The following is a 72,089-nucleotide window of genomic DNA, read 5'->3' as shown; positions in this document are numbered from 1 at the left end:
ATGTTAGTCCTTTGTCCACACAAATGACTCCTAATGTCGTCGGAGAAGAAGAAGTTGACGGCGTTCACGCTAATCGTAATGATCATGATAAAGGAGAATTAATTAACATCGTCTAGTGTAATTTTTTTAATTATGTATTTGATTTTGGTAAATTGATTTACATAACTGATTCAATTTTTTGATAATATTAACTAACTCAAGTTTTTCTCTTTACAGGACCATGACTACTCTACCTGTCTCGCCTCCTCCTCCTCCTGTAGTAGCATCAGAGTCTCTGTCCCCACAAGAAGAGATTGAGAACATATTTGGGGATTATCGCTCGTGATAAGGTCGATGTGACATATGACACCTGGAAGGAAGTCCCTGTTGCTCAGAAGGATTTGATATGGGAGGATATTCAGGTATTTTAGTTTTCTTCTTTGATTTTCTTTATTAGCCAAAATTTATAATTTACTAACAATAAAACCTAATTTATTGTTTGTCAGACCGAATTTGAAATCCCTGAAGCTTTTGATAGTAGGACAAAGAAGAAAGTTCTTCAGATTGTCGGCGAGCGGTGGAGGAAGTTTAAATCTGATTTGACAAGGAAATGGGCACTTGCAGCCGACAAGGACGGTGTGGAGGACACTGTCTGTGAAAAATACAGCATTAGCAAGAAGAAATGGGCCTAGTTTTGTCAGACCCGCAGAGACCCCTCGTGAGAGGTATGTTCTTTGTCATTTTAATTGTTTTCCACAAAAAATTCACTTCTTATAATTCATTGTAGTAATGATTTTCATTAATGTTTGATTTTTCCAGGATGTTCAGAAAATGGCATAGGCCATCCAGAAGCAAAACACCGCCCCCCACATGTTGTCTCGTGGGGGTTATGAATATTTAGAACATATGCTCGTGGCTAAGAAAACAAAGAAAAGACTGGAGGAAGCTGCTCAGTCCGGAAGCACTGAGGGCGTCATTGACCCTCCATCTCCTATCAAACGATACGTGAAGTGGAAGATGGCCCACACCAAGAAAACTGGGTAGATGAAGTCTAAGGCAACAAAGGAAATCGCTGACAAGATTCTAAGTCATTTTCTATTAAGAATTGTAATTATCTTTGTTTATTCTGTGAATGCCTTGGACAAATATATGTGTTTTGTACAAGATTCTTTGGAGGAGCCAACGTCAAATGGTTCGTTTGTCCCCCATAGACGTTAGGATCTCCTGACTGCTGCCATTGGGCAACCAAAACACCCTGGTCGTGTGCCTGCAGCTGGAGCCAATGTCACCATCAAGCAATACTTCGGATTAGCTCCACGAAACTCCCACAGTTCCTCCTTCATGCCTCCCGAAGAACTTGAGCAGCTGACTCAACAAATCAGGGACCAGCTAGAGGAGTTGATCACAGAAAAAGTGACTCAGCAGCTAATGTTATCCTTAAGCTAGATGTAGACCCAATTGTAATCACAGATCCAATCACAGGGATTTGCAATGCCTCCGGAGCCTGAGGTTGGTCCCTCAGCTACCCATGTTAGCACAAAGGGGAGTTGTGTTGATCCCTCACCAACTGATCCAGAGATGGGTGACTCAGTCAAATACGGGTTGTACATCGAAGACAATCCTTCCCTCCTGGTTGCCCTAGGAAGACTTTATGAGGGATCCACAGCGGTTCACAACATCCCTTTGTAGCATGGCCAAGTCAAGGTAGGTGTTGAGGAGGTTAAAGATGCAGAGGCTCCCGTTCCTGTACCCACTGACGAGGTTATTTTTGTGGGGCAAGCACTTAACACCTTCCATGCTTGGCCGACACATCTCGTGAAGCGTCCATCAGAACAAGTATTTTACTCTCATTATATGCTTCTTTTTTTCAATTGAATTGTTCCCTATAATTAACTATGTTCAATAAACAGGCAGCTGTGTCTCAGCAAAACCTCCAGATATGTGGGATACTACCGTGTTCGGGGTGTTTAATTAAGACTTCCCGTTGTACATTAAGCACGAAGATCTCTCTGAAATTGCACATGGTGGTCAATGTCTCAGCATATTTGTTATACAGTTGTGGATTCTGTAAGTCAATTTACATTATTGTTAATTACCTAAGTTATTGTTTTAAATTCATACATAATTAACTTTGTCTTAACAACAACAAGCATCTGACCGAGACAAGTATGTGAGCGGGGAATTCGAATGTGTATGGATTCCTCGAGCCACAATCCATTTAGAGATCTGGGAAATCACAATTTGAATTGGAAAGTTACATGAAGAGTTGGATGCAGAGTTCAAAATATGATGTCTACCTTGGAGCCTACCTGAATAGGTAGGTCAAACTGAACAACTGAATTTAAATAATGTATAATACTACAATAACCCATATTTGTCTCCACTACAGCGGACACTGGAAAATGGTCATCATTATGCCTAAAGAAAACCTTGTCGTTTGGTTTTGTTCCTTGCATAACAGGCCAGACAACTATCTTAAAGGAATAATTAACAGGTCAGTGTTGTTTTTCAATACATTTGCATTAGCATAACTGAACAACATCAATATTTTAATGTTCCTTGTATTCAATAGTGTTTTGAAAGGACTTGATGATACTCCACAACCTAAATCCAAGGATGGTGCTAGGTGGATTATTGTTAAGGTACGTGATTTAAATAAAACTTCTACTTATATATATTGCTTATGTGTGTGTACACTAATTGTACTTAACATTTAATATCCAAATTTCATTATGTATTTAGTGTTATAGACAAAAAGGAACCACTGAGTGCGGCTATTACATCATGCACTGGATGTCCACGATAATCTTAGGAACTTTCAAGAATAATTGGGAAACGGTAATTGTTTATTTCAAACAAAGTTGATTTTCTTATCATTAGTATTTCATTATTAACTTATCTTTTATTTGATCATGCAGTATTTTAATGATGTTAGACCATTGGAAGCAGAGAGATTGAAGGTGCTTCGCATCCAACGGGCATAGTATTATCTCAAAGTTAGAAATCAAACTTAGGATGTTAGGGAACTATGTAACTTTAGGTTACTTAATTAGTTTACTATAGCTTGCAATACATTTTTTACAATTGTTGTTTCATTTTAACATTGAATAATCTTTGTTGATAGTTATTAATAAATATCCATTGATTTTTTACGATTGATGGTTTACTAGCTAGCTTTATGCTAAAACCTGTTTGAAAGCAGAATGCAAATGATATAGAATGTGTTATGCGGTCTGATTTTATATTTACAGGTTAAATTTTGGGTTTCTTGTAAAAACAGACAGATTATTTTAAAAAAATTCCTAAAAACAACATCGATTTTTTTACTTAAACTGATGTTAACATTTAGAAGTTAACATCGGTTTTCTATAAGAACCAATGTTAATGTATATGTCAACAGTATACATTCATACATTTTTTTTTGGGTGTAATGCTTATCATATAACATCGGTTATTTAAATAACCGATGTTGTTAATTTTTTGTTAACATCGGTTTTAAAAAATGATGTTAACGATTATACTTTCAACATCGGTTAAAAATTGATGTAGAAAGTCATAAATAACCAATGTAAAAAATATATTTTCTAATAGTGCACGCACGATGTAGCCAAAGAGCACCTGTAGGTAGTTAAATAATAGCACGTGTAGTTAGTTGAGGCTATTAGAAGTTAGTTACTCTGCTAGAGTTAGTTAAATCGGTTAAGGGTTGTTATGAATGTAATAACTCGCAGTATATAAGATACTGCATGAACATGAATAAAAGCATGCAAAATACTTGTTTCGATCAACCCATTCGCAGGAGGTGCCTTGCCTTGAACTAAGGCAATCATCTTCTCTTCCTCGTTGCTAACACTAGTCCAACATGCTGCCGTCACCATCGCCATGGTTGACCATGCAACCAAAAAGACTACGACGGATAGACTGGAGGACGCAATCGCTCATCTATCCAACAGCCAAGCTTCTCTCACCAATAAGTACACTAAGCTTTCTGGCAAGGTAGATTCGATCCTCGATCACCTTCGCCTACGAGACATCAACCATAATCACTCTAGTTCAAATACCTAGTTCAACCAATGAAATCCTATCAGGCTAGATATTCCGAGATTCGATGGTCGCGATCCTTTAGGTTGGATATTCAAAATATCACAACTGTTTGACTATCAGAACACGCTAGAGGAAGAAAGGATCACCGTAGCTTCGTTCTACCTTGATGGGGCCACCTTAAGTTGGTACTAGTGGATGTTCCGCAATGGGTTCGTCACCTCCTGGTCAGGTTTCCTGCAAGCTCTTGGTCCAGATTCGCGTCATTATTTTATGAACACCCAAAGGGAGCTCTTTTCAAGCTATCACAGTGTGGAACAGTTAATGACTATCTAACCGAGTTTGAGCGATTAATCAATCGCGTCATAGGGCTGCCTCCTCCGTTTCTGTTAAGTTGTTTCATCTTCGGTTTGGCACTGGAGATTCGACGTGAGGTATTGGCAATTCAACCAATCTCTCTACCTCAGGCAACTGCACTTGAAAAACTCCAAGAAGATAAGTTGCGAGATCGACGTCCTTCGTCACAATGCCCCAACAACTTTCCATCACCATCAAGCCACCATACCAACTCGAACCTAAGACCGAAACCACCATTTGTTCAATGAACACCAGCTGAAATGGCTTTCTGTAGGGAGAAAGGTCTCTGCTACAATTATGATGAAAAATGGAGTTCTAATCATCATTGCAAGGGTTAGGTACTATTGTTTGTTGCAGACAGCCTTGCATTAGAACCCAATGACCCAAGCCCGAAGATCCTAACAGTTATAGAGGAGGAAACCGTCGTCGAACCTGCTACCATAGCTGATACCAATTGCCCTCACATCAATCTCCATGCTTTATCATGCTTGCCTCACTATCCTTATTAGTAGTGGGAGCACCCACAATTTTCTCCAACCCCACATTGCCCTATTCCTTCATCTCCCTATCCACTCCACACCCCCTTCGTGTATTAGTGTGAAATGGGTCTGTCCTTGATTGCAATCAACTTTGTCCAAATACTCCACTCTCCCTGCAAGGTCACCTTTCATCTGCTTCCGATAAGTGGCGCTGATGCAGTCCTCGGCATAGAATGGTTGAAGCAATTTGGGCCAGTAACTGTTGACTACACCTCTTTTATCATGAAATTCAGTCATTTGGGCCATGCAATTGAGCTTCATGTAGACGTAGCAATTGGGCTGGAACCCATTTCAGCACCCCAAGTTATACGTTTGATATAAATCGGGTGAACCTCGGCCTTGTTTCATTTGTGCCTGTTATCCATAACTTAACTCGACCCACCAACACCACATCTTCCTCACCCAATTCCAGCCATCGAAGCATTGCTCCACCATTACCAACACCTTTTCCAAACTCCGACCAACCTTCCGCCGCCGCGGGAAGTAGTTCATCGAATAAATCTTTTCCCTGCGACTACTCCGACGAACGTACGGCCATACCGCTATCTGCACTTCCAGAAAACCGAAATAGAGAAGCAAGTTTTTGATCTTCTCTCTGTAGGCCTGATACGACCAAGCACGAGTCCATACTCATCCCTGGTTCTTCTGGTAAAGAAGAAAGATGGAACTTGGCGAATGTGCGTTGACTACCGTGCATTAAACTCAGTCACCATACGTGACCGATTTCCAATACCGACGATTGACGAGTTGCTTGATGAGTTAGGGCATGCATCATGGTTCTCCAAGCTAGACCTGCGACAAGGGTTCCACCAAATCCTTATGCACAAGCTCGACATCGAGAAAACAACATTTAGAATGCATAACAGACATTACGAATATCGCGTTATACCTTTCAGGTTGTGCAACGCACCCTCCAACTTTCAGGTTGCCATGAACACCCTACTAAGCCCGTTCTTACGCTGTTTTGCCACTGCATTCTTTGACGATATTTTATTATATAGTGACTCACTATCATCCCATATCCAGCATCTGGAAACAATCTTTCAAACATTGCTACAAGGCCAGTTCTACTTGAAGCATGCCAAGTGTTTATTCGCACAGAACCAATTGGAGTATTTAGGGCACGTGGTTTTAGGCAAGGGAGTTGAACCTGAGCCATCCAAGGTCCATGCCATGGTTAAATGGCCTTCTCCAACTTCGGTCATGGAACTAAGAGCTTTTTTGGGCCTCATTGGGTTTTATCGTAAATTTGTTAAGAACTATGCCTCCATCGCAATCCCTCTTACCACACTGTTATGCAAAGATGCGTTCGAATGGACTGTAGCTTCTAAGGCTGCCTTTGACCTGCTCAAAACGGCGATGACAAGTGCCCCGGTTCTAGCTCTTCCCAACTTCATAGAGCCATTCATTGTTGAGACAGACATGTCCAGTAATGCCATGGGAGTTGTACTGATGCAGCAAGGGCACCCAATAGCGTTCTTTAGCAAAACCTTTGGGCCTTGACTACTTCACGCTTCAACATACATAAGGGAGCTCCATGCCATTGTCGCTACGATACGAAAATGGCGACAATATCTCCTAGGGCGGTCATTCACCATTCTGACGGACCACAAGAGCCTCCGGGAACTCATGACACGGGTGATTAAAAACCCAGAGAAACATTGCTACCTCTCTAAGTTGCTAGGGTTCAACTATACCATTCAATACAAAGTCGACACTTCTAACACCATTGCAGACGCTCTCTCTCGTGTGTCGTTCGACTCAGACCAGATGCTCTTACTATCCGTGCCCCACCTTGATTTCATCGATGAACTCCGACGAACGTTACAAGCTAGCCCCGAATTCCAAGCTCTACTATCTAAGGTTCCCACCAATCTTTCGGCTCACCCTAAATATCACATCCACAATGAACTGCTACTATTCCAAGGGCGCATTTGGTTAGATAAAGCCAATCCTTACATCCCCATTCTCTTACTCGAGTACCATGCTACACCTTTGGGTGCTCACCTGGGCGTCGCAAAGACCACCCATCGGCTTGAATCCAGTTTCTTTTGGTCGGGCCTATGGCAAGATATTAGGCGTTTTGTTCGGGAGTGCAAGGTTTGCCAACAAACAAAGACAAGCACTCATCGGCCGGCGGGACTTCTGCAACCATTACCAATCCCGAAAAGAGTATGGGAAGACCTATCTATGGATTTTATTACTCACCTACCGCCATCCCATGGATCACTATTATCCTCGTCATTGTTGATAGATACTCGAAGGGTGTCCACTTCGGTGCACTACCCACAAGCTTCCCCGCCTTCAAGGTCGCATCTCTATTCCTAGACTTGGTTTGCAAACACCACAGCTTCCCTCGAAGCATCATTTCTGATAGAGATCCTGTGTTCTTAAGCTCCTTCTAGCGAGAGCTTTTTTGACTCAGTGGCACCCATTTACGTATGAGCACGATGTATCACCCACAGACCAACGGCCAGATCGAAGTGATGGACCATGTGTTAGAACAATACCTACGTTCATTTGTTCATTCCCAACCGGCAAGTTGGTTCCGTTACCTAGCCTTAGCAGAATAGTCGTATAATACTTCCCTTTATTCCAGTTCAGGCTTTACTCCGTTCGAGGCAATATACGGCAAGCCACCACCAGTGTTGCCCCATTATCTTCCTGGAATGACCAACAACGAGGCGGTTGAATCACTGGTAAGCTCCTGATAGAAGATCCATGCAAAGCTTCAATGCAGATTGATGAAAGCTCATACTGCAATGAAACAGTACACTGACGCCAAGCGAGAAGATGTAACCTTTATTGTAGGACAATGGGTCTACGTAAGACTCAGGCCCTTCCGTCAACGTTTGGTCGTGGGACTAACCCATCCAAAGCTATTGAAGCGATTCTTTGGACCCTTTCAAATCACTGCTCACGTGGGTCAGGTCGCATATCGACTCCAGCTACCGGACACAGTGCGCATCCACTCGGTCTTCCACTACTCCCTTTTGCGTGCCCATCACGGTCCACCACACTACTACACAAGCTTCTATTTACGACACGCCATCTACGACGGTTATTGAGAACCCAATTAGAATATGGCGTGGTGGCAATTTTGTAAATAGGGGAACAAAAATTTGTTTTTACGTTGTACATTCTAAGGCGGTTATAAATAACCGTCTTAGAATGGGTGCCAGTGGCAATGTTGTAATTAGTATAAATTAAGACAACGTTGGTTCTTACCCTAGGACCGTCTTTGTATAGCATAATAACTGTAGTTTTCCAAATTAAAACCCTAAAGTCCACGACGAAGCGGTAGCCACTCCATACCCTTCGTCCCCGCCTTCTTCCTCTTCCTCGCGTGGATCTCACTCGGCCTCCAGCGCGGTCCTACTCCTACGTGCCCCCTCACTCCTCCCACACAGACATCAGGGCCAACCTTGTCAGGTTTGATGCTTCCAAGGTCACAAAGGACAAGCACGGTTGGATCTTCGATCCCATAGCTCTTGCCCTCGCTTCTGGCATTTCAGGTACCATTATTGTTGGATGCAATTGGAATACGGCATCATTTTTGGTTTGGAAGTGTTTACGACGTGTTAGTTTATGGTTCGCCTCTCTCATTCTAGTTCTTTTTCTCTCTAGTTCGAATTTCTCACTCAGACTCTCTTTTTCTCTAGTTTGTCTCTCTTTCCTATTGTTTGATTAGGATTTGATTTAGGTCTAATTCGCGATGTTCCTCTTGTTATAGAAAATTTAAGCAATTGAGTTTTTGAATTTGTTGGCTTATGTGCAGGGCCAGCCTTGAACACCTGTGTGTTAGACTTTTGTTGTGTGTTTGATTTCACCCCTTTGTGTGTTGAGTTAATTTGGGGATTTGTATAGATTTATGCAACAATGATTATTCATGCTCATCATGATCTAAAATAATATTTGCTCGAATGGAATTGTGAATATCTGTGTCTTCTTCCCTATGTTGATGCATTTTACATGGCTTTATAAATTATAAACAATATCTTTTATTTTTTGTTAGATATCTGAATCTGATACACATCACAATATTGTGAACATTATGACTTGATTAAATTTTATGAATAAACTCGTTACAATTTTGTAGAAAAAATTATCTGTAGGCTGTCATATTATCATATATGTCTAACATTATGTTGATATATCAATCTAGATCATATATAACTTTCACTATGCTCATAAAATAATTTTCAATGCCTGTTTAGTTTTACTTTCTTTTTAAATTCAGGTGGAATTTTAATTTTTTCCCCTCACTGTGCTAGTGGCATTTCTCATTGGTAAAGAGTTTCTTATTTTGTGTTTAATTCCTGTGTTTGCTAAATGAAGTCTATAATGTGATATTTCATTACTTTGCCTGAATAAAGCGTGTTAACTAATTTTAAACCTTAAATATTTTTTTCCTATACTTTCACCTAGTTACCCAATTGAAATTACAAATTTTAATCTTGGGGTCAATAACAAATTAGTTCTAAATTCTAATATCATCATATATCCTCACTGCCAACTTTAGTAGAAAATTGATGTAAATGTTGAACTATTATTGAGTGTAAATTTTAATCAATGCAAGACAGGCATTGTAATGCTTGTGTCATATTTCTCTAATTTGTGCATAAACAATTCTCTGAAAAACTGATGAAGGCAACTAGTGATTATGGTGCTTTGACAACATCAGTTGCAAATTTTCAGTGGAGTCAGAATTTCAAGGAACTTGCTTCAGTTTGGGGGGTATGCTTCTACATTCCTTTTATTCTGAATTTCTTTTGTACTAATTGTTTTTTTAATATTTTATTTTGCTATTGTACAAAATTATTTTCCCTTCAGTTCCCATTGGTTCTTGTAGTGATCTTGTTCCTAGGCCTGCTGCTGGAGTGTTTCCTTCAACCTGCATTACTTTTTTAATCTCTTAACAAATTGTTAATCCCCCCCCCCCCCCCCCCCCTTTTCTCTAATTCTTATATGTTTTATTCTTTGAAACTTTCCTCTCTTGATTTCAGGGGTGGTCATGGCATTGGTGGAAGCATGCTTGTAGGTAAGTTTAAAATATTCCAATCTAGTTATATGAAATTGTGTATTATTTTTGCATAACCAGAATTGTTGATGCTTAAGTTCAACACTTGGAAGCAGGGCCTAATGACCCCCGTTGGTTTGGTGGTATTGGTGGAGATCCTGCTTTTCCTGGAGGATTGCCGTAAGTTGTTTACATCTCCTTTTTATTATTTCCGAGTGATCAGTGTAGTTAAAGGCAGTGCAACCTACAAAGCATGCCTTAGGTGCTAAGGTAGGGGAAGGGAAGGTTCCAAGTTCTTGCTCTCTGAAGCAATGTAACTTCAATGAGGTGTACATCACATCACTTGTTCCTTGACTATTCTGTGAGAGAGCCTGACTAAAATGTGCTTAATAGACCCCAGCCCATGAAAAGCGTAAGCTTTCATGTATAATACAAGTAATGAAGTTATGCAATAAATGTGAGAAACGTCACCAACTGCCTAACCAAATTCAACCACCATCAAAGCAAACAGTTACCTCTTTTTTTTCCCATTCAACTCTTTACATGATTTGGCACTTTCTATGACCATTTAAAACTTTTATTTATTGATTTTATTAGTATATTTTTGCCACCAACAAGCTTCTGCTGTTTAAGTTTTTCCCCTAATATCCAAGCACCTTTGCTTTGCTCTTCAATTTGTTTTCTATTTTCAGTTTCATGCACCATGTAGGTGAATTGTTCTGTTTTATTTTTTGTGGAGTTGTTTTTTGTTTACTTGGTGCATGCTTTTTCAGTTATGTCACAACCCGCATTGATTTAAAAATGCCATGTCACCCAAAACATTTTAAAGAGCCTTATTTTTTATTCTCTATTTTATATTATTTGGTTTCATGTCACAACTGGCATGTGCTTCAAACATCTTTTTTTATTTATTTAAAAGTTAATTTGACTAAATTTTATAAAAAAATCTTGTATAAAAAAATCTTAAAAAAAAATATTATTACGTGACCAAAGTCCACCACCCTCCCTCTCTGTTTTGTCTTCACCTTCCTAATTGATGAAATAGTTTTTCAATTCAGACTACTATAAATTTATGAGGGAAATGGAGTGCCGGTGTCTCGGCTTGAAAATTATAGCTACGAGTAAAACAAAAACAAAAAATTGATTCGTTAATTTTTTTGAAATGGGGATGGCACCATACATAGAGTGTGCCTTTTAATTCCACAATGCCTTCTTCTACATTTCGAAGACTAGTTGCTCTTGTGGTTGGTGAGGGTTGGGCTGGTCCTGGAAGCAAAAATTAAGAAGAGTGGTGGATAAGAATAAGATAACCTAAATTTCTCACAAGTACTGAACAAATATTTACATGCGTGTGAACTAATAATATGTGTTTTTATTTCATGTTTTTCGTAGAGCCAATAATGTTTAGAGAGAATGGCAAATGTGTGGAGTAAAATCACATCATGTGGGTCGGTGATTTGCAACCTCTTCAATTACTCTCTCTTAAAAACATTTGACTTTGGTTAATTAGTTACGTAGTAACATCAAATGAAGTGGTACCAGCAAAAGAAAGAAAGAAAGAAGGTAGTCTCTGCCTTGTAAAGAGGTGATACTCTTGCATTTAATTGTATTACTTTATGAATTTTTACAATCCGGCATTAAATTTATAAATATTTCTTCGATTCTCAATTCAACCTTTTAAAAAATATTTAATTTATATTTTCATTTAATGTAAAAAAATCATATCAATTTACTGTGTCGTTTGTTTCTTATAACTTTTTATATTTATTTACAAAAACAATTTCATATCATGGGAGCAAGTGGGCAACATTTATTCTTTTATGAGGATAATTTTTTTATCATATGTATTTAAGTAAAAAAGATATCTTAGTGGGGCAATTGCCCCCATAATACTTAAGTTGGACACATCCATGACTAGAGGATTAATTTTTATAATAATTATTTTAAAAAAAAATAATAGACAGTGTAAGTATTTGAATTTATTTAATAAAAACTGATCTTTCATTATATATTTATTAACATGATGTTACGATATGATGAACTTTTTTTAAAAATATTTGTGTTAAACTAAATTTTTGTATTGATAAAAACTCTTTATAAAATATCTTTCCTCTCTGTATACTAAATAACAATACTAATCAACTCCTAACTTCGTTTGCTTTATTTTAAAGGTAACATTTCTCCTAAAATGAAGGAGAAGTTGAATGGCAGGAATTGAATGGAGAGCAAAATGAACGGTCATCTCATTAGCAATTCCACATTCGTGGGAAGAAGGTATAATGCACTCCTAACTTATCGTACTCATAATCAAACTAATCAATCTTACACAGAAGGTGATGTTATTAATAACATATTTGTATTGGTTTATTTTAAAAAATAAATATTTTCTTCATATTTTAAAACTCTTCCATGAAAATCGACAACAATGTAGTAATAGAGGTAAGAAAAGCCTTATTTGATTAGGTGAGAACGTCAATATGAATCACATAATATGATTTGATGTATTGGAAGAGCAAATTTTTATAAATATTATTTTCCATGAGATTTCTTTTTAACACATTGTTCCAATAATCCAATGTCTTTTTTAATCTTCCTTTTCTCCTTTTTTTCGTGAATAAAAATTGAGAAATGTATTATCCTTGTTGCTCCTTGCAATACAAGACTCATTGAAAAAATTTGTTAAGATGAATCTTGTAATAAATAATAATCTTGAAAATTTGGTTTTTAAGTGGCTCCAATGTTTATCATGTGATCCATAGTCCACCTTATACCTAGTACAATAATTATTTTACGGTTATTGTAAACCTCAAATACACACTTGTTGTAGTTTTGCAGTAACTAGCTTGTATAAAACGGTGTAAGGCAAATTGATCAATTGTTGTGATCTCATGCATGAACATTGATGACTCTTTTGCCTTTTACCTATCCTCCAAAGCTCCCAAGAATATTATGTGAACAACAAATTTAAAGCTTCTTTCTTTCGCTATACTAAGTTACATATATAGGGCCACATGTAGGCCACTATATGAAAATTTGTCATGCACGTATTCTTTTTCTCCTCTTTTTATATAAACTAGTCACTAACCCGTGCATACGCACGGGTCTTTCACTAAATGATTTTCGATGAAATAATAAAAAGAAAGATATTGTAAAAAGACAAAGGGACTAACATTCATATTAAAGAGTTCTATATAGTAGAGTAGGTTGATTGGCAAATTGATAGAAGATAAACATAAAGATGTTGGAAACAAAGATAACTAACATTGTTTTCCAAAATAACAAAATAGGTTGAATAACAATTGTAAAACCTAATCTATGTCGATGTCGTCCCAATCTATTGCGCGTCAAATAACAACTTCACTACTACAAAAAACAGTTTTAACATCGGCTTATTAACATCGGTTTTGTCCAAAACCGATGTTAAATTAAATGCGGTGGCATATTTGTAAATAAAGTATCATTCTTAACATCGATTTTCCAAAAAACCGATGTTAATGCATACACATTAACATCGATTTTTCAAAAAATCAATATTAATGCATACACGTTAACATCGGTTTTTCAAAAATCGATGTTAACTAATGATGCTAACATCAGTTTTTGGAAAACCGATGTTAACATATGATATGTTAACATCGGTTTTCCAAAAAACCGATGTTAATGCATACACGTTAACATCGGTTTTTCAAAAAATTGATGTTAATGCATACATGTTAACATCGGTTTTTCAAAAACCGATGTTAATATAAACTTTTTTTTGATTACATATATATTTTAAAAATAATCATATATTGCGTTATTAATTATATTTTAATTAAAAAACAAAATAATTAATAAACAATAATAAATTCAAAAGGTAAGCATTTAAAAATTAAACTAAATTTTTAAAATGAATTTTGTAATTTTAATTTAATTATTTCATGATTATCATTTAAATATAACATACATTTATATAAATTATTTTATATTAGTTAATTTGAAAATATAAAAAAACTGTTTTTAATAATAGAGTTTAACTTTTATAGAATTTTTATAGAATGTTGGTAAAAACAATTATATCATAAAAAAATTAAAATCTTTTATTAATATATTTTTATTTAATTATTATAAAAATAAAAAATTAGTTTTTTTCTTCTTGAAAAGGTAAATGGAGAATATTTTTTAAAAATTCTATGAAATCCTACTATATTTATATTATCCTATTATCTTTAAATTTAAAGTAAATTAAAATATTTGTATATATTAATTTGATTTATTAAAAATATATGTTACAGTGGTTTAATTTAAATAATTATAGTTATCTCATATATTTGTAGGATTTAAAAAAATGATATTTTCATTATTTTTAAACAAATGTTTCAGAACAAATAAAAATATTTTATGACACAAAAATTATGTTTTAAGTCTTTAAATTTAGAGTTAATTATAATCCACATGTAATTTATTTTTATTACATTTATCATTTTTTTATTATTTTTAACCTCATTTGTTAATTATGTGATTTTTTTGTTAATAAATTTAATAAAAAAAATTACTTAGGAAAGAAGAAACAAAGAAAAAGAATTATATTTAAATAGTGATGAACTTTTTTTTGTCAAAAGTTATTTTAATACTCAATTAAATATATTTTAATACTCATTTAGGAAAGAATAAACAAAGAAAAAGCATTTCGGATTAATTATTTTCAGTCTCTATTTTTTTTTTAAATTCTAATTTTAATATTTGAACAAATATTTGGCTTGTCAAAGTCTTCAAACTTTTCTTTATTATCTTTAGATTTTTCCATCAACTTTATTTGTTTGACAAAATGATGTTATGATAAACATTGAGACTATCACATGTTAGATAAAAAAAATATATATTGAAATTTATTATTAACTTGTGTTAAAAATAAAAATCTCTAAACATGAATTATATCACCCAAAATCAAAATCAAATATGCAAAACCAATTCCATTTAAAATTAATTTTGTAAATGCTGAATATGTGAATATAATTTCATTTGTTAGATTTAACTTCTCGTTAATATTTTTTAGTACAATAAACATGTAATGTGATTATGTGAATATAATTTTGTTATATTGTTAATTAATTAAAATTCACTTTGACATATTTTTTTAGAGTGATTATAGAAAAACAAAAAAAAAATGGTATATAACAGTTTACTTTGAACACTATTACAAAATATTTATATTGTATGAATTATTTGTTTTTTATTTGTTAATAATTTAAAGTAGTTTTAGGAAATTACACATATAGATCAATTGACCTAAATTTATTTTAACTTAACGTTAAATCTTAAATCTTGTGATTGGGTTGTATATTAAAAACAAAATTTTACAAACTTCCTGTAATTCTATCAAGCTGGAGTAGGATTGAAAATAGTATTTTTAGAATTGAAAAATACATAATGGTCACAACATAAAAAATAAAAGAAAATTCAAAATCTGACAGTGCCTTATGTTTTATTTATTTTTGGTACATGAATGACAAGGGAGATGAACTGATGCAAACGGAACGCGGACTCCAAGGCTAAAACAATGAGGCAGATTTAAGGAGAGAGTTGAGGTCCGTATATTTTAAACTTAAGCTTAGTTTCTATTTTCTAATTTCCAATAACCAACCTCAAAGGTGGTCTTGTTTTTGTTTCTTTTGGGGAAGCCATGTTAAACTTGGGAAAGCCCGTTCTCAGTTGGTCAAATAGTTTAACGGGTTAACCCGCAATGAACCCTTTAAAAATAATAAAAATAAAATGAAGGGTTTTAGAATTAGGGCTTTTTCAATTTTTCCTCTTCTGAATCCACCGCCACTGCAACGTGGACAGAATTGGAGTGCAGCCATAGCAGCAGCAATAGAAGTCCTGTAAGTGCAAAGCCACACCTTCCAAACTCACATTTTAATTCCAATTGCGTCGATAATATAGTTAGAACAATGTTATATCGATTTTCTTAATGCTTTCATCATTGTATTTTTATACATTTTCGAATGTTATAATCGAGATTAGATTGATCCTAAGTAAATAGTATGTTATATATATTGATTTTTGAATGTTATATATAGACAAAATTAGATTATCTTGGGTGACGAAGAAGCTAATTGGTTATGCGGCTTCTGAAATCAAATATAGATCTTGGGATTGGATAATTGCAAAACTTAAGGGATTTCATTTCTCTTTCTATGAATAGTATTCAAATTCTTTATGGTGATGCTGTAAAGTGGGGACATGTCCGCAATTAGTGGCTTTTATCAGGTTTAGTGGTGTGTAGCTTTGGGTGCCTTTCATACGTGGTGGGTTAGTGCAGGGGGATAGGGGTTTATTTTATTGCTGCTGGTTGGAACATGATTGGTGGACTTTCTAAGGGTCCAGTGAAAGTTTTCTAAGCATTTCTGAAAGTTATAAAAAATCGATGTTAACTGTCAATAGTAGAACGTTAGTTAACATCGGTTTTCTGTAAAAAAACCGATGTTAACTGTCAATAGTAACACATTCGTTAACATCGGTTTTTTACAAACAACCGATATTAACTGTCAACATTAACAAATTCATTAACATCGGTTTTTTTTACAGAAAACCGATGTTAACTGTCAACATTAACACATTCGTTTGGTTTTTTTGTAAAAACCAATGTTAACTTTCAACATTAATATACATTTTTTGGGTGTAATTCATATTAGCAACATCGATTATTTATATAACCGATGTTGGTAATTTTACGTTAACATCGATTTTTAAAAACCCGATGTTAACGATAATACTATCAGCGTCGGTACTTTCAACATCGGTTCAAAAACTAATGTTGAAAGTCATAAATAACCGATGTAGAAAGCATATTTTCTAATAGTGCTTCCCAGATTTTTTCGGCACGCCTATAGTAGAATGACAGTTCATCTCCATGGCTAAAATCACCTTCTTGAAGGAATTTATACCAAGGCTGAGTGATATACTTATCACTAATCCCCTTGTCAAGCACAATTACATTCCATTGTAGTGGAGGTCCGAATTTTCTCAGAATTGTCATGTGGTCACCACAGTGGATTAGACATTGTGTGACAGAGGGTGGAAGTTGCTATAGGGAAAAAAAGAGTTAGGCATTGAAATTAATATTTGTATAGAAGATATAAACGGATATGAATATTTTACCAGTGAATATGGTGCCCCTAGCATTGATTGGGTGATTTCATAGGTCCAAATATGTTTCCTTGATGCACGGCGTCTTTTGCATGTCTGATGGTGTAATGGTGGAGTGAAGTGGAGGTCAAATTTTGAGTGGTAGTCATAGGCTAGGAAATTTATGATTACTGATTCATAAATCTGCAATTCTGTCCACAATGTTGTTAGGCCATCAGCAAAGAAAAGTTTGCCCTTGTGTTGCCTGACTTGAATTTCATAGGTGGCCCCATCATATTTAAACTCAACGATTTCTGGATAATTTGGTTCCCATTGCCGTTGATAAAAACCTGGTATTTCTATGGTGTCCTGCAAGGAAAAAAAAATGTTTTAAAAAGGAAAGACAATATGAAAAGCAGGAAAGGAAAAAGTATGGAAACGAAGCATTTGATTTTACTTTGTCACAATGGAACACAGCTTTAAATTGCAATATTAATGGTTGTCTGATAACAGAGAATCTCAACTGCAGTGCAATGAAAAAAAAGTGGAGTTAGCATTTAAAGAAGATGTATATTGACCAATTTAATTGTCTGCAGCCCTAAATACGGGTGTTCCTGCAATGTAGTAGTAATTGGATTTAAGAGTTCTAAATTAGGATAATCAAAATAACATAAGAGAAGATGCATATAATATAACACCTAAGAAGTTGAATCCAAGACATGAAAATAAGCAATACAGAACATGTGTAATTCATGCAGAGTAGCGAAAGTAAAAGATCAAACCATGGGTCAATGGATTGAAGCATTGATTAAATGGAAGAAAGTTTGAGAGGACAGAATCAGCATTATAAAAAGAACATAACAGATGATGTATATAACCGAACAACTCAGAAGCTTAATACAATACTTGGAAATAATGGTAATAGAACCCTACAAAATTTAATAGGCACTTAAAAAGTTTTAACTTAATGTTCTTTCTGTTTTGTTTAGGCTGGAGCATAATGGAATAGGGTACTGATAGTTTGTTTTTGCGTACATGCATGATTCAAATGTTATTCTAGATGACATGCTAGCTAGGGTCCATTGACAGTGGCAATATAGTAGCATCAGTTTAAATTATTGGATAATTTTCACTACTCGTTAGCAATGAACAAAACTAAATTAATATTTAAAGAATTTAATAGTGTTGGTGGTGTTAAAGAACACTTATTTCTTACTATCTATTTAAGAATACAATATCAGAACCACTGGAACATGGTTTTGAATTAGTATCAACAAAATGTCAAAATAGAACATGCATTGCCATAAAAAGACAACATGAATGCAAAAAGTGTGAGGGGCAAAAATATGGATTTAAACATTGCAGATATCTAAATAGTAAGGTAGATGATAACGTAGTATGTAAGAAACCTAAGACAATGGGTGCAAATAAATGAAATAGAAGGCGGGAAAAATGAATTAGGGGTTTGGCACATGAAAGAAGGTTGAGTGAGACAATCATGGATTCAAAGCTAGAATTGTTCAATATGTTTGTCCTAAATTGCAAGTGCAAAAGTCACAAATACAGATGACAAGATGTTGAATTTTGGTGCGGGATATCAATGAAAAATGTAAGCAAAGGCAAGGAAAAAATCACAAAATGAATAGACATGCAGTGAGGTATTCGGTTTAGACTTACCTTGCTTGAGGCAGATGATGAAGCGGAACTCATGGTGGTAGTTGTAACGACCCGCCTCGTCGCTACGGTATCCACACTCTAATATTCGATAATTTCAATTTTTATAAAAAGAACTCCCTTAATATTTGCTTATGAAAATAGAAGTGATTTTGTCACAACATAAATTCATCCAACAACACGCCATTACTTAAGTGAATATGCATAATTACATAGAAACAATAATTCGGTACATGTCATACACATAACGAAAATTAAATCTGTTCATAGATATAATTAAAATCTCAGTTTTACATCTTTAACTCAACAAAATAAAACTTAAAAACCAACTACGAAGGAGTTGATTACAAAACACAACTCTCTCCCAAAATAACGCCAACGTCATCACGTCGGCTCGGCAGCTCCTCACCAGAATCTTACTCTCGGCACCCTGCCACTGTCATTCTGCTCCCACGAACAAGGTTCGTGATCATCACAGGTATCAACCACACGATACAAAATAGCAAGGGTGAGTTCATTATAAAAAGAACCAATACCAATTCCAAATAACCACAATTAGCAAGGAACATAGGCAAACATGATGAGCATACACAACAATCATTATTCAACACTCATATCCAACAAATATTTATCATCCACATCCAACAATTACTCATCATCCATCCATGGACCCAATCAAGACTGCACAGAATGATGCATGCACCTGACTCAACACTCAGATGCAATGTGGTACGTACCAACAACAACCAAATCTTAGGAAATAGCCTAAGCGTGTCCACACAACACTCTCACTTAGGGAACTATGCTGAGTTTGTCGAGACCTCCCGGTTGTGCACGTAACAGCCCCCCTCCTATAGGTGATCAGCCTGGGAGCCCAAAGGTGTTCCCTACCAGGTGACAGCCCCCTAGTACAAAGTACACTTGGCCACAGTTACTCTATTTCCTGTGTCGTATGAGCTATGATCACGGCCAAAAGTAAGTGCCAAAGACCATGGACCAATTAAAGCGCCTAAGCATCCCGTAAAAAATGCTTAGATTCTCTAACCACGCTAGTTACCCACGTCTGGGCCATCCGACAAGGTCAGTGCACTCTACCCCCCATGACATACACTCCATACGGCGTATGATCGTGGCCAAAAGCTAGTGCCAAAGACCCTGGAAGGTCAGTGCACAGTGCCCCCCACGAACATACACAACATCCAACGTATGAACGTGGCTAAAAGTTAGTGCCAAAGACCCTAGAAGGTCAGTGCACAGTGCCCCCCATGAACATACACAACATGCACATGCCAATGCATTTCCAACATCAATCAACATTCCATTTCTATGTCATTCACAACATAAATATCATCTCATCTCAATGACGTTATCAACAACAACAACAACCTCATTTCATATTCACATATTCATCAATAATAACAATCATGTTGACATGGTCTTTATTAACAACATCATCTCAAATCAATATCATCATAATTATCATTATCATCATATATCAATTAAAATCCTTAATAGCAACATCAACAACAAATCACATTTCACACATATATATATTTCTTTCATGCCTGAGATTCACACTCACAGGTCTTCAAACAACACCAATCAAACAACCACAACAATATCATTCATCACAATATATATATATATATATATATATATATATATATATATATATATATATATATATATATATATATATATATATATATATATCACATCCCATTAGTTAAACGTAATTTTCTTTGAAGAAAAATCAGCATGCAACAGGGACAGGCAGATATCCTCATAGCTAGGTTCCCTGACCCTAACTATGGTATTAAAACGGTAAATTCACCTATTGTGAGCTACCCGTAGTTTCCTCGTCACGTCGCTTGGAGATGTCTTTTTCTTTTCTGCTCATCGATTCCATGCAATCCTCTACCATACCAAAACGAAGGAGACTTAATATGGATTTTCAGAAACAAAGCTAACAACAATGCTTTGGGTCAAACACCCACGTTACTTCATGAAAGAGCTGAGAGCATTTTGGGTTTTAGAAAGGAACATCATTTGGAAATTCCGACCATGCCAATGTGACCGGGGTTCAGTGTAGGTTATGAAAATAACATGAATTTCATGAAAGGATAACGTTTACAAAGTCTCTTTCTCTAAGGTTTTTCAAAGGAAGCATAAGACATGCAATGGCGGTTCCAAAGTCAGAAAAGATGCAAAGACAAGATGAAACTAACAAGAAACAAGCGTAGAACCATGGTTACCTCGAAAGAAAACAAAAGGTCAGATTAGGGTTTCGTTCTCTACCAAAACCGCAAGCCTAGTTGGAAGATTCCGCTTCGATTGAAGGGTTCCTCTTGGTGTGGGGTTTCAATGGAGAACAACGATGGTTTGTGGTGGCTAATGGTGGCTTTGGGTGATGGAGAAAGTGCTTGGGATGTTAGAAATGGCTTTGGAAGAAAGAAAGGAGAAGAAATGGTGTTTTTCCTAAGTTACACGAAAGCAAAGGCAGAAATGCTTAAATAAGAAATGCTCTCGGGAATGGAATCTTCGGGCACACTCCAGACATCTTCTCAAAGATCTCAACGGTCAGATCATGGACAATTGTATTGTGAAGCTGCAGACCAAATTTCGAGAAGATCCAACAGTCAGCATTTTTACCGAGGCAGCTTCATGTAGCTTCCTCAAGAAGCTTCATTAAAAGGCTTCCTCAAGAAGCTTCCCCATGGATTCTTTAAGAAGCTTTCTCAAGAGGCTTCTTTGAGAAGCTAGATCCTTATCTACCCACACCCTTCTATTAACTAAATTAACCTCCTTGAAAATAATTACGGATAAAAATAACACAACAAATAATCAAACATCAAACATAATTACTAGTAATATATATATATATATATATATATATATATATATATATCAGGGTGTTACAGTAGTCACTTTGAGAGAATGATTTGCTTAGAGTTGAAGTGGGGGTGGTAGAAAAAGGAAGGGTGGTTTCATGGTGTGAGGTAGTGGGTGATGGAAGGGTCATTGCTTTTCGGTGGCTGTAACTGGCAGCAAGTTAAATGGTTTGGGAACTGTGGAGCATTGAATGTTACGTCCAAACATTGGACGTGAATGGGTAGAATAATGAGTATGAAGGTCCGTGGTGGTGGAGGCAGGTGAAGAGGTTTTTTGATTGCTGAATATAACAAAGATTTTGACACAATTTTTTTATTGTTATAAATACAATTTCCATTATCAAATGAATGACGTGTCTAATGCTGAAATCGGTAATGATTTGGGAGAGATAATATTTTCCATGGGCAATTGATTATCTAACAAAAGATAAATGGTTCTACTAAAAGAGTAATAATAAGTGTATTATCGTAAGAAAAGAGCTAGAATAACATATATAGTTCATTTGCTGAATGGTAGTATTTAAATTGAGATAAGCATTTTAGTTTTTTTTTCGTACAATTCATGAAAGAAATGGTTAATTTGGAGTTTATGAAAAGGGATGGAAATTTAAAATGCAGTAAATAAGAAAATGCACTTCATAACGAAAGAGTGGTTATTTGAAGTTGATGAATTATAGATTGGCTCATTTGATGATGTTTTAACTGTATATCAGAGATCATATGAGTAAGAAGCAAATACACTTGTGCATAGAATTAAATTTGGAATCGCAAATAAATTGGATTTACCTTTTAATATTTGTAAAGACCTCTTTGAAAACCACATTCGTGGTTGAAGTCATTTTTTTTTTGTTCTGATCATGTATTAAAATTCGAAGTCCTTTCATTGACTTGACCCTTGATAATGCAACATATAATTGGCCATGTGAAAAAACTGGTTTTGGCAAGTAAAGTCCAACTGAAGATAGGGATTGTCTTTGGGATTTGTTAATTGTCATTGCATAAGAAAACATTATTGGAAATTGTCTCCTCAATAGCTTAAAAGGCCATGGTGACTGTGAAGGCAACATAGACATTCGTGGGATATAAACATGATCTCCGATATTTGTCCCAAAAATTATGTCAGCTGCAATAACATGTTTTGCTAGCCTTGTGACAATAAACCTAGTACTGTTATACAACCCTTGAGTTTGGTCTAAGTTCCTTAATAGCATTATAGGTGTTCCAATTTTGAGTTTGAGACAATGATTGGGTAAGTCGGTTGTCGTCAATGAATTAAGAAATTCAGTTGTGAGTGAGCGGAAATGACAACTTTCAATGGTTTCGGATTTGTCAACTGAATCAGAGCTTAGATATTCCATTTGTTCACCTATCATTATTTTAGACATAAAAACGCAAATTCATCAACCAAAAATGTAAAATCCAGGAAAGTTGACTAAAAGATGAAAACACAATAAGATAATTTAGTATATGATCACCTAGTATCATTGTAAGCATATAATCATTAACTTGTTATACTGTTTCATTTGTAGAAGCTAATATTGCTCTAGTTTGGAAGTATTCACGATCATTGTGTTCATGACATAGATCTGGGAATGTAGAGCTAATTATACTATGAATAGGATCATTATATTTTGTGATTAATAGTTCCTATGGAATTTCAATAGTAGCGTAGCCATCATTTTCATGTCCAATAATACCATCACCAATATCTATAATCCATTGTGCAAAAGCCGTAGTTTCTTCTTGATCTACTGCTTACATGTTGTTTTGTAAGCGCATGTTTTTTGTCAGTCTCAAGATCTGACAATGATCCCATAGATAAGAGGAATTAATTGTTGCGTTAACAATATCAGAGCGGCTGCCTCTTGGAATGACTGGCAAGATCTGCCAGACATCTCCACCAAAGACCATTACTTTACCTCCAAAGATTTTACAGTCCTTTAAGTTGTGTTTGATGATATCTCTAAGGCTGTGATCAAGTGCCTCAAAATAGAATTTGTGAGTCATGGGTGCTTCATCCCAAATGATCAGACTCGTCTGATTTAATAGTGTAGCTAATTGAGTTCCTTGATGGATATTGCAAGTTGAGTCTTCAAAAACTGGAACTAGAATTTTGAATTTTGAATGTGCAGTTCTACCTCCAGGCAATAACAGAGAAGCTATGCCGCTGGAAGCAACCATAATTACAATTTTATTGTCAACTCTTAGTGAACTTGCAAGTGTTTTCCAAATGTATGTTTTTCCTGTACCTCCATATCCATAGAGAAAACACATACCACCTTCATCTTTATTAACAACTTCAACAATCTGGTTGTAAATTGATGCTTGTTCGTATGGAATTATCGATGTGTGGTGTTAGATTTAAAGAAAAATGAATCCAGTTGAAGTACTAATTTCTAGATGAGAAAAGCTAAGAAGGAAATGGACATAATAATTTTCAGAGGCGTAAATTGCTCTGTAGTTAATATACCTGTCATTTGAGAAAATAGATGTTTAAACTCTGATCTAAGTTCTTGATTGTTGTCATTGAGTTCAGCTAATATAAAACTATTGTCTAGATAGGTTGGGCAATTCGCATCTTCTAGATATGACATTGAAGGATAGTCTCTAAGCGATCTTTGATTTGCTTGCAACAGTTGTTCAATTTCAAGCAAGAACAGATTTTGAAGAGTCCTATCATCAAGCTGTAATGCTAATACACAAAAGGGAAAAAAGTCAAATTATGTGTCGCATCAATATTCATTTGTGTCATGGGAAATTACCACTAACCTGGACTTGCTGATGATTTTTTATAATTATAGACAATGTCATCAGCCATCCAATGCCAAGTTTGGTCCCAAACTTGTTCAGGTTTGTTCATTGTTGCAGTCAAAAGTAACAACACAAATAGTTTTCTTATATAATGTGCTGAACCCCAGTCTTTTGCTTCTTTGATTGCCTTAATGAATTCTTTATCATCTTGCAAAAAACCCATAGCAAAACATGCTTCTTTATATGTAGGATACTAAACATTATCAATTATTCTTAAATCCTCAAATGAGGTAGGTCCTTCACAAACAGTAAGCATCATCCTCAAGTAAAATAATTCGCCTATAATTGGTGGGACTCATAGTAATCTGCCAATGGTGTAGCCTTTCTTCCTAAGGTGCCAACATCTTTTCTTCTGATTGTATAGAAACTTAGAAACAAATTCTGCATAAGTAAGATTTCTTCCTTCAACAAAATTTTGGTTGGTGTTCATCCATGAAATAAACTTTGAATCAGAGATGCTTGGCTTAGACAATACATCATCAATATCATCGTGGTCTTTGTAGAGAACACTATGTTGGCCTGGAAGATGGAAATGCAATCTTTCAACAGCAGGTTTTCTGCCATGTATTGGAAACCCAAATATTCTCCAAGTAGATTCACAGGGACATATGTATCTGTCGAGAAGATAGATGTAGTTGTTAAAACAATGATGGTCAGATAAATTAGAGATTAATTTTTAATAATACCTGCAATCTAGATATTCTTTGATCTCATCATTATGAGTGCTACCATTGTGAGTTTGATCATTATCATCATGAATTAAAACAACAATTACTCTATCATATCCCTTATTGATGTACTTAAATAAATATTTGATAGAAGTGCTTTGGTTACACCATTCAATATTGATATGTGCTTGGTATTTTATGAGCAATCTTGGATTGTAAGGTACAATATACCTGTTATCAATTATAACACCATTTTTCTTAATTGTGTGACCATTGTTTCTTCTACGGTAGACTGGAAAACCATCAGCATCTAAAACAGTATGTGGCTGGAACATTTTAGGATAGAAATGACTGCACTTACCTTCCTTCATGCATGGAGATCCAGGGTTCGAAGTTCCACATGGGCCATGAACCATATGGTTTTTTACTAATGAATGCAGTTCTGGATCATCTTGCTGTGAAGGTATCTCTGCTGATATAATTTGATCAATTTCATACGAGGATGGGTATTTGTTATCAGGATGTAAAAAAAGCAACAAATGGACATGAGGCAGCCCTCGTTTTTGAAATTCTATTGTATACATATCTGCAATTCATTAGTAAGACTGTTAATAGACAACAATTAAAGTTATTAGATATGGTTGTGTGCTTAATATTGATAGTATAAAATAACAATCTAACACATAATATAAATTCACCAAAGTTAGAATCAACTTACATGCAATAACTTTCCCTAGCATCTGATTCTTTGTCAAGTCCATAAGCATTTGTTCATACTTTAGTTTGAAGACTCTGGAGATTATGTCTGGTCTATCTGTTGCATTCAGATTCAACGGATTCAACAATCTATGGATTTCAGGCCAGTGTGGATTGCAAGTTAAAGTAATAAACAAATTTGGGAAGCCCACATGGCTACATATGGTCATACCATCAAAATAAAGTTGATCCATATAGCGGGGACTGCCAACAAAGGTTGAAGGCAAAATGACTCTTTTACCTTTATTTAGGCCTTTCGTGCTTCCATCATCCAATGACTGTTGTAAGCTGCAAAACTTGTCAACTCGAAGTTATTTTTGGTTGTTTCTGATGTAAGAAAGCCTTTCTGATTCAACCATAGTATACCCCTCAACAACAAATTGTTGGAATAGTCTCCTTGAATTCAACAAAGTTTTTGACTTATTTGATCTGCATTGTAGCCTGTAAGAAAACCACTCCCTCATTGTAAGACAATTTCTTTTCCTTTTCTTACCATCTGGTGCACTACTATGTAGGATATCAGGTCTATATCCATCTTCCCCGTAAGGAAATAGGAGAGGGTATTGTAGAGCTAGATAGCTAGAATGTAATTCATGGATCCTTTGTAATTGTCCATGCTGAGTTTCAATAATAATATCTCTTTTTGAATTTGCATCAAAATCACCTACTATTAGCGTTGTAACTTCGGGAACAGTAGGTACATTATATGTACGACCATATTTTTCACGATTAGCAATCAATTTCAACTTGATATTATCCACTTGACCATCTTCCAATCTATCTGTTGTCATCTTGAAAGTTTTTGCATGCACATTGTATTCATCCAGCATCTCACTAAGTTGTGAAACAATGTGCTCTTGAATTTGATTATGTGGACTACTGAGCAAAGTAGACAATTATATATATGATGATTGCAAGATTAGCAATACAGAATAAACAATTGAAATCTGTTTAAATGTAACATTCTTCATAAATGTTGTGCATTTATAATTGAAATTCTGATACTGAGGACAGATGTCGTACAGGATGTCACGACATCGCGCTTCAGAACATGCAGATTGTATATGACAGTATGAACAGATTAAACAAGTAAATAACACAAGAGAATTGTTAACCCAGTTCGGTGCAACGTCACCTACATCTGGGGGCTACCAAGCCAGGGAGGAAATCCACTAAAATAGTATTAGTTCGAAGATCTAACAGCCACTGTATACAACCTTCTCACCTAACCACTACCCATGCAACTTCTACCTAAGAGCCACTCTTAGATATGAGAACCCCTCTCACTCCCTCTCAATCACTCACCCGTGTTTACAAACAAATCAAAGACACACCAGAGATTGCTCTCTGAACAATAGAGATCAACTCTACACACTCAGGTCCAACACTTGATGTTAGGGTAACATCAAGGTGGCTCACAAAACACTCAAGTCACAAAACTCACAAAATAACTCTTCAATCTCTGACTTGATTAAAAACCCGTGCAGCCTTCATGTTTATATAGCAGTGTACGTATCTGGGCTGCAACAACTTGCGCTGGATAAGCTCTATCATTCTCCTGAAAAATCTGCACTTAAAGATCTAAAAGATAAAGTTTTATCTTTTAGTTTTTATCTTCAATCTCTAATCCCTGAACGAAACTATTCAAGTTTGTAATTCAATCTTTAATTATCTTTTAATTCGTTCCTAAAGATAGAGCTCCTAATCTGTTGCTGACTGCACATTAATCTGTTAAAGATATAACAGATTTATGTGTCCAGTATTTTCGGGCAGGATGTCCTGGACATTGTATCCGACATCGTGGATCCTGCAGCTTCAATTCTTCATTTGACATTTTATCTTGCCTTGTGCATTGTGCAGCCCAATCTGATTCCTTGACATAATGTTAGACATCATGTGCAGCAACTCCAGCTTTCCTTCATTGTCTAAGTGCTTATGTTTTAACAAAATTTTAGCCAATCTTTTAAAACTAAGTAAAGCTAAGCACTAACAATCTCCCCCTTTGGCAAATTTTGTCTAAAACATACTTAGACACTTCCTGAGCAGGTACGAGCAGTCATGCAAGTGGGATCAGCAACTTTCATTATCAGAGTAATCAAGCACAGCAGTATCTGTAGTGGTGACAGCAAAATTCTGCAAGTTGCAAATCTACAAGTCTTTTCCAGGATGTCAAGACATCTCACGTGACATCAGCTTTCTGCTCCCCCTGTCTCCATGCTCTTACTGCTGTGAAGTGAATATTCTGCTAGGCAGCAGTTCACTGCAGCATCTTCTATCAGCTACTAGTTTCAGTAGCTTACATCAATCATCATCAGCAGCAGCAGTATAAATACTACTCCCCCTCAAAATCATAAATCATGCATAATATCCTACTACTCCCCCTTTTTAGACAGAATTTGGCAAAAGTAGAATGCATGAAATTAATGTGCAAATATTAATTGTTCAAAGGGACATGCCCCAATAGCTAGTCATGGGGTGGCATCAGAATCATCATCATCTGATTCTGTATCCTCTGCTGCATCTTCTTCTTCCTCAGCTGCTTCTCCATCATCAACGCCATTGTCTGAGAGTCTTTTGATCAGGCGTTCCAACTCCATTTTCTTCTCTGTGTTGGCTTTGATGGTTGCCTCCAGCACCTTGCATGTGTCCTTGAGTTCAGCAATCAAATCATCCTTGGACACAGCACCTGAAGCAGCAGCTTTCCCTGATGTCGAGACAATGTCTGGGACATGTGTCCCCTCAAACAGTTTGTAATGCAGGGATAGAGGAGATTCTCTCTTCTTCACAGAGTCAATGTTGTTTAAAATATTGGGATGTTGACTCAACATAATGCCACACAATACAGTTGGGAAGGCAATGGGTAATTTGACAGCAAAAGATTCTGAATGCTTAATAGTTTGATAAAAAATATAGTTTCCAAAATTAAATTTGGACTCGGTTCCAACAACATACAGAAATTTACCCAAACCTGTGGCAACAGTGGAAGTATGATTGGTGGGTACCCAGTTGGCAGTGCCAATCCTATGCAGGATTGCATACTTCACACTTAGCTTCCCTGCAGAAAGCTTCCCTTTCTTTGGCCAATGCTGGACTTGCTTGGCAGTGATTTCCTTGGCAATTTGATGCTCAGAAACAGCAATATCCACCACTCCTTCAGTTGGTCTGCCCAGATACTTGTTGATTACAGCAGGGGAGAATCTAATACATTTTCCTCTGACAAACACTTTCTGATACTCATCACTCTTTCTGTTTGTTATGTCAGAGGGAATGTTGACAATGAATTCCCTGACTAGACTTTCATAACAATCTCCCAACTTGGTGACAGTTTTCAGCAGTCCAGTAGCCTTGATGAGGTCCATGATCTCCTTGCAATCCAAGGCATCTCTTCCCAGTTCTCTTTCTAAAGCAAGTCTGCGTTGATATACAAATTTCCACCTTTCAACATTGCCAATGGAGTGGAATGAAATGTTGTCCAATGGGGCATCAGGGACATTTCCAGGCACCTTTTTCCCTGATTTCTTGGCTCTCTTGATGTCGGGAACATCTAGTTCGACATCATCATCAGAATCAGATGAGGAAATTTCTTTCCTCTTCTTGGAAGGGATTGCAACTTTGCTCCATCTGGATGTGGTAGGAGTGATTGGTGTGCTCTTCTTCTGTGCAGTAGTTTTGATTCGTCCAGACCTAGTAATGGGGGGTTTTCCCTTTCTGCTTTGTAATCTTTCTGCAATGCCAGGTGCCAACTTTTTGGCAATGGGTTCCTCATCAGATTCTACTTCTTCTAGGTCAATGAAGTCACCTGGAGCAGGTTCTGGTGCCCTTGGTGCAGGGGTCTCCTCTGTGGCTTGATCCTCTTCCTCTGTTGATTTCTCTTCACTGGATGAAGAGAGGACTTCAGCATTTGGGGTGGAAGATTTTGGGACATCTTTATCAGCATCAGGGACAGAAGCATTTTTCAAAATGCTATTCACAAAACTGCGGATCTTCTTATCCATCTCAGTGTCTTCTTCCCTAGGGCTTGTTGCAAAGCTAGGGTTTTCAGAAATCTTCACTCCCTGTTGTCTTTTAGGGACCAGTTTCTCAGGAACAGGGCCTGGACCAGGAATCGTTTGTATGGATTGGATATTGAGTGCAGGTTGTTCTTGGTTTGATGGAGTTTTGGAGGATGATGGAGATGATGGTACAGAGGGTGAAACAGGGGATGAGGTTTCTTTTGGTGAGGTAGCCATGGAGAAGCAGAGCTTTGGGAGTGGTTTCGTGAATATCTGAGAAGAGTTGGGGAATGCTGATGAAAACGAGATTGCCACGAAAATGTAAGTTTGAATGAGGAATGTAGGAGAATGTGTGAAACGGAGGTTGAATTTGTTTTGGCCCAGTAGTGAACATGCTATTAATGTTGAGTGAGAAGTTTGAGCACGTTCAGATAGAAGTAACTGCTATAACTCCTCTAGCAGACAAATGCCCAGCTTGCCCCTCAGTTTTTCAAACTGATTTGCATCCAATGCCTTTGTGAAAATATCTGCTACTTGTTCCTCAGTGGCAACATGCTCCAGTGTGATAACTTTATCATCAACAAGATCTCTAATATAGTGATGTCTAATGTCAATGTGCTTGGTTCTGCTGTGTTGAACAGGATTTTTAGAAATATTAATAGCACTCATGTTGTCACAGTACAATGTCATGACATCTTGTTTGACATTGTACTCCTTCAGCATCTGCTTCATCCAAACTAGTTGTGAACAGCTGCTTCCTGCTGCAATATACTCTGCTTCTGCAGTAGATAGGGACACACAGTTCTGCTTCTTGCTGAACCATGAAATAGGATTGTTTCCCAAATAGAAACATCCACCAGAAGTGCTTTTTCTGTCATCTACACTTCCAGCCCAATCAGCATCACAATATCCAACCAGCATTGAATCTGAACAATGACAGTACATAATCCCATAGTCACTGGTGCCATTTACATATTTCAGAATTCTCTTTACTTGATTCAAGTGACTTATCTTGGGATTGGCTTGATATCTTGCACAAACACCTACTGCAAAGGTGATGTCAGGTCTGCTTGCTGTTAAATATAGTAAGCTCCCAATCATGCTTCTGTACAGACTTTGATCAACACTGGTGCCAGCTTCATCCTTTGACAGCTTCAAGTGAGTAGGTGCAGGTGTTCTTTTATGGCTGGCATTTTCCATCCCAAACTTCTTGACAATGTTCTTTGCATACTTGCTTTGTGAGAGGAATATGGAGTCTTCCATCTGCTTCACTTGGAGTCCCAGAAAATAAGTCAGCTCTCCAACAAGACTCATCTCAAATTCAGATTGCATCTGTTGGACAAAATGTCGAAGCATCTCATTCGACATCCCTCCAAACACAATGTCATCAACATATATCTGTGCTATCATCAAGTTTTCAGCATCTTGTTTGACAAAGAGAGTCTTGTCAATTCCTCCCTTCCTATACCCTTGCTGAGTAAGGAACTCTGTTAGCCTTTCATACCAAGCTCTTGGAGCTTGCTTCAATCCATAGAGAGCCTTCTTGAGCCTGTATACATGATCTGGATGAGTTGGATCTACAAATCCCTTTGGCTGCTCCACATAGACTTCTTCATTCAGGTATCCATTCAGAAACGCGCTCTTCACATCCATCTGGTACAGCTTGAATTTGAGGATGCAAGCTACACCAAGTAACAATCTGATGGACTCAAGTCTAGCAACAGGGGCGAAAGTTTCATCAAAGTCTACACCTTCAATCTGAGTGTAGCCTTGAGCAACAAGTCTGGCCTTGTTTCTGGTTATAACACCTTCTTCATTGGTTTTGTTCTTGAAGATCCACTTGGTGCCAATCACATTAGTTCCCTCAGGTCTAGGAACTAGCTCCCAAACTTCATTCCTTTTGAATTGCTCCAATTCTTCTTGCATAGCATTGATCCAGAACTCATCAGTCAGTGCCTCTTTCACATTCTTTGGCTCAGTTTTGGAGACAAAGCATGAATTGGAGACAATCTCAATCTCCCTTGATCTTGTAGTGACTCCTCTGTTTGGATCTCCTATAATCAGCTCCTTGGGGTGCATCTTCTGGATTCTAATGGAGGGACTCTTGTCAGGTTGATTGATGTTTGGTTCATCTGTAGCAGAATCAGAGTTTTCTGCATTTTCTGCATTTTCTGCACTTTTAGCTGTATCTGCTACATTGTCTCCCGATGTTCTGACATCGTCTTCGACATCCTTCTTTCTTGCTGGAGTTAGATCATCAACAACCACATTGATGGATTCCATCACAGTTCTGGTTCTGGAATTGAATACTCTATATGCTCTGCTGTTTGTAGAGTATCCCAAGAATATTCCTGCATCACTCTTGGGATCCATCTTTCTCCTTTGCTCTCTATCTGCCAAAATGTAACATGGACTTCCAAAGATGTGGAAGTGCTTGACAGTTGGCTTCCTCCCTTTCCAGATTTCATACAGTGTGGTTGGAGTTCCTCTTCTAAGTGTGACTCTGTTGTGGATATAGCATGCTGTGTTCATGGCTTCAGCCCAGAGATTATAGGGAAGTTCTTTGGCATGAAGCATGACCCTAGCAGCTTCTTGCAAAGTCCTGTTTTTCCTTTCAACTATGCCATTTTGTTGTGGTGTGATGGCTGCAGAGAACTCATGAGTGATGCCTTCAGATGTGCAGAATTCAGTAAACTTGCTGTTTTCAAACTCTCTGCCATGGTCACTCCTAATTCTCTTGATGACACAGTCTTTTTCTCTTTGAAGTCTTAGACTCAACTCTTTGAATACTTCAAAGGTGTCTGATTTCTCTCTGATAAAGTTGACCCAGGTAAATCTGGAGAAATCATCCACAACAACATAGGCATACCTCTTTCCTCCAAGGCTTTCAACTTGCATAGGCCCCATCAAGTCCATGTGAAGTAGTTCCAGCACCCTGGAAGTGGTCTGATGTTGAAGCTTCTGGTGGGACATCTTGACTTGCTTTCCAATCTGACATTCACCACAGATTCTGCCTTCTTCTATTTTCAGATTGGGAATGCCTCTAACAGCACCTTTGTCAATGATTTTCTTCATGCCTCTTAAGTGCAGATGTCCAAATCTTTGATGCCATATTTTGACTTCATCTTCTTTGGAGGATAGACATGTGGAGGAGTAACTGGTTTCTTGAGGTGTCCATAGGTAACAGTTGTCCTTTGATCTGCTGCCCTTCATTAGAACTTCACTCTTCTCATTTGTCACCAAGCATTCTGACTTTGTGAAGTTTACATTGAATCCTTCATCACACAACTGACTGATGCTGATCAAGTTTGCAGTCAGTTCCTTCACCAGCAGTACTTTGTTCAGACTAGAAAGTCCATCATGGACTAGCTTTCCCATTCCAGTGATCTTTCCTTTAGAGCCATCTCCAAATGTAACATAGCTAGTGGAGCAAGGTTCAATGTTCACCAGGAATTCTTTAACTCCTGTCATGTGTCTGGAACAGCCGCTATCTAGGTACCAATCTTCCTTAGCTGATGCTCTAAGTGAAGTATGAACAACAAGACTAACAATCTTGTGTTTTGGAACCCACATCATCTTCCTTCCGCTGCTGCTACTTTGAGTTCCATGATGTGGATGGCCATGTAGATGATAGCAAAAGGGCTTTATGTGACCATACTTGCCACAGTAGTGACACCTCCACTTCTTTCTTTTGCTCTTTTTCTGCTGCGTTCCATGATGTCGAGACCGATGTTGTGACATCGTGGCTCCAGTGCTGTTTTTGGCAGGAACAAATTCTGTCATGGTTGTTCTGCCAGCAGATTTATGATTAAATCCAAGTCCTCTCTGGTTTCCAACATTCTTCCCAAGCTGTAGCACCTCATCAAGCATATCTGAGCCTTTATTCAGCATCTTTATTGATTTTGTCATGTTTTCCAGTTTAGAGTTCAGAAAATCAATTTCTCCTTTAAGCTCAGAGATCTCCTCTTCATGTGCCTCCTTCTCAGCCTCCAGATTTGCAATGATCTTCTTCAGTTGAGCTTCTTGCTGAAGAATCTTCTCACTTTTGATGCATAGTTCTCTATAGGATATAGCAAGCTCATCAAAAGTGATTTCAATATCAATATCACTTGAATCTTCATCAGATTCAAATCTCCCAGTGAGTGCATTCACATCTCTGTCAGAATCACTTTCTTGTTCACTCTCTGTATCATCAGACCAACATACAGAAAGTCCTTTCCTCTGCTTCTTGAGATGGGTGGGACATTCAGCTTTGATGTGTCCATAGCCTTCACACCCATGGCATTGAATTCCTTTGCTGTGACTGGGCTTTTCATCTGACTTCTTCTGGTATTCACTACCTTTCCTGATGTCGAAAGGGATGTTCCGGACATGTGGTTTCTGCCTCCTGTCCATTCTTTTCAGCACTTTGTTGAACTGTTTTCCAAGGAGCACAACTGCGTTAGTCAGACCTTCATCAGTATCCAGGTCATACTCATCTTCTTCTCCTTCATCATTGGACACGAACGCCAGGTTCTTGCTCTTCTTTTCAGTCCTATCCGAGAGTCCTAGCTCAAAGGTTTGAAGGGAACCAATGAGTTCATCTACTCTCATGTTGCAAATGTCTTGGGCCTCCTCTATTGCAGTGACTTTCATGTCAAATCTCTTAGGCAAAGATCTGAGGATCTTTCTCACCAGCTTTTCATCTGTCATCCTTTCTCCCAAGGCAGTGCAAGCATTGGCAATTTCAAGAATGTTCATGTGGAAGTCATGAATGCATTCTTCCTCCTTCATCTTCAGATTTTCGAATTTTGTAGCCAATAGTTGCAATCTGGACATCTTCACTTTGGAGGTTCCTTCATGAGTGGTTTTCAGAATCTCCCATGCATCCTTGGCAACTGTGCATGTGTTGATCAATCTGAAGATATTCTTGTCAACTCCATTGAATAGGGCATTCAAGGCTTTGGAGTTTCCAAGTGCCAATTCGTCTTCTTCTTTTGTCCAGTCTTCTTCTGGCTTTAATTCATCAGTGAGCTTTCCTTTTGTGTTCAGCATCTTGGGATGTTCCCAGCCTTTGATGACAGCTTTCCAGGTTCTGCTATCCAGTGATTTGAGGAAGGCCACCATCCTTGCTTTCCAGTATTCATAGTTGGTTCCATCCAGAATTGGTGGTCTGTTCACTGGTCCTCCTTCTTTCTCCATGTTCATCAGAATTTATCTCCCTAGATCTCACTCAATGATTTAGAGTGCCTGCTCTGATACCAATTGAAATTCTGATACTGAGGACAGATGTCGTACAGGATGTCACGACATCGCGCTTCAGAACATGCAGATTGTATATGACAGTATGAACAGATTAAACAAGTAAATAACACAAGAGAATTGTTAACCCAGTTCGGTGCAACGTCACCTACATCTGGGGGCTACCAAGCCAGGGAGGAAATCCACTAAAATAGTATTAGTTCGAAGATCTAACAGCCACTGTATACAACCTTCTCACCTAACCACTACCCATGCAACTTCTACCTAAGAGCCACTCTTAGATATGAGAACCCCTCTCACTCCCTCTCAATCACTCACCCGTGTTTACAAACAAATCAAAGACACACCAGAGATTGCTCTCTGAACAATAGAGATCAACTCTACACACTCAGGTCCAACACTTGATGTTAGGGTAACATCAAGGTGGCTCACAAAACACTCAAGTCACAAAACTCACAAAATAACTCTTCAATCTCTGACTTGATTAAAAACCCGTGCAGCCTTCATGTTTATATAGCAGTGTACGTATCTGGGCTGCAACAACTTGCGCTGGATAAGCTCTATCATTCTCCTGAAAAATCTGCACTTAAAGATCTAAAAGATAAAGTTTTATCTTTTAGTTTTTATCTTCAATCTCTAATCCCTGAACGAAACTATTCAAGTTTGTAATTCAATCTTTAATTATCTTTTAATTCGTTCCTAAAGATAGAGCTCCTAATCTGTTGCTGACTGCACATTAATCTGTTAAAGATATAACAGATTTATGTGTCCAGTATTTTCGGGCAGGATGTCCTGGACATTGTATCCGACATCGTGGATCCTGCAGCTTCAATTCTTCATTTGACATTTTATCTTGCCTTGTGCATTGTGCAGCCCAATCTGATTCCTTGACATAATGTTAGACATCATGTGCAGCAACTCCAGCTTTCCTTCATTGTCTAAGTGCTTATGTTTTAACAAAATTTTAGCCAATCTTTTAAAACTAAGTAAAGCTAAGCACTAACAATAATAATAACAATGAAAGAGTAACTACCTTATTGCATTAATCCTATTCTGCACTTCATTTTCTGTGTCAAAGATATACAATTGTGCAAATTTAGGTTCTTTCCCAGGCATTGGTAACATGCTACCTATTCTATGACATGGTTGACCTTGAATTCTTATTGTAGGAGGTCCTCTTGAATGATTAATTGATTTGTCAAACTTAATACCAGTAGAAGTAAAGGCAAACATCATGTTATATGTCCTTATGTTCTGTTGGTAATTTTTACTATCAGATGTATCATGATTATACAAAAGTTGGTAGAGATATTTAGGTGGATTTTGTAACAATGGAAGTTCAACTTTGCCACCTCCACAACATAAGCTGAATCTTGGATTTGTAGTTCTTTCACGTTTTGAGATTCTTTCATCATACCACATATTTGCATTATAGTGGCTATATTGCATGAGTTGGTCACCAAGATCAGAATACCCTGAAATTGTTTAATGACATATGGCAAAATGATGTTGGCTATTGAAAATGTTTTAGGAAAACATGTAAATTGGAACACGATAAACAAAAGCAGTTTTGTACAGTGCAAGGCATTCGAGGCTAAGCTAATAACATAGTGTTTATGAATATTAATTGTTACCTTCTCTATTAATTGCAGGCTCATTAGCTGAAGACATATAGTTTTGATTTTCAGGTGAAGAAACTGAAGCAGAGCCTATGAAAATTGCATTTAGATCAGATTATAGGATGATAATCTTGAGATTTAATTTGATAAAGCAGATTTTGATTGGTACCTTGTGTTGATTCAAAACTCTCATCCTCTGATGAATCAGGAATATTAGCTAAAAAAGTGAATTAAATCTAAGTTTAGTGGAATCTATTTAATGTGGAATGGATTCCCATAATATTGAATGCAGCTTACAGCTTGGTTGTCTTTGTGTGAAAAAAATGTGGATATTGTATTATTAAATCAATAAACTAATTACAATTATTAATTGTAATTTGGAAGATAATATTTTGAATTGCTTACAATCAATATTCTGAGCCTGATCATTAACTTTGTGCTACCTGATACCTTTTTTCTTTATCCTGGCTTGTGCTGGATCACTATAATTTGCATTTTAATGGTTATCCATGTTCTTGATGCTTGTTGTTAATCTTGACTGAGCTATAAATTTTTTAGTGATTTCTTGTTGGAATGTTACAATATATGGTAAATTAAAACTTCAGAAGTCCATGGACATGCAGAAAAGAAATGCTATTCCCACTCAGACCAAGACATAACTTGATTGTTGACTAAAATGATCAATGTTGACAGCTAGTTAAATGGACCATACTTTCATAAAAATGATTAGACATGCATGTATAGCCATGATTATAGCCATGGTTTTGGCGGTTGCATTAAAACATGAAAAGTAAGTAATAAACAGTAAGCATAAGGAAAAATACTAAAATTATGAATGTTGACAGCTAATTAAATGGACCATACTTTGATAAAAATGATTAGACATGCATTTATAGCCATTGTTATACTCATGCTTTGGTAGCATCGATAAGAAATCTGATATGGAAAATGTTATGGATGGAAGAAGTAGGATGTCAACCTAAGGAGAAATTGTTTTTTTTACTTGTGTTATTAATCGTACATCATATTGAGAGATATGATGAAAGATGGAGAAAATTTATAAAATATTCGATTCTGCATTTGTCAAAGTTAGATCAAGGCAAAAATGCCATCTAAAATAACAAATGATGCTAAACGATGATTTATAATAAATAAGTAGTTTATTACATATCATTGATGATCCAAGATCATGTTTTTGAAGACTCGAAAGCTGATACTTTTGTCTTGGTGTGTATATTCTGTTGTTAGAAAATTAATCAGATATGAATGCTGGTTTAGCTGTCATGGTGATCGATATTTCGTGGTAATTATTTCTAACATTTAGTTTGTTTCCTGTGCATACTTTGTGCTGAGACAATTAAGGATGTACACCTTAAAATCAAATGCTTTAATGGCCCCCCTAAAACTTTGATTGAAATTTAAGTTATCATCATTGTGAAGAACATGTTTTCTGAATTTTCTGTCTAGCAATCTGTGATTTGTATTTCCAAATCTTACTTGTTCTATCTCTCGCGATATATTTGAATTCATAACATTTGCATATGTATTGTATGAACTTTGAGAATTTGTGGAGTTTCTTGAAACATCCCTTTATAACCATTTATATAACCATGTTTTGTCGATATTTATTTTAACAATTGAACAAATAAGGATTTTGAAATATAGTGCAATAGTTAAGGTGAGATCGCATAAACAACAAAACTAAAATACCACAATACTTGGATACAAAATAAGGTTCAAATTTAACAAAAGGTGTGATCAAAGTTTTAAAGGAACACCACGACAACAAAATTAAAGGTAGGAGCCAATTTACAATATGCAAATAGCAGGGCAAAAAACATTGTTCAGCACAACTTGTAAGCAACCAAATGTACTAAATTGTGCCATGTTTTTTTAATTTATTGGATGAAAGCTGTGCAGGTGAAATTTGAGATCTCCCTGCTTCATCATCACAATCTTGAAATGCCTGCCGCTTTGTAGGTGTCAATGGGAGCCCAAGCAGTGGATCATGGTCTACTGTCACAGACACGGATTGCTGGATAAAACAAATAGCAATGAATAAGTTGAATACTAAGTTCAAAGTCATGAAGTGTCAAAATGGAAGAGTTGCAAGAAAGATCATATTAAAAAATGAGGGTCATGATCAAAACTCACAGATTGATGTTGGGTAGAATGATTGGAATCAAAGGCTAGGATATTGATTTTTGAAGATGTCTGAATAAGACATACATTGATGGCAACACAACCCATGCAAAACAAATAAGTATGGATAGAATACATAGTTTTGACAATAGTTAATCTCAAATAACTTGCATTGAACAGTACCTCAGCATCAACTAGCATATCCATCACAACATTTATTAAGCTTGAGTCAGTTGAACATTTCAAAACAACAGAATTCCTGAACTTGGGTTGCACCTTTATCTTAAAAGCAAGTTCATAACCCAGCAGCTTATCAAGTGCTTGGGGTCAAGCATTTAAATCAACATCACCATCCTTGTGGAAAGAGAATAATTGTATTACACAAACAAAAAATAACATATCAAAGATAAAGAGTTACTTTTGAATCCAAAAACGTACTTCAATTCTAAGCTTATTAACTGCATCAGCTGATTGACCAATTAATTCATTGCATTCACGGTCCCAAAGCAGGAATTTTGTGCTTTCATCTTCGTGGTTGATCATCACATCAAGCCTATACTTGATACCATATGTACCAACAGTGTAAAAATGATGAAGGTATGAAGAATACACAACATTTTAAAAGATCGCAATGACCTAAGCACAGCTTCCTTATTGTATTTGCTGCATGCACATGTGAAGGGCGCCATCTCCGCATCACTTTTTTTATGGCACTTAATGCAAGCTGTATAGCACCATGAATGATTGTCCATAACAATCCTAGTAATTGTGCCAACAGTTACACAAACAATTTCCTGTGTGAAACAACATACACATCAAATGCTGAAAAAACTTGGGATGGTGGGGGGTAAAGAATTAAGATCTATAAGATGATTACTTCAGAGATGGTGTTAATTTCAGCAATAGTCTTTGCCTCAGCCTTTTCCAAAGAATGATTCCTTTGATGATAATTAGATAGAACCTGAAATCTGTGTACTGCCTTCACCATGGGTCAATAAATTGAAGATAAGGATATACCCTGAGCTTCCTTTATTCTACCATGGGTCAATAGAACTGTAATTGGGACATGACCTTCATGATCATCTAAGAACTTTAAAAACTACAAGCAATAATCATCCCACAAAGTGCAAGATAGCAATTGCTGGCTATCTTGAAACAAATAGTTATGAGACAACCAGTTAATAATAATGTAATCATACCCACAACTTGACAAAGCATATGACACAAATTGTTACCAACTATCGAACTTTACCTTAAGTCCTTTAGTTTAAAGACTACCCTTCTACCTTTTCCTGAAACATGGCAAAAGACAACCTCCTCCACAACACCAATAACTTCTAAAGCAAGTAGAAAAATCAAGGAATGTTATTTATTCCAAAAAGAGCAGAACTTTGAAAATAAACTCAATTGTAAAAATATAAGTTAACATACCAACCAATAGCCCAGGTTCAAACTGGCCAACCACAACATCCGCAAATCTAGCAAACCTGTATTTTCTAAAAGGGAGGTCCTCTAGAACACACTGCCTTACAACAGTAACCCCAATAAACACCAATTTAAATTGGTGATCATAGACTCTGTACTGACCATTGTTTTTTAGCACTTTAAAATTATGCATCACATAAGTACAATTTTCCTTCAAGTCCATCTTCCAAGACTTCAGTTGGTCTTGTTTACAAACAGCGTGGATCTCATCACCCTGGATTGCGTTAAAGTTACAACACAATGGCCTGAACAATAAGTAATAAATCTAGAAAAAAAAAACAAAAAATTGAAGCATACATCGGAGTCCACAAAAACCATCTCAGCTTGCTCAGATTTGTTAGGCGTCCCAATAAACCATAGATCAGTGATCCTCATACTAAGTTTAAGAGTTTCTTTTGATCCATCGATGTTTTTTATCTTGTCTGGAGAACGTGCCATAATACTGGAAAAAAATGCAACAATGCCGTTACCCGGTAGTTGGTTTTTCGTAGATAATCTTGCAAGGAAGAAGTTAACAACAAAACCACCATGAAAAGAGAAACACGATAAGGTAACAAAAAATCCAAAACCTCGTTTGACACAGAAAAATGAAAAGCTAACATGCATGTAAGAAAACACACATGAAAACACACCAGAACAGAACAGCAGAAGTAGCATGAACACACAAACACGATAAGCTAACATGCAAACCAAACCTCGTCCAACACAGGAAAATGAAAAAATAACATGCATGTAACAAAACAAACATGAAAACAGCACCGAAACAAAAGCCAAAAAGCGAAAAGGTAACATGCATGTAAGAAAAGAGAAGACAAAAAATGATAAGCTAACATGCAATGTAAGAAAACATACATCAAAACAGCATGAAAGAGAACCCAAACCTGGTCTGTATGTGGAAAGATGAAAAGCAAAAAAACCAAACTGAAGCAAAATGGAAGAGATTTTTAAAAAACCACGTAAAGAAGCAAACGGTAGCACATGCACAATCTGGAAAATCAAACACGTGTAAAAGGCACAATTTGGAAAATCAGACACGTGTAAGAAGCAGGAGAGTGAGAAATGAAAGGGCTAAAAGACCAAAAAACCAAGGAAATGGACAGGTGTCACAATCTTAGATAGGGGCATTTTAGAATTTTCCAGACACTTCTCTTTTATAGATAGTATATAGATGATATGAGCAAAACAAAAACAGAATGTAGTTGGACAACTCAATACTATTGTAGTAACCATTAGCTATAATGCATAATTGTTTGTGTTATTTTCTTTCCCTTGGAAGCTAGTACTCACAATATTGTGATTTAATTTTGCATTACTTTTTTATTTGAGTTGTTAGTTTTTGTTGCAGAGAAATTTGAACCCATAATCACTATACCAACATTATATCTCCAATTTTGCGTTACTTATAAGTATAATTTGTTAAGTTCCTAACATTCTGCTAGATGGTTTTCCCTTAATATGTAAATGTATATGTAAATGTAGTTTTCCTATGTTTGTTTTGTTTTAAAATATCTGACTCCTATATATGTTTGATGGACAGGGATGTGGAGGTATCACCATAAAGAAAACTAGTCAAGCATTAGTTAAGTTCCAATGATTACTTAATCCATCATGCTTTATTTTAATTAATTAATTAATTTAGGATTCTATTTTAATAAATATTATGTTTACTATGTATATTATATAATATAATATTATTTCTACTCTTTTTTATAAGAAACAAGTTATAATGTATTTTACATTATAATTTGTTTCTTTTAAAATAGGAACAAAAATATGGTGTAAATTACTATGGGAAGAAAAGCATGGTGTTAAATATTGTTGTGTTATTTTCTTCTACAGTTACTATGGGAAAATAACATGGTGTAAATGTAATTAACATAAATATGGTAAACCTTTGTGTATTTATGTTGATGTTATGAAATAGGCAAAGGCAGTTGCAAAGGTGTATTGGGAAGATCCAAGGGAGAAGTTGTGTAATGCTGTAGAAGATCTTCACTTGGGCTCTTTTGGACACACTGAACAGGATGTTCATATTGTAAGAACTAGTACTCCATGTCTGAACCTATCTCACACTGAACATTTAAATTGTATATTTTAAAATTTGTGGCACTGTTGGATTTGTGTTTAACGTCAAGATTGTCTATTACCTTCATACAGTCCATACTATTGCAGGCTATTTATGTTTAATAAGTATTCATTTCATGTTTCCTGTCAATGCGGTTAATGGAGGACTTTCTTGATCTTTACTAGAAGAAGCTTTAGTAGATGGTGAGAATCTACGACGGTTCGTAGTAGACCGATGTACAATGGCGAGGTAAACTAAGACGGTTATTAAAGAACGTCTTAATATACTTGACTTTCTATGACAGTTATAGAATAACAGTTGTACATAAGTTGTTAATGCTTGCACATACGACGACGATTTTTCCAAATAACTGTCTTAGTTTCAGACGACATTCTACATCGGTTCAGTAAAAATTGTCGTAGAATACGTAATAAAATAGCAACATTCTAAGACGATTATTTAGATAACCGTCTTAGTTTTTGCAACCTTTCTAAGACGGTTATAAAGTAAACGTCGTAGAAAGTTCAGTTTACAACGACGATTTTTTAGAATCGACGTAGTATTTTTTTGGTATTTTACGACACTCATTTTTATGACGATTCAAAACCATTGTAAAATGCCTGATTTAACCATCGTAAAAAGTCTTTTTTCCAGTAGTGCCAACATCGTCTTCAGACTCCTAGCCCCTACAGGTTATTGGTCAGAAACCAGTGTCGTGCCCCCTTTGCTTTCTAGATTCCAAGATTGACGACTCTACATCCCCACCAACCCGATTGGTTCTTACTCAATGGATGGGGCAACCTCCGGAAGACACCACCTGGGAACCATGGCTCGAACTGCGCGACGCTTACCACCTTGAGGACAAGGTGGTGTTTTGGGATGGGAGTATTGATAGAGATCCACAGGATCCCAACATAGCAAGGCCCAGAAGGGTAGTCACTAAACCAAAATACCTGAGTGATTATGTAACCTAACAATGGCTGTATGACAGAAACAACATGTAAGGAAGACGCACGCACGATGTAGCCAAAGAGCACGTGTAGGTAGTTAAATAATAACACGTGTAGTTAGTTGAGGTTGTTAGAAGTTAGTTACTCCGTTAGAGTTAGTTAAATCGATTAAGGGTCGTTATGCATGTAATAACTCGCAGTATATAAGATACTGCATGAACATGAATAAGGTGATGCAAAATACTTGTTTCGATCAACCCATTCTCAAGAGGTGCCTTGCCTCGAATTAAGGCAATCATCTTCTCTTCCTCATTGCTAACAGAAAACTTACATTTACTTTTCCCAAAGAAATTGAATGTTGGTATAAATATTTTTTGGTGGGGGTATATACTATGTACTCATTTAGGGGTTTTGTTTGTTTCAATATAAAACTTTGTAACACGTACAAGGTACCCCTTGTACCTTATTAATGAAATCTTTAATTTGCTGAGAAAAAAAATGCAAGTTGTCCACTACTACAAAATCAACTTTCTACATCGGTTAAAAGTGTTGGATCAAGTGGCCTCGAATAATTAAGAAGGGGAGGTTGAATTAATTATTAATGAAACTTTAGTAATTAAAAAATTTACCCTTCTTAGGCTTTTACTATAATGATAAGAAAGTGAATAACAGAAATAGAAACTTAACCAAAAGTAAAAGTGATAATTAAAATGCACAGCGGAAATTAAAGAGTGTAGGGAAGAAGAAGACAAACACAAGAGTTTTATACTGGTTCGGCAACAACCCGTGCCTACATCCAGTCCCCAAGCGACCTGCGGTCCTTGAGATTTCTTTTCAACCTTGTAAAATCCTTTACAAGCAAAGATCCACAAGGGATGTACCCTCCCTTGTTCTCTTTGAACAATCTAGTGGATGTACCCTCCACTAGAACTGATCCACAAGAGATGTACCCTCTCTTGTTCTTAGTTACAACAACCCAATTTGATGTACCCTCTACTTGTACCAGAAAGGATGTACCCTCTAATGTGTTAAGACAAAGTTCTCAGGCGGTTAATCCTTTGAAACTTTGTGAAGGGGAAACAAAAGAATTCTCAGGCGGTTAGTCCTTTGAAATCTTTTGTTTTAGGGAAAGGGAAGAATCAAAAGAATTCTTAGATTGTGTCATTTTGAATTCTTTGACAAGGGAGAAGGGAGACACAAAAGAATTCAGGCAGTTAGTCCTTCGTTCTTTTGGAAAAGGGAGAAGAGAGACAAAAAAAGAATTCAGGAGATTAGTCCTTGGCGAATTCTTTTTGGCAAAGAGAGAAGGGAATGAAAAAGATGAATAACACACTTTTGTTTTCAAGGTTTGGAAAACCAAAAAATTTTAGAAAGCTTTTGGCAAAGGAAGAAGAAGAAGAAATTCAAGAAGATGCTTAAAGAGATTCAAAGGTTGTAAAGGATTGTAAATAATTGTTTAAAAAGTGATAGAAATGCAAGTCAAGGTCTTGCTTTTATAGACTCTTCAAGTTTGGTCAAGAAAACCATTAGAAGAGTTATAACCTTTAGAAAAACTTGAAAACCATTGGAAGAATTACATCTTTTGATTTTTATTCAAAACTTATCACTGGTAATCAATTAACAAATCATTATAATCGATTACACAAAGCATTTTTGTGAAAGGATGTGACTCTTCACAATTGAATTTGAATTTCAACGTTCAAACACACTGGTGATTGATTACCAAAATCTTGTAGATTACACCATTTTGAAATTAATTGGAACGTCGTAAATTCAGTTTGAAAGCTTTTGAAAACAAACTTTGCTACTGGTAATCGATTACAGTAAACTGGTAATCGATTACCAGAGAGTAAAAACTCTTTGGTAAAAGCTTTTGTGAAAACTTCATGTGCTACTCAATGTTTTGAAAAAATTTTTAGTACTTATCTTGATTGAGTCTTTTCTTGATTCTTGAATCTTGATCTTGATTATTCTTGATTCTTGAAACTTGAAACTTGATTCTTGAATCTTGAAATCAAATTTCTCTTAATTCTTGAATTGTTCTTGACTCAATCTTGAAATCATTCTCTTGGGCTTTTTGTCATCATCTTTGTTATCATCAAAACACCTTGAATCAATCTTGATTCATGACTCAATCTTGATTCAATCATGAAGCTTGCTTCTACAAAAAGCGCCTTTCTACATTGGTTATCACGCGTCATTGTAGCCGGCGACGTTGAAACACCCGTGATTTTCTACATCGGTTGTCCGACCGTCTTAGAATGGCGCGGTTCAAAGACGGGTCTCAAAGCAAACCCGTATTAGAATTCTGACCATTCTACATTGGTTGTCTTAATAATCGATGTAGAATGTATGGAATTCTACATCGGTCTTTGCCATGAAACGTCATAGAAAGCTACCTATGGTCAAGCATTCTACATCGGTTGTCTTAATAACTGATGTAGAATGTCTGGAATTCTACATCGGTCGTTACCTTGAAACGTCGTAGAAAGCTACCCATGATAAAGCATTCTACATCAGTTTTCCTAATAACTGATGTAGAATTATTAATTTTTTTTCCTTTTTGTTCTTGAATGGCAATAGCAATGCAAATATAATTGTAAGATTCATTTAATGATTCCTCAAAATCCAAACACAAATTTCTCTTAAACCCTATCCTTCAATTCAAATATTCAACATTCTCTTAAACATAATTTGGACTAAAAGCCAATCTAAACACGAAGATTAAAGTTAACAGAACATCACAAGCTCATCCAATCCAAGTTGGCAAAAGCAAAAACCCTGCATAAGACTCTCCCAAAAAACAATCTTTCACTAGTTTACATTAAACTCGTAGCATAAAAAAGCCTTAGCTTTGAACAACATGCAACAATAAAACAACATAATCTCAAACTGCAGAGAGGCACCAACAACCAAAAGAACAAGTCATTAATGTGGTACACCAATAAAAATCTAAACAGAGAAATAAATCATTTTTACTATAGCAGATAGTGCATCATCAAACCTCTTTTTTTCAACCTGTTTCAAGAAATTTTATTTAGTAGCTTAATTCAATATTAACAATAAATATAATGTCGTCTAACAGTGTCTAGAGTCTAGTGTTAGTGGGAGAAAGATGAAGATAAAGCTTGCAAAATTGTTAATGATTGTAAATAAAACTGGTTTGTTGCAACTTGTAAATTAGTCATTAGAGCTGAAACTATAGTATAAAGTCACTAACACTAGTTAATCACATCAAAATCAGAAAGACACTGATAAAATTGGCAACATAATAGTACCTATCACACTTAGGCTTTAAACAACAATTTAATCTTTAACTACTCTATACGAACCTCAATTTTTTCAAGTGCATTTGTTGGTTCTGGAGGTGGGGTTTGTAGCTTGGACTGCCCTTTGGGTGCAGAAGTCAATCCCAACTTGTCTCTCTGCTCCAAGTGATTGTCCTTTCTCCTGACTGGATCATCTGCATAACACAAACCGCGTTATGCCAATGGTATAACAATAACAACAACAACAAAGTCTAAGTATATAAAATATTATAACTAAATTATAATTTATAATAAACATGTATTTTTAAATTTATAAAATATTGTAACTAAATTATAAGAAAATAAATCATCTATGTATATAAAATATATTGAATTTTTAATTAATAGTTTAATTTTTAATATAAATTTATTTTTAGCCAAAATAGCTAAGTGGTTAAAAAAATTAAGAAAGATAACAATAAAGTAGCAATAACAGGCTCTTCAAAACCCTTAGGATAGTTAGATTTCATTATATGAAGGTATTAATGTAATAACAGGCTAGCAATTCAGCGATACTTCTCCTATTTTTTCAAGCATATCAATTTATATATTCCTATAAAATCTAAACATACTCTAAGAATCATAGATTCAAAATCAGTATGTTTCACCTTGAAATTTGAAATTAACAAGCTAATGTAACCCAGAATCCAGATATCTAATGTAACCCATTAGGTTATAGAAAAACATGTTAAGGATCACGTGAAAATGGGAAAGCAAACTTTTGACAAGAATCAGACATGATTGCCACACTTATAACACTGAGAAGCATGCGACATTAACAAGCAACTTCAAGTGTCAGAAATGAAAAAGTTAAAAAAAATGAAGAGCATTAAGTTAAAAAAATAATACCAGTCTCCCAACATTTAAGTAAACTTAAAAATATAATTTGAAATATTTGAAAAGGGCATCCTGCCATTTATCTGTTGGATCGAATGGCCTCAGAATAATTAAGAAGGGGGGGGGGGGTGAATTAATTATTCCTAAAACTTTACCAATTAAAAAATTACTCTTTTAAGGCTTTTACTAAATTGTTAAGAGGATGAAGAGTAGAAGAGAAACCTAACAGAAAGTAAAAGTGGAAATTAAATGCACAGTGGAAAGTAAAAGAGTAAGGAAGAAGGAAACAAACACACAAGAGTTTTTATACTGGTTCGGCAACAACCCGTGCCTACCTCCAGTCCCCAAGCGACCTGCGGTCCTTGAGATTTCTTTCAACCTTGTAAAAATCCTTTTACAAGCAAAGATCCACAAGGGATGTACCCTCCCTTGTTCTCTTTGAAACCCTAGTGGATGTACCCTCCAATAGAACTGATCCACAAGAGATGTACCCTCTCTTGTTCTCTGTCAAACCCAAGTAGATGTACCCTCTACTTGTACCACAAAGGATGTACCCTCCAATGTGTTAAGACAAAGATCTCAGGATGTTAAACCTTTGATACTTTGTGAATGGGGATACAAAAGAATTCTCAGGCGGTTAAACCTTTGAATGCTTTTGTATTAGGGAATGGGAAGAATCAAAAGAATTCTCAGACTGTGTCGTTTTGAATTCTTTGACAAGGGAGAAGGGAGACACAAACGAATTCAGGCGGTTAGTCCTTTGTTCTTTTGGAAAAGGGAGAAGAGAGACACAAAAAGAATTCAGGCGATTAGTCCTTGGCGAATTCTTTTTGGCAAAGGGAGAAGAGAATGAAAAGATGAATAGCACAAGTTTTCAAGGTTTAGAAAACCAGAAAACTTCAGAAAGCTTTTGGTACAAAGAAGAAGAAGAAGTTCAAAGAGATTCAAGACTTGCAAAGGATTGTAAGAGATTGGAAAAGTATTCAAGATTGAAAGAATGAATTTTTTAATTAAAAATGCAAAACAAAGTCTTGCTTTTATAGAGTCTTCATGTCTGGTCAAGAAGGCCATTCAGAAGAGTTATAACTTTTAGAAAAACTTAAAACCCATTTGAAAAAGTCAAAACCTTTTTGAAGAGTTACATATTTAGATTTTTCAGAAACAAACACAGGTAATCGATTACCAAATAAGTGTAATCGATTACACAAAGCTTTTGAGTGAAACAATGTGACTATTCACTTTTAAATTTGAATTTCAACGTTCAAGGACACTGGTAATCGATTACCAAAACATTGTAATCGATTACAGCCTTTTGAAAATATTTGGAACGTTGTAAATTTAGTTTGAAAACTTTTTCAAACTCATTTTGCTACTGGTAATCGATTACAACAATATGGTAATCGATTACCAGAGAGTAAAAACTCTTTGGTAAAGGTTTTGTCAAAAACTCATGTGCTATTCAAGGTTTTGAAAAAACTTTTTAATACTTATCTTGATTGAGTCTTTTCTTCATTCTTGAATCTTGAGTCTTGAGTCTTGATCTTGATTCTTGAGATCTTGAGTCTTGATTCTTGATTCTAGGCTTTCTTCTTGAGTCTTGAATTCTCCTTGATTCTTGAACTCTTGACTTGTTCTTGATTCACTTGAGATGTTCTTTGATTCACTTGAGTTGTTCTTTGATCTTTTGAGCTTTTTGTTCATCACCTTTGTCATCATCTTTTGTCGTCATCATTGTTATCATCAAAACACCTTTGAATCATTGTTGATTCATCATGAAGCTTTGCTTCCACATTATCGGCAACTGAGTTATATCTGCATAAAATCTAAATATATTATGATTATTTGTATAAATTTTCTGCAAAACAAAAATAACACATTTTGAGGCTACACTGGGCTAAAAGATAGAGATAAACACTCCTTCGAAATAAAAGGAAATGGCCAGTTTCAATATCAAAATTGAAAATTGAGTAATAATAGTGTTGGGAGGTACCTGAATAACTTCATCTAGTAGATTAACATCCAGTACACTTGGAATGAGACCATTACCAATTCCTTGGATTTGGTGATCACCTGAATATGTACAAAATAGTCATGACTATTTTACTAAATAAAGTATTCTAGAATTCCAGAAAAAATTAAATAAAATATTCTAAAATACTAAAAAGCTTTCCTTTATTATGTAATCCACCAAATAAAATATTTGAAAAATATTAAAATCTTACACGTCATAATATTAAAAAAATTTATTTATAAATATGGTCAATAAATAAGTATTAAAAAAACATTTATTAAAATCATCAACCTTACAAATTTTCATATTTAAAAAAAATTAATCTTTGATCAAACAACCTTAAAATTTATTTATTTTTTTACTATGATTCATACTATACAAATTCTTAACCCAACACCATTTCGACAATTAAATTCAGAAAATAAGTCAAAGGTAATTATTTAATTGATATCATTAAATATATCTTAATTGCTATTTTTTTCTCCAAAACTATTCCTATGAAAAAAAATCTAACCAACATGGTGAATGTGTGCAAATGGTGAAGTAATTATTGCAGGGTGATCATCCCATTTCTAAAGATAGGCTAGGCCAAGGTTACCAAATCAAAATTCTATTGATAATGAAAAATAACTTTTAAAACATGAATTGTGAAGCTAATTTTTTAATCAAGAATCATATAATTTGTATTGAATAGTAAAATTCAATGATAATGAAAAATAATTTTAAATATATTACATAGAGGATATGTGGTGTTCAATGCAAACACGCATGAATAGTACTCTGCCATGGTACACAGTAAAAAACTTACCTTTGATCGGCATGGCATACTGAAAACTATACCTTCAGCTATTCCATAAGGATTTCCATTCCTATATACATGGTATTGCAATTGGCAGCTTTGTTATTGAAATAGTAACTCAACAAATAAGAAAATAAAAAGATCAAATGTATAAATGAAAGCTGGACATGCTTAAATTTGCAAGAAAAAAATGGTTATGGGACCTTCAATTGAGCTTTGAAATGACATATTCAAGAGAAAATTTCAATTTGACTACAACTCCAATATTATTTTAGTATGCATTAAAAGAAGCAGAAAGCAATAAATAGGCACAGCATGCAATTTCAAGTTTACTCATAATACTGATAACAACTGGAGCTTAATTAGTTTAAATGGATTCTTAGCCTGTTAGCCACAAAGGAAAATGCTGACAACAACTACAATAGCTAGTATAATATAGAACTAATAGAAGCCACTTATCTAGCTAATCCAATCCCTATGTAACTGGAAAGAGAGTTGCATAGGGATATAAGTAAAGATGAAAAAAAATTAAAAAAAACAAAAAAGCCAAGACAACATATAATTAAAGAACTAAAAATAAATAAAAAAATTCAAGAACTAAAAACAATTTTTAAAAAAGTTTAAGGAATAAATCCAAAGAAATATTATATGGTTCCTCGTCATATAATCTAGAGTTACAAGGTCTTAGTTAATATTTGTCTAAGACATTATTTTTTAATCTATGTATCATAAAAATTAATAAGAGAGAAGTTTCACATTCTGCTTCTTTTTATCTGCCATATTAGTTGCATTCAACTTGCAAATAAGAGAGAAATTACAAGTCTGCAAACATACTCATACTCCTCTGGCATGTTTTTCTTGATTTCTGCATATGCCATAGCATCACACACCCCTGTGTTTATCTCATCAAGTGCACGCCATTGTATCTAACATATAGATAGTAAGTCAAAATGTGTACATTTGTCAACCTATTTCTTGTGAAATAAATAACATGATTGTACACAACCATAAACTTAAGTATGACACTAACCTTGGGAAATCCAATAATTGGAGTGGCAGTCAGAATTGTTCGTTCCAGTGTACTAGTCCATATCTAGACAAGAAGTTACATATATCACAAATCATCATTCCCTTTAATACTTGCTTATACATGTTGTTTAGCAAATTCACTATAAATGATATATAATCATTGACACTGGATCACAGTTCAACATAAATGTTATATGCAGATTTAGAAGACAATGCCTAAGCCATAAGTGTAAAAGGATAGTTTTCAAGCATCAACTTTGTTTGAGCATTGAATTTCAAGGGAAAAGGCAGAGTTTGAATCTATACAATAGATAATGCTTACAGAAGTAACCCGTTCTGATTTGAGACACTTTCCAACAAACTTGGCAAGCTTCTTTGAATAAAGTTCTCCAGCCTCACTGTTATAACAAATTGCATAGTGTTCTAGGTATTCATCCAAATATTGAAAATGGTTCTAATGCCAGATATCACATTAGAAAAGAGAGTAATGAAGCAAGAATTCAAGGATAGAGGAGTTAGAACTATTACACCATTTCAACCTTGCAACAAAGTCCTTGAATTTATTATCTAACTACCTTTGTCTTCCCTCAGAAACCAATTGTGCCAGATACAAACTCTTTTCATCGTGCACTACATCCTGCAACCTACATTCCACATATACACCAATGATAATGAGGAAATGATTAAGAGACAAATAACATTAGGACAACAATGTATGAACTAAATGAAGAAACATAATTAAAGGAACTAAAGTCAACAAGTTTTGCTGGGCCATTCAATCCTAATTGGCATACATAACACCCCACAAGCATGTTTTTAGTAGACCTTATAAAACAGTGTAAACAGAATTATGTCCCTTGGGAGTATTATGTTGGGACACTGAAAAACATAGGGACATTAAGTATGGTATTTTTTTTCTTTACATAAACAGCCAGACCCGAAAATGATAATGTTCAAACATTATTGATGCATCCAAATGTCACATACAAGAACACTTTACAGCTGCAGGGTTTGTTAGACAATATAATAGAACCAAAAAACAACATAAAATGAACACCATGTTGAGACACTGAGGCTCACATCGAACATTAAATCTTCCAAATTTTCTAATTTCTATCACTACGTCCATATAATATTCTTTCTCAACACATGAATTGCACAATTGAAGACCAGCACATTCTTCAGGTATACTATATAGCTAACAATGTTCTTGTGCTGCATTTCTTTCAAGAGAGAAATCTCACAATGGCGGTGTTGTGAACCCCCTTATCCTCCTGCTCGAGGCGAATCTTCTTCAACACGATGGTCTCATTGGTGACGTGGTCGCAACCCTATCTTCTAAACCTTTTTGTACTGCAGAAATTCACAAAATGCACACATACGCAGAGTAGAGGGAAAGAATCGAAACTCAAAAGTGAAAGTGAAGCTTCAAAACGCAGTGCCTTTTACTAACCTGTTCCATCAAAGAAGCTCTCTAAGTTCCAACAATCACCGGAGAGAAAAAAGAAAAAAGTAGATGACTGAAGAGGAAGATGACAATCTAGGAAGTTAGGAGTTAGAGTGAGCCTCGGAGATTTTGAAGATCCTATTCTTGAACTTCACTACTACAAAAGTAGTTTTTTAAGACGCGAGATCTACGATGGTTCTGAAGAACCGCTTTAGTATAAGGCACGGTGGAATTTTTGTAATTAGGGGGAGAAATTCTATTTTTTAAGTCGCACACTCTAAGGCAGTTACAAATAACCGCCTTATATTGTTACCTTAATGTAAGACAACGACGGTCATACGATAAGCCTGTCTTTGTTCCTCACGTGGCCCATACACGCTTGGAGACCTTTTGAATTAAACTCCTGAACCAAACACTTATGTAGCTCCACCATTGTTGTGCCCTAGCTCTAACCCTTCTCTCCCTGAAGCTCTGTTGCGTCAAACATCGAAGTCTCTCCCTAGGTCTCCCTCAAACCTCGCTCTCCCTCAAACCCATCTCTCCCTATCTTAAACACCATACCCCTGAAACTCCCTCAAAACCTTGCTCTCTCGGCAACGTCCATTGTGTGTAGTGGAGCTCGTGCTGTGAGTACACATAGTGAGGTCGCCCGTGCCGTGACCTGTGTGGCATCTCCAAGAAGTGTAGCTACTGTGACCCGCTTGCCCGTGGTCTTCACGCCTTAGGTCATCGTACCGATAAGTTTACGAATCTCTTAGCCTATAACATGCTATGATGAAATGCTGTAACATGCTATGATAAAATGTTAAGTGTTTTTGCTTTGAATCTAGAAATTAACTTCGATTGGTGGGTTGGTTCCACTTAATAGTTAGGGCTCAGGGGTTGTGTATGTCTTGTATAAGGTGGCTCCACTTAATAGTTAGGGCTCAGGGGTTGTCTATGGTTTCCTAATCCCTCTTTTTAAAGTTTTGTATAATGTGTACAGAGGCATAATATATTTTGAATCATTAGTGGGCAACTTGAATGTTCTGCACTTTCACAGATAGGCTTGTAGATACTTTTCTACCACAAGTGCATCTGTTTGAATGTGTTAATCATTAATGTACTTTTTATATAAAAAGAAATGTTGAGCTGGATAAAACACAACTGACACTTTCAAAATGCATATTTATACTGGGTAAGAATTCAGTGATACAACTACAGGAAATCATGAATTGCCAAGTGGTTATTGAGGATCATTACAAATCATGACATTCATAAAAACCTCTGGTTAGAACAAATGTATTATCTATTTTATAATTACATGCACATATATCATTGTAAAATTACTTATACATTATAATAACATGATATGTTTTTGGTTTTATCATGTTGGCAAAAGTTGTTGTATTGTGTTTTGGTGAATAACTACATGCATTTTCAAACCTTTAAATGGGATATTTGACTTCTCACATCTTTTCAGGCGGAGACTACAATAGGAATCATCATCCCAACTATCTTTGATAGAACTTCTAGATGTCCAGATGAAATTGTCTGAAGAATACGATTGTGGCATATGATTGTTTCATTGACTGTTTCAAAATCTCTCCTTGTCGCTGGTAACAAATTGAAATTTCATGAACTCATTTTCAAACCCTGCAAATGAAAAAACTCTTATGAACCCAATGCTTAAATAAAATAATAAACAAAGGATAAAACTCCTCTAAAGTCAGATTGCCTTTAAAGTGAGCATGTAAGAGTGTATATTTCGTTAAACTTTAGTGAGTTAAGAATATGATGTACTTATAATTAAATGAAAGGAGGGTAAACATTTGTTTTTTTTTTACTTAAGAGTGAAGCTCTCTTCACTAAAGTCTTATAGAAAAATAAATTCTGCCAGGCCATGTATATTGGTGTAAATTGTCTTATTGGGAAGTAATGAATTATATATTTTTCTCTGGTTGATAGTCTTTTTATTGATGTGCAAAATCCTTTGTCTTCCATTCTGGTATATTGATGCTTGTTGTCCCCTTTTTATCTAGGACTCTTCACCAAAATCATATTGCTGCATCACTTTTGAACTATTCTAATTCCAAACTTCTTTCAATCTGTTCTACATCACCTACTGCTAAAGCCCCAGATTTTGTGGAGAATTTAAAAAGGTAAACCTACAGTTGATTCTGGTTTTGTATATTTCAAGCTATTATCTTGTTTAAAAATTCACCATTTTCTTAAAATGATGGGGATATTGGAGGAAATTATCGAAATGAATCTCATGGTGAATAATATCCCTAATAATTTGGTTTTAAATTGAGTTCAATGGCATCATGTGATCAATAGTGGGATAAAAATATTGTTGTTATTGTCTTATAATGATGCAGTTTTTTGAATCACTATTTTATTTAATTTTTTGTGAAATATCCTTTATAAATGCTACCCAAACAATCTTACATACCTAATTAAACAATCTAATTTATACTATTTCTCTGGAAAAAAAATACAAAAATCTTGTAGCTGCAACTGGTAAGGTCGGATTCCCGTCAGTACTCTAATTTCAATTGTAAAACTTCAAACCCTTCCATCTATTTGCCTTGGTGTATCCTCATTTCTCTTCAATGATGAAATTCAAACTTTTGGTTCTGATTCTCTTCACTGATATATTTCTCTGCAAGAAGAGAAAAAGTTTTTGTAAGATTAAAATCATTTGTTCTTTTCTATGCACATCTGAGTAGACTACTGGATTGATATCTAAATCTATATGCTGCCCATTGTTTCCTAGACCTTTATATTTGCTAAAGTATCTCACAGGAGATAATAATCACATGTATCATTATTTCAATTCTAATGTATGCCCTATTTTTGTGCTTTTATGTCTGGTACTGTAATTTGGTGCTCTTTCAATAGAATAATTTACAAGAGTAATAAGTATAACATATAAATATTTCTATACACTTCATCATTTTTATTTATTTTTTCTTTCTTTCACATATTATTTATTATATATAGTCTAATCCAAATTCCATTTAACATCTATAGAAGAATATATATATATATATATATATTGCAATCTTCTTAAGTGAATTGTTATTGTAAAACTTTCATGAAAACCCACAAAAAAGTTAGATGGAGATAAGGAGGAGAGTCCAAATGTCCAATTAAGAACACTTAACAATGCTAACATACCATGTTATTAAGGAAAAAGTACAATGTATTATAAATAAAAAGTACAATAGAATAATACTAACTATGATAAATTGATAATTAGTAAAATTTTAATTCACAAATATCAAATTTTAATTATTAGAAAAATTTTATAATTTACATATTATGATAAATTGATAATTAGTAAAATTCCTGTTTTCACATATTTTAGTCCTTTCTAATTTTAATTGGTCATATATTTAGTTATTATGATATTTTAATTGTTAAAATTAAATTCTTGACCACAAGTTTTATCTAATAATTAAAAATATAAAATCTATGTATTGAGAACATTCTTTAGTAACCATTAGAAGAGTAATTCTTCTTGTGAGATACCTAACACAATGTTAATTACATGCTAAACAATAATGCGTAAACTTCATGAAAAGAGTTAACATTAGAAGACTAATTCTTCTTTAGTTTACATTTTTTTGGGGGGGTTTAATAACTCTTGTGATTAATAATGGTGATTCTAATCTATTGCATTTTTGTTTCTGCTTTAGCTTTGTGTGTCTTCAAGTCTTACTTGTAAGGCTCAGATTTGCTGTAAATCTCTCCATTTCCCCATCATCATAAGGATTAATTTGTTGGTTTGGTCTGTAGCTATTTGGTGAGGACTTTCTTCTTCACCCTATACATGTGTGTGTGTGTGTGTGTATAGAAGTAATTTTTCTCTTCTTGATCCTATTTATTACACATATGTTTATACTAGTAGTGATAGGACAAGTCTGTTGTTGAATAAAATGTTGTTGAGGTTGCTATTTCAATTAAAATGTTGGGCATTGTGCTCCCTTGTGCATTTCTTTTATTCTATGTTTGTGATAGGTTGGTTAAATTACAAGAAAAATGACATTTAAAATAGAAGAACTTCCCATGTTCACATATATTATCTAAAGTCATTTTCTGCATCATAAGTAGTTATTCTCGTTGTGTGCTTGACCTTCTCATTTAGGAAACTCAACATGTTTTAAGTAGAATTAATGTATATTATCTACTCTAATTAAAAGATAAGCAACCTTATATGGTCTTACTAATATTTTTAGATGCCAAATTGGGAAATAGAAGAGTTGAAACTGGACTTTCTTGCTATTCCTGCCTACATCATGGTTAAGTTAGTAGCAATTAAAACACATGAAAATTATTTCTGTAGCAATATACATGGATACAATTCCTACTTGTTCATTGCGAAGGGTTTCAATGGTTGGTTCAATGACTTAAGCAATTTTAATTTTTGGCAAAGTTGCATAAGAAAATGACAAAATGAAATTTTTATCACAATTGAAGGCAATAAACTACTCATTATTATAAGTACGTATTGCTTTCCTAATTCCTATATTAGAGATCATTATGTAAGCAGTACCAATTCATGACATGCGGTTGACTCAGTATAGTCAAATATTTCACTTTTTTCTTTTCCATATTTTCACATGAAAAAACCCATGCCTTTGTTTGGTTAGAGTTGTGCATTTTTGGTGTTTGTTGTCTCAAGGCATGAAAACCCACTAGCAACTAAAGTGTGGCTCTAATGTCATCAAATAGGTGTTTCTTAACAGCTTTGCCTAATCATCTTTTATTCTTCTGTCTTGTGGCCTATCACCATGTTTTCTGATATTAGCCATGGAGAAGGGATTTTAGTTGTTTTCTATCAGTACAAGTACACTCTGCTTTTTGGGTTCCCATCGTTATGTTTACCTATAAGTGTTCATATCTCACCTGATGTTGGTTTCAAGTTGTTCTGAAAACATTTCCTATAATTAGTCTGCTCTTGAGCGTGGAAAATTGGAAATGTTCATACAGCACTGCTAAAAAAAAGCCTTTTTAAGACACGTAATCTATGTCGGTCATAGAGAAACCGCTTTAGATATTGATACGGTGGCATTTTTGTAATTATTGTGAAAGAAATTGTAATTTACGACACACATTCTAAGGAGATTTTTGAAAACAGCCTTAAAATGTTATGTTTTATAAAATTTACGTCGATTTTAGTCAACACTGCTAAAATATGCATTTACACACATTATTGTTTTTATGCCAAACAAGTCAAATGTAAAAGTGAGATGAGGATTTTGACATGTAAATATCATTTTTGAGAATTTAAGTAACATAGGAGTATTGATGAATAATGAATGGTTGATTACGTGTAAGCCTCTTGCGATGCATAGATAGAAAGAAAACACTCATGGATAATTAATAAAAGAATCTTACTATTGAGAGAGAGCATGGGAATTTTGAAAGATAAAAAAAGTAGTAGTATTTTACTAGCTCCAGAATCTCATATATTCTAGTCGCATTTTGAGTTTGCCTAATTATAATAGGTAAAATAATTAGGCTTACTGGGATATTATGCATCACACCAATTCACCAAAGAATGTTGTGAGAACAAAGTAGCACACGCAAAGGAAAATAGCCAGTTTAATTACCACCTAATTATCTTGAAAAAATGCTTAGTATTTGGTATTCAATTGAAAAAAATGGCTTTCTGAGTGCGGGTGGGGGTAAATTCAGGGTGTTGTTTACCTGAAGTGATTCTGCTACTATTTTTTACTTCTGGGGGTAAACATTAAGGATATACCAATTATAGAAACAACAGAGTGATCTATTGTGTTCAAACTTAGCAACATTTTCCCTTATATTTACAGCTCACAGTTGACTTCACTTAATTTAGTTAAAATGTTTGACTTTGTTTAAGGTTTTTTTTTTTTACTTATAAGTGAAGTGAACTTTGAACTCTATCTTTTTCCATTTGGAATTCTCTGCTCATAATTTTCAACACAGAAGGCCCACCTTCCTCTTTGTTATGAGCATTTTTTCTTACTAGTGATCATTACTTTTTTTACCACTCCGTGGTGTTGTCCTGTTTTCCACTGGCTTAGAATTTTGATTTTATTTTTCATTTACTAAAGGGTGCTTCTAATTTTGTGTCATGCCATGCCCCTGTTAATCTTTCTGCATAGTCCATGTCATCAGGAATCAAGTTAAAATTGTACCAACAAAAATAAAATGTAATCTGGAAAAACTATGATGGCAAAAATTGAGAAAATGGAACTAGCTATATGAGTTTTGAAAGTTAAAACAATATAATATACTTTTAATTTCTAATCCATAATCTGTGACACATACTTGAACAGAAAAGTAATTTTCAACATATAAACTTGAAACTTTAATAAAACACTTTATTCTTTTATCTAGCTATTTTTTAGTTGCTACTCTTTAAATAGTTTCTTGATAATGCTTAATATTAGGTCCTGTGTAGATAATGTCATTTGTTGCCTTTGCTAAGGTTATAACTGTATGTTACTTGAGAATTGAGATGATATGCATTTATGATGAGTGATGTGCCATCATTTTCTTCTATTTTCTAAACCCTTTTTGCACCATTTTAATCATTGATTGATCTTAATTGTCAATTAATTAGGCAGTTTTATTATTTGGGCTCATTTAGCTAATTTGATGTTTTTAATCTAATTTCAGGAATTAATGAAACATTGGGCTTAATCCGGATTTTTGTTGTGGACTTGAAGAGGGCAAATAAAGCAGCGCTTACCTTAGTTAATTTCTAATTAGGAAATTTCGCAATTTTATTTTATGTTGTTCAGTGTTTATTTCGTTTTGGGCCAGAGTATTGTAATAGGGCCCAGTGACTTTGAGTGACTCTTTTTAAATAGCTGCCTTGGGATTCGTGAAGGCAGTCTGTTATGCTATTTTCATTATTCAGAGCTTTGGTTTTAGGTTTTCACGTTTTTTTGTTTCCTTGTTACAATTTTCGTTCTTAATGCAAATTTCCGTTTTCTGCTTCTAATTACGAGTTCATTCTTGCTTCTTCTTCTACTTTCATTTACGTTTCTGTTCATTTACGTTTCTGTTCATTTACGTTCTTGTTCATTTACGTTTCTGCTTCATGTTTCATTTGCGTTTTCTGTTTGAATCAATGGAAGGCTAGATTTTCTGGTGTTGTTTCCTTTTGAGGACGAAGCCCAACTCTCTTTGAGGTTTCGTTTGTAATGTGGTTTCCTGGCAGTTTTCCCTTCACCAGTTATCCCAATTTCGTGAATATTAATCAGTGCATGCTTCGTGTTCGATTAATTGCCTCTGAGCCTAACTTGCATTCATGCTTAATGGACGAAGGGCTAACTGGTGTATGTGGTGCCTAATCACGTATTGAAAACCCTAAGTTGATTTTCACTTAGTAAATTGAAATAGGGTTGGATTAAGTGGTTGACTGTTAGGGACGAATTCTCCATAACCCAGGATAAGAGAGTGGCTTCTGAATCAGAGGAAACAACCCGTTTTTAATATTAGTAGTTTCGTATTCCATTTTATTTGTTCTGCTCTTTAATTACCAAACAACCAAACCCCCCCCCCCCCATCGTTACTGTTACTGCAAGTATATTATGAACATTTGGCTTGTCACTGCTCGTTGGGAAACGACCTAGGATCACTTCCTAGTTACTGCATTTTCATGTTTATTTGATTCGGGTACGACCTCGATCAAATTTGGCGCCGTTGCCGGGGAGCAGTGTCCAAAGGTTCATAATAGCTAGCTAGTGTTGTGTGTTTAATCCTTTCGTGTTTTATGTTTAATTGTTAGTATTGTGTTAGTATGTGTGTTAGTGTTTAGTGTCCTGGTATTTTGTTTAATGTGTGTTCTGTCAAAAGTTTTTTATTTTTCAAGTTTTATTCACTTATTTTTCTTAACCTACCAATTTTAGCTTTCATAGTTAGACTTTGAATTTTTGTCTGAAATTTTTTGTGCTTTCTTCTCATAATTTTATAAGGTTGCTCACAAAATTTCAAGTCATTTGGATATCATTTGAGGGTAGCTGTAGTTCAAACCTACACCTTTATTTACATGACAAGTCAACTAGTTGTGTGCATGCTGAATGTAGTGTATGACTAGAGGCAATCCATCTGACTTACAACCCTTTGATCCTGAGATAGATAGGACATTTCATAGATTAGTTAGGCATCATTTTATACCTTTTGATCATTCTGAGCATTCCATTACTGGTGAATCTGTGCATTCTGTTATTGGTGATTTTGAACATCCTGATCTTGAGCATTATAATTTTGAGCATTCTGATTCTGAGCATTCTGATTTTGCACATTCTGAGAACATGGCACAACCTCCACCCCGTGAGAGGACTCTAAGGGAAATGGCTGCACCTGATTTCACCTACGAAAGCTTGTGCATCCAATACCCTGATGAGGATGTCCCATATGTTCTTAAAACTGGACTGATTCATTTGCTTCCAAAGTTTCATGGCCTTGCAGGTGAAGACCCGCACAAACATTTGAAAGAATTTCACATTGTCTGCTCCACCATGAAACCCCCAGATGTCCAAGAGGATCACATATTTCTGAAGGCTTTTCCTCATTCATTAGAGGGAGTGGCAAAGGACTGGCTGTATTACCTTGCTCCAAGGTCCATCACGAGTTGGGATGACCTTAAGAGAGTATTCTTAGAAAAAAATTTCCCTGCTTCCAGGACCACAGCCATCAGGAAGGATATCTCAGGTATTAGACAACTCAGTGGAGAGAGCCTGTATGAGTACTGGGAGAGATTTAAGAAACTATGTGCCAGTTGCCCCCACCATCAGATTTCAGAACAACTTCTTCTCCAATATTTTTATGAAGGACTCAGTAATATGGAGAGAAGTATGATAGATGCTGCCAGTGGTGGAGCCCTTGGAGACATGACTCCTGCTGAAGCCAGAAATTTAATTGAGAAGATGACTTCCAACTCTCAGCAGTTTAGCACCAGAAATGATGCCATAGTCATTAGAGGAGTGCATGAGGTAGCTACAAACTCAGCTGCATCATCTGAGACTAAGAAGCTTGAAGGAAAACTGGATGCATTGGTTAACTTGGTAACCCAGCTGGCCTTGAATCAGAAATCTGTACCTGTTGCAAGGGTTTGTGGTTTGTGCTCCTCTGCTAACCACCATACAGACCTTTGACCTTCCATGCAGCAACCTGGAGAAATCGAGCAGCCTGAAGCTTATGCTGCAAATATTTACAATAGACCTCCTCAACCTCAGCAGCAAAATCAACCACAGCAGAACAATTATGACCTCTCCAGCAACAGATACAACCCTGGATGGAGGAATCACCCTAACCTCAGATGGTCCAGCCCTCAACAACAACAACAGCAGCCTGCTCCTTCCTTCCAAAATGCTGCTGGCCCAAGCAGACCATACATTCCTCCACCAATCCAACAACAGCAACAACCCCAGAAACAACCAACAGTTGAGGCCCCTCCACAACCTTCCCTCGAAGAACTTGTGAGGCAAATGACTATGCAAAACATGCAGTTTCAGCAAGAGACCAGAGCCTCCATTCAGAGCTTAACCAATCAGATGGGACAATTGGCTACCCAATTGAATCAACAACAGTCCCAGAATTCTGACAAGCTGCCTTCTCAAGCTGTCCAAAATCCCAAAAATGTCAGTGCCATTTCATTGAGGTCGGGAAAGCAGTGTCAAGGACCTCAACCTGTAGCACCTTCCTCATCTGCAAATGAACCTGCCAAACTTCACTCTACTCCAGAAAAAGGTGATGACAAAAATTTACCTAACAATTTCTGTGCAGGTGAATCTTCTTCCACAGGTAATTCTGATTTGCAGAAGCAGCACATTCCCCCTCTTCCATTCCCTCCAAGAGCAGTTTCCAACAAAAAAATGGAAGAGGCAGAGAAAGAGATCTTGGAAACGTTTAGAAAAGTAGAGGTAAACATACCTCTGTTGGATGCAATAAAGCAAATTCCAAGATATGCCAAATTCTTGAAGGAGCTGTGCACAAATAAGCGGAAGCTTAAAGGAAGTGAACGGATTAGCATGGGCAGAAATGTCTCTGCATTGATTGGTAAATCTGTTCCTCAAATTCCTGAAAAATGCAAAGATCCAGGTACATTCAGCATACCTTGTATTATAGGGAATAGTAAGTTTGACAATGCCATGCTAGATTTAGGAGCTTCTGTTAGTGTTATGCCTCTGTCTATTTTTAGTTCTCTATCTTTAGGTCCCTTGCAGTCAACTGATATGGTAATTCATTTCGCTAATAGAAGTGTTGCCTACCCTGTTGGTTTCATAGAAGATGTCTTAGTTAGAGTTGGTGAACTGATTTTCCCTGTTGATTTTTATATTTTGAATATGGAAGATGGATTCTCTCAAGGATCAGTTCCCATCATTCTAGGCAGACCCTTTATGAAAACTGCTAGAACTAAGATAGATGTTTATGCAGGCACACTATCCATGGAGTTTGGTGATATAACTGTTCGTTTTAATATTCTGGATGCTATGAAATACCCATCTGAAGATCTTTCTGTATTTCGTGCTGAAATAATTGACCATGTTGTTGATGAATACATGACTGATCTTTATTCTAATCTGCATGCCTCTCACTCTTCATGCATTGAGTCTGAAATTGTACTTGATCATGTCTGAATTTGATGCTGAGAGTGAATTTGAGAGTGATATTGATTGCATGTCTGGTGGTGGTGTTTTACCTCTTGAGATTGATTTTATAGAGTCAGATAAGACTAACCATGTTTCAGGAAGTACACATACCTCTGATTTTCTTTATGAGGTAAAGGCTGAGAAACCATCTCCTTCTACCACTGTCCAACCGACCACACCAGAATTAAAGCCTCTGCCATCAAATTTAAAATACGCTTACTTAGATGATAGCAAGAGTTTTCCAGTGATTATATCTGCCTCCCTTGTTGATGAGCAAGAGGAGAAGTTGTTGTCAGTTCTCAAGAAGCATAAGAAGGCTATAGGCTGGACCCTGGCGGACATTCCTGGTATTAGCCCATCCACAAGTATGCATCGAATAAATTTAGAGGATGGAGCTAAACCAGTAAGACAGCCACAGAGAAGACTCAACCGGGTGATTCTTGATGTAGTGAAGAAGGAGATAACCAAGCTTTTGCAAGCTGGAATCATTTATCCTATCTCCGACAGCCAATGGGTGAGTCCCGTCCAGGTAGTCCCGAAGAAGACCGGCCTCACAGTGATAAAAAATGAGAAGGAGGAGCTAATTCCTACTCGGGTGCAAAACAGTTGGAGAGTCTGCATTGACTATAGGAGGCTGAACCAGGTTACCAAAAAGGACCATTTTCCCCTGCCATTCATTGACCAGATGCTTGAACGCCTGGCAGGTAAATCCCACTACTGTTTCCTTGATGGTTTTTCTGGTTATATGCAAATTACTATTGCTCCTGAGGATCAGGAAAAGACCACATTCACCTGCCCCTTCGACACTTTTGCTTATAGGAGGATGCCTTTCGGCCTGTGCAATGCCCCTGGTACCTTCCAGCGGTGCATGATTAGTATTTTTAGTGATTTTTTAGAAAATTGCATAGAGGTGTTTATGGATGATTTCACTGTATATGGATCCTCTTTTGTTGGTTGTTTGAATAGTTTGGAAAAAGTTTTGAATAGATGCATTGAAACTAACCTTGTTCTAAATTTTGAAAAATGTCATTTTATGGTTGAGCAAGGTATAGTTTTAGGCCACATTATTTCCAATAAGGGTATTGAAGTAGATCCTGCAAAAATTTCTGTTATTTCACAATTGCCTTACCCCTCTTGTGTGCGAGAGGTGCGATCTTTTCTTGGTCATGCGGGATTCTACAGGCGCTTTATAAGGGATTTTAGCAAAGTAGCCCTTCCATTGTCCAATTTGTTGCAAAAGGAGGTGGAGTTTGACTTTAATGACAGATGCAAAGAGGCTTTTGATTGCCTCAAAAGAGCGCTGACTACCACTCCCATCATCCAGGCACCCGACTAGACAGCCCCTTTTGAGCTTATGTGTGATGCATCAAATTATGCATTGGGGGCTGTCCTTGCTCAGAAAATTGATAAATTGCCCAGGGTGATATACTATGCTTCTAGGACTTTAGATGCTGCCCAAGCAAATTATACTACTACTGAGAAGGAGCTTCTAGCCATAGTTTTTGCTCTTGAAAAATTTCGATCTTATTTGCTTGGTACCCGCATTATTGTTTATACTGATCATGCAGCTTTAAAGTACTTGTTGAAGAAGGCTGATTCTAAGCCTAGGTTGATCCGATGGATGCTCTGGCTCCAAGAGTTTGACTTGGAGATCCGAGATAGGAGCGGAGCACAAAATCTAGTTGCTGATCATTTGAGTCGGATCGAACGTGTATCTGATGCAAATTCACCTATTCGGGATGATTTCCCGGATGATCATTTGTATATATTGTATAGTATTTCTGACTCTCTTTCTACTCCCTGGTTTGCTAACATTGTCAATTATTTAGTTGCCTCTATTTTTCCTCCCTTAGCATCTAAGGCCCAAAAAGATAAAATTAAAAGTGATGCTAAGCATTTTATCTGGGATGACCCCTACTTGTGGAAATTGTGCAGTGATCAGGTCATTAGACGGTGCATTCCAGATCATGAGACTGACTCAGTCCTGCAGTTCTGTCATTCTTCTGCACCGGGAGGTCATCTGGGTGTTCAAAGGACAGCTCGCAAAGTGCTTGATTGTGGTTTTTATTGGCCCACCATCTTTAAAGATGCGTGGAAGATCTGCAGCACTTGTGAGCAGTGTCAGAGAGCAGGAAATACACTTACATGGCGACAACAAATGCCTCAGCAACCTATGCTATTCTGTGAGGTGTTTGATGTCTGGGGTATAGATTTCATGGGTCCTTTTCCTGTCTCTTTTGGTTATGTTTACATTCTCCTTGCAGTTGACTATGTTTCAAAATGAGTGGAAGCCAAGCCCACTAGAACTAATGATGCTAAAGTTGTCGCAGACTTTGTCAGGTCTAATATGTTTTGCAGGTTTGGAGTACCTAAAGCAATTGTTAGTGATCAAGGAACCCATTTTTGCAACAGGACAATGCATTCCCTGCTTAAAATGTACGGGGTGGTACACAGGGTATCCACACCATACCACCCCCAGACCAATGGTCAGGCAGAAATTTCTAACCGAGAAATCAAGCGAATTTTAGAGAAGATTGTGCAGCCAAGCAGGAAAGATTGGAGTACCAGGATTGATGATGCTCTCTGGGCACATCGGACTGCCTACAAAGCACCCATAGGAATGTCTCCTTATCGGGTTGTCTTTGGAAAGGCATGTCATCTTCCAGTAGAAATTGAGCACAAAGCTTACTGGGCAGTGAAGACTTGCAACTTCTCTATGGATCAAGCTGGTGAGGAAAGAAAGTTGCAACTGAGTGAGTTAGATGAAATCCGCCTAGAAGCCTATGAGAATGCCAAGTTCTACAAAGAAAAGACCAAGAAGTTCCATGATAGCATGATAGTTAAAAAAGACTTCGTGGTTGGGCAAAAAGTGTTATTGTATAATTCTAGGCTTGGACTCATGAGTGGTAAGTTGAGATCTAAGTGGATTGGTCCTTTTGTTGTTACTAATGTTTTTCCTTATGGTACAGTTGAGATCAAAAGCGACTCCACAAACAAGAGCTTCAAGGTCAACGGACATCGACTTAAGCCATTCCTCACGAACCCTTCTTTAGTGGACGTAGTGGTGGAAGAGACTTCCTTACTCCACCCTACTCTTCCTCCACCATGACTTAGGGAGTTTTTCTTTTCCTATCTCCTTCTTTGCTTTTATTACACTTGTCCGATTCTCTTTGACGATTTAATTGTTTTTAATCTTTTAATTGTGCTACATTGAGGACAATGTGTTGTTTAAGTATGGGGGGGAGTATTCTTTGGTTTTGCTAGTTTTGTTGGTTTTGTTAATTTGTTAGTTGTGTTAATTTGTTAATGTTGTTAGTTTCGTCGGATTTTTAGTTTAATATTTTGGGTCAATTTTGTGTGCACGTACGATTTTGCATGTTTTTCTTTGAATTATAGGATATGTTCAAGAAATGGGTAATTGTTTTGAAAATAAAAGTTCTTGACATTTTGTGACTTGAAATCCTTGATTCTTCTCTACATGTCATGATAGTTTTGAAAGCTCAATTTGAAAGTGATGAGTTTACCTTTGTGAGAATTTGAGCCATCCATCATCATAATCATTTGGTGTGTTTTTCCCCATTGATTGCTTGCACAATATCCTTGGCTTGATTCTTGTTGATGCGTCCTAATTCACATGCATATTTGGAAATGATTGAGGCAATTTTGTTCTTATAAGGTTCTAGCCAAATGGACTTACCTTGAATTAATTCCTTTGATAGCCCTTTTTGAGCCTTGTTTCCCTTTCCTTGTTTTGAAGCTCACTACAAGCCTTAAGTGAAAAACCATGATATCACCATATCCTTAAGGAATTTTTGAGCTTTGGAATTGTTTTGGGAATAAGTGTGGGGGGTTTTTGTTTCATTGGACAACTTGTTTTGTTGGCTATGCTTCATGATGTATTCTGGGCCATACTTGATGTACATTGTATATTGGTTAAATGTTGGACATGCTGAATGAAATGTTGTTTCTCAAAGGCTATAGGGTTCTAAAAAAAAATCGAAAAAAAAAATTCGAAAAAAGAAAAAGAAAAGCAACAAAGTTGAGTGAATAAGATCTTAAATGGCACAAGAATGATGAAACTCTTGGTTCTACTCTTCATGTTTAAATTTTATCTTTACTTCTTTTTATTTTCTTATTTTTTTTCTTAATATGCACTTATTCCCCATTGCTCCTCTATTCCTTTGGGATTTAGCCACTTATTCCATATTTCTCCATACCTTGTCCTTGGCCCCATTACAACCTTAAAAGACCTTTTGATCCTCATGTGCTTGTGTTTGTGGGTTGATTGTCAATTTTAGAATCTTGCCAAGTCTATGTGGTGTTTGCTTTCATGGGTGCTTTGAGGGTAAATAGTAGCCTAGACACTTGAGAGATAGAGTGTATATCTTGTGAGGCTTTATCACTTTTCATTCTTAAGCTGATTAACTATTTTGCCATGATTGGGTTGCTTGGATGATTTTCATGAATGTCTTGACTTTTTGGATCTCCTTATGTTAAATGTTACCCATTCCTTTCATTCCTTGATGTTCATTGAGAAATATATGAATGTTTTTGTTTGTCTCTCTTTGATATCCTTGGATTTTGTTCTTTGTTTCATTTTTCCCAGGAGTGCAAAAGGCTAAGTATGGGGGGTTTTGATGTGCCATCATTTTCTTCTATTTTCTAAACCCTTTTTGCACCATTTTAATCATTGATTGATCTTAATTGTCAATTAATTAGGCAGTTTTATTATTTGGGCTCATTTAGCTAATTTGATGTTTTTAATCTAATTTCAGGAATTAATGAAACATTGGGCTTAATCCGGATTTTGGTTGTGGACTTGAAGAGGGCAAATAAAGCAGCGCTTACCTTAGTTAATTTCTAATTAGGAAATTTCGCAATTTTATTTTATGTTGTTCAGTGTTTATTTCGTTTTGGGCCAGAGTATTGTAATAGGGCCCAGTGACTTTGAGTGACTCTTTTTAAATAGCTGCCTTGGGATTCGTGAAGGCAGTCTGTTATGCTATTTTCATTATTCAGAGCTTTGGTTTTAGGTTTTCACGTTTTTCTGTTCCCTTGTTACAGTTTTCGTTCTTAATGCAAATTTCCGTTTTCTGCTTCTAATTACGAGTTCATTCTTGCTTCTTCTTCTACTTTCATTTACGTTTCTGTTCATTTACGTTTCTGTTCATTTAGGTTCTTGTTCATTTACGTTTCTGCTTCATGTTTCATTTGCGTTTTCTGTTTGAATCCATGGAAGGCTAGATTTTCTGGTGTTGTTTCCTTTTGAGGACGAAGCCCAACTCTCTTTGAGGTTTCGTTTGTAATGTGGTTTCCTGGCAGTTTTCCCTTCACCAGTTATCCCAATTTCGTGAATATTAATCAGTGCACGCTTCATGTTCGATTAATTGCCTCTGAGCCTAACTTGCGTTCATGCTTAATGGACGAAGGGCTAACTGGTGTATGTGGTGCCTAATCACGTATTGAAAACCCTAAGTTGATTTTCGCTTAGTAAATTGAAATAGGGTTGGATTAAGTGGTTGACTGTTAGGGACGAATTCTCCATAACCCAGGATAAGAGAGTGGCTTCTGAATCAGAGGAAACAACCCGTTTTTAATATTAGTAGTTTCGTATTCCATTTTATTTGTTCTGCTCTTTAATTACCAAACAACCAAACCCCCCCCCCCCATCGTTACTGTTACTGCAAGTATATTATGAACATTTGGCTTGTCACTGCTCGTTGGGAAACGACCTAGGATCACTTCCTAGTTACTGGATTTTCATGTTTATTTGATTCGGGTACGGCCTCGATCAATGAGTAACTAAAACTTGTTGTGCACTAGAATAATTATATATAGTTAATTTGGAATTTTGAAGACATATTATAAGGAAATTTGTCAAACATAAACCAGTATATACTACTTATAACCTCTGGATACTTGTCTACCTAGTAGGAAAATTTGTCAAGAGTAATATTAGTTTTGCTCTAGCCAAGTAATATTAGTTTCCTGGCAAGAGTTTTAGAACTCATGAACCAACTCCCGCAAGTCCATAACTAATTTTTAGTATAGCTTCTAAACAAATAAATACAAGCAAGTAAAGATAATTGGTAGAAGAATTTAAAGAAAGAAGTTGTACCCATAAAAAAATGACAAAACCTAAAATTATACACATCCTGGATAAATAAAGATGCGGCTTTTTCACCAATGAAAACAATCTAATATGCTATACATATCAGTTGTACGTACTTTCTATCTAACTTTCCCATGCTCTTGTAAGCTTGTTGGATATGAAGTGTCTGAAAAATTGAATGTAAAAGGGCGATTGAATTTGTAAAACCTCTATTTTTGAAAACTTTAAAATTGTTAAAAATAAAGAAATAGCCTCAGTTTCGGTCAATTGGATATCAACCCGGTACCCATGTGAGTATACTCTGCTAATTAGGTCTCGCATTAGAAAATTAATTGTCACCTTTCACCTTTTCTTTCTCTATAAGGATGGGCCTTAAGTATTTGAATCATTTTGTAAATAATTTGGAAATGAAGAGACCCACTTTAAAGTTTGTAGTCTCTATGTTTTGTATTATAGGAGTTACGGAGGTTGCTTCTACTTAACTATAGATTTCTTTACTTTTTTCCTCCAATTTTCTTTTAAAGTCCTCATTCTACTCTGCAATAGCAAAGAACTTAAGATGAGTCATGAGTCACTACTATCCACTCTCTCATGGGTATCCTTGCCATGTATTGTATACTTTTTATTTACGATGAAGTTGGCACTACATGAAAGTGGTGGTAAGAAGATGCTTATTAATGAAAAACTATGATCAAGTGTTGAAAATGTGAGAAATTGAATGTGATTTGTATGGAGTAAACTCTAACTTTTTTCGTTAAAATTGTAAGCGTTTTTTAACTTAAAAAAAATATTTTAGTCCCTACTTTGCAAAATATGATTCAGTTTAGTCTATTTTAGTGTAAAATGACAATAAAAATATAGTTTAGTCCCTACCATCTTTGACACTGTAGGCCAAGCTAGCCTCTTCTCCTTCCAATCAACCCCACGACGTCGAGGAACTTCCCGGCTCGAACTTCAAAGTTCGTGAACAAATTAGTTTGCATCAAGGAGTGGCAGTTTGTCAACAAGGACATTGGAGTCAAGAAACCAGGTTAGTGAAAAAATTACCTTCTTTTAGTCAAATTAAGGTTGCCTTAGTGTTCAACAGACGTCGTGGGTTCAACATAACTTAACCTTTTTTTGTTGTTGTTGTTTGGTAATGGTGGTTGCAGGGAAGATATTTGAACAACAACTGATACATACTTCACTGGGCTGCAAACGGGTCAGTGTGTATTTGTTGATTTTATCTGGTTAATGCATGCTCATATATAGTTGTTACTTAGGGTGATGTTGTTTAAGTAAATTCAGTTGAATGGATTGAAGATTATTTATGTTCATGCTAACAATTTTTTATTTTGTGTGATTAGGGAAATTTGTGTTTGCCTGTATTTATGTGTTTACAGTGTATGTAATTTTAATTTTAGGTGTACTAGATATAATACTGTAGGTTTTGGATTATATATGAATGAATGGAAGGTATTTGGGTTGGGTTATGGTTACTCCAGAAAGAGAACAATAACCATCAGATGCAGAATTTGTTAACACTCCAATACTAGAAACTTTAATTACCAGACATGGTTTGACAGTGACTTCATTTTCTCTCCTGCAAATGACAATGAACTTGGACAACTGGCTTAGCATAATTTCATTATAAGAAGGAATTAGTTCTCTTGCACATTCTGAAACTGAAACGTCCACTAAAACACAAGTTTTAGACCATAAATAATTAACTTGTATTCTTGAATGGTGGAGATATATCTGTTCTTCAACATGCTGACCAGTACAACTATGGTCTTTCTCAGTCCTAGATGGCCCAGGTGACAAAGACCCAACCTCATCTGTGGTACCCACCCTGTCTTATAACACTGTTTGGGAACAACAAAGAATCTAAGTAAAAGTCTAAAGTCAGGAATTATTAGACAAACATAGGTAGTATAAATACAAGCATTGTACAAAAATCAACAAACCTGATCCCACAAATTTGTAATTACTAGAATGATGAGTTCCCTAGTTAAATAACAACAACAAAACCAAAAATATAAATTAAAAAACTACGGAAGAAAATATAAACCATTATTAGTCAGTCGCATCTTCCTCCAATTCATGTGTCTCCAATCATGCTAAATAAAGAAAAAAGTTCTAAAAAATGTGTTATCTGATTTGAGAGAAACATTGAGAAAAAATAATACAATCATGCTAAATAATATTTAGACCCTAATAGTATAACAAAAAATAAAAAAGAGAATATGCATATCGTTTTATCACTTCCTGGAATCGTTTTACCACCCACTCCCAACCTGATTTTTTAGGCAGGGGAGATGAAAACCTTAATTTGTTGCAGGTTCTTGTGTTATTTTTCATTATATCAAGTGATTGTTTTTTATATAGATGATATGCATCCTCCTCCACCAGAGGCAATAAATAATATTATTTAAGTCGGATAGAATTATGGGTTACGGGTGATAATTCTATTTTTTAAAATATTTAATATAATTATATATTTAAGACTTAAATTCAAATCTTTTAATTAAAGTAGGATAATTTTGCACCAATTGACCTAGATACTGAATGGTTTATTATATCAAGTGAATACTTT

The 72,089-nt window shown here is 35.7% G+C and overlaps 1 non-coding gene and 1 pseudogene across 1 annotated transcript; both read right to left on the bottom strand.

Annotated features, from left to right (window-relative positions):
• Window positions 1–24,714: 24,714 nt before the first annotated feature.
• LOC112999347 (uncharacterized) lies at window positions 24,715–40,760 on the bottom strand (annotated as a pseudogene).
• Window positions 40,761–61,440: 20,680 nt separating this feature from the next.
• LOC112999485 (small nucleolar RNA R71) lies at window positions 61,441–61,547 on the bottom strand. Its single transcript, XR_003264671.1, has one exon. It is a non-coding gene; the product is annotated as a small nucleolar RNA R71 (small nucleolar RNA).
• Between the last annotated feature and the right edge of the window lie 10,542 nt (window positions 61,548–72,089).

Source organism: Glycine max, chromosome 14 (assembly GCF_000004515.6).
Source record: "Glycine max cultivar Williams 82 chromosome 14, Glycine_max_v4.0, whole genome shotgun sequence".
NCBI classification, from domain to species: Eukaryota; Viridiplantae; Streptophyta; class Magnoliopsida; order Fabales; family Fabaceae; genus Glycine; species Glycine max.
The sequence above is the reverse complement of the archived record's forward strand: the minus strand, read 5'-3'. Positions and strand labels throughout refer to the sequence as shown.